The sequence below is a fragment of the Anolis sagrei genome, chromosome 7 (assembly GCF_037176765.1).
Source record: "Anolis sagrei isolate rAnoSag1 chromosome 7, rAnoSag1.mat, whole genome shotgun sequence".
Lineage (NCBI taxonomy): Eukaryota > Metazoa > Chordata > Lepidosauria > Squamata > Dactyloidae > Anolis > Anolis sagrei.
Window position 1 is genome coordinate 44,139,496 of NC_090027.1, and position 71,338 is coordinate 44,210,833.

Below are 71,338 nucleotides of genomic sequence, written 5' to 3' on the forward strand. Positions count from 1 at the left end.
AAGGAATGGAGGAGGGAGAAGGAGAAGAAGGAGAGAAGAGGAAGGGCACGGGAAGAAAGAGGGAGAGGAGGGAGAGAGGGAGGGAGGGAAAGGAAAGGAGGAAGGAGAATAGCTTTGTTTTCATTGTACATCCTACAACCAAATGAAATGCCACCCCCAATCACAGTCTATATGTACAAATGACAAAACAAAGCACCCACCCTTCCACATTCAAGTAGCTACTGTACAGTCCCTAAAAGGAAAGGGAGAAGTAAAGAGAGGGAGAGGAAAAGAGGGAAGGAGGGAGGGGAGGAGGAGGGAAGGAAGGAACGAAGGAATGAAGGAAGAAGAAAGGAAGGGAGGAGTACGTAAAGTGTGGTGTCGTGTGTGGATGGATGGCAAGCAAGCAGACAGGAAGGATGGATGGATGGAAGAAAAAATTGAAAATTGGATGGGTGAATATATGGATGGTTGGAGAGACAGATAGATAGATAGATGGAAAAAAGTTGTCAACACTTGCAAAAAGTATCCAAAAATGAGTAGATATGCAAATCTTTCTGAAACTTGGGGTGAATGATGCCATGGTTATTTTGTGTCGTCGTATACAAAATCAAGCAGATCGCTCCTGTAGTTTCTTTTTTAAAAATTCCAAAAAATTGATGGATGAGTGCAATGTTCTGAAACTGGATGGGCTAACAGAGGTAAATGTGTTCTCTAATCGTAGCAAGTTTCATGCCGATAGCTCTGGGATATACATTGCCTCAGACCATTTACAAAGTCTCGCCCTTCGAAATGGCTCTGGCTTCAAATGGACAAATAGCAGTGCTTCCTTTTTCCCACCACAAAGGAGGCCCCGCCCACCTCTGACATCACAGGGAGTCCCCAGCCAACGAAAGCTCAGATCCTAGTTTCATCATTTCTGAGCCAATCAGGGGAGGGAGTAGGACTTTTGAACGGCTGTCAATGGGGTTAAATGTCTTGCACTGGATTGCGTGGTTTTGTCCGATTCCTTTAGAGCGCAGACTCTGTATCAGACATCCTTTCAGGCCGGAGAGTAAATTAACCCCTGTTATTTGCCTTCAAACCCAGTCTACGTTTCTTCTAGCCATCAAAGTAGCACCGTGTGTCAGGTGATGGCTCCATTCGCTCCTGCTGATTTCAGCAACACCAATGCTGTGCCATCCTCACCTGGAACCAAAGACCTGGATGCTCCTTAACTATGGTTTTTAAGCATGTGCAATCGAGAAAATAAATGTTTCAAAAGCCACTACAAAACTGGGGGATGTCGGTGTTTTGTTTCTAAAGTGTATTTAACGTATAGTTAGTAAAAATTTCATTACTATAAATGAGAGTAATGAATTTCATCACTTTTTTCGCCAAGTAATTGAGCAAGTGGGGAGACTTTGGGGGTTCATTTCGCCCTCATTTTTAGAGCTATTGTGATGAAGCTTGCTATAATTGAACCACACATCTTCCACGGTCAGGCCACCAAATTTCAGAACGTTACACTCATCCATTAATTTTTGGAGAATTTTTGATTTTTTTAAACAAACAATTTAAAAAACCCACTAGAGATATTGACTTGAATTTTATGTACAATGCACACGATAACCAGGACATCAATCCCAGGAAGTTTTAGAAAGATTCACATACCTACTGATTTTGCGGGATTTAAAAAAGTTTATACAAAAACATTTATTCTCCAAAAACCCACAACAGCAGTCCCCTTGAATGTCTGTCTTTATGACACATAATTAACCACATCAACTCAGCACAGATTTATACTATTATTTCCTTATTTGAGTTCTCTTTGCAGGGCATCAATCCCTGGATGATGATGATGATGATTATTAGAAGCACAACAAGACGAGTACACAGCAGACACTCTGCTGGCTGTTGAATTGGATCACACGTTGGGCACTTCCCAGGAGTATTATTATTATTATTATTATTATTATTATTATTATTATTTGAAACACAACAAGATGACTCCACGGCAGACACTCTGCTGGCTGTTGTATTGCATTACACGTTGGACATTTCCCAAGTGTCTAGGACTGTGTGATGTATCGGCGAATAATGCGTGCAGATCCCAGTAAGGTGGCCCTTTGCAGCTGCAGATGGTAATCTTGTCAGCGCCGATTGTGTTTAAGTGCAGGCCAAGGTCTTGAGGCACTGCACCCAGTGTGCCAATCACCACTGAGACCCTCTTGATTGGCTTGTGCCAGAGTCTTTGCAGTTCGATTTTTAAATCCTCATATCGTGTCAGCTTTTCCAGTTATTTCTCTGGCCCAACTTACCTATCCGAACGTATCTCAGCCTATCAGCCCACCAGGAACCTAAGATCTTCTGGGGAGGGGGCCCTGCTCTCTATCCCGCCTGCTTCACAGGTGCGGCTGGCGGGGACGAGAGACAGGGCCTTTTCTGTGGTGGCCCCTCGGCTATGGAGCGCCCTCCCCATGGAGGTAAGATCAGCCCCCTCATTGATGGTTTTCCGGAAAAGACTAAAAACCTGGATGTTCGAGCAGGCGTTCGGTTAACTCAGTGCAATAAGTGTAATGATTGAAGGACTGGCAATTTGGACGACGAAACTGGATCGCGATTTTAGTCAAGAGATGAATTGGATTGTTTATTGATATATGTATTGTGGATCGTGTTTTTATGCTTTTAAACTGTATACTGTTGTTTGTTATAAGTTGTTGTAAACCGTGTTGAGTCGCCGGCTAGGCTGAGAAACAGCGGTATACAAGTATAGCAAATAAATAAATAAATAAATAAATAAATAAATAAATCCTGCTGTCATCTGAGATTGCAACATCGAAGATCCATACTTTGTTTTTTAACACGATTATGAGGTCAGGAGTGTTGTGCTCCAGAACTCTGTCTGTCTGAATCCAGAAGTCTCAGAGGCGTTTGGCGTGTTCATTTTCTGTAACTTTTTCCGGCTTGTGATCCCACCAGTTCTTTGTCGCAGGCAGATGGTGTTTGTGGCACAAGTTCCAATTAATCACCTGAGCAAGGGTGTTGTGCCTCTGCTTGGAGTCTGTCCGCGATCTTCTTGCAGCAGCTGAGGGTGGGATCTATTGTCTTGTCTGCTTCCTTGCAGAGTCTACATTTGGGATCTGTGGTGGATTTTCAATTCTGGCTTGGATGGCCTTGGTTCGAATGGTTTGTTCTTGGGCTGCCAGAATCAGGCCCTCCTTCGTCTCCTTTTTCAGAGTTCCATTTGTGAGCCACAGTCATGTTTTTTCTTTGTCAATTTGGCTCTCAATTTCTGCCAGAAACTATCCATGGAGAGCCTTCTTTTGCCAGTTTTCTCTTCTGCTCTGGATTGTGTTTTTACGGTAATTGCTCTTTATCTTTTGCACTTGAAGCAGTTTAATTATTATTATTATTATTATTATTATTAGACTGACTCTAAATGGCTGGCGGCTGAAGCCCTCATTGGGCTTTCTCATGCTGAGCACTGCATTCTGGGAAATATAGTTTAGGGCAGGGATTTAAATGTAGTTTAGGGCAGGGATTTTTGCATTCTCTGCCATAGGGGGCCTTCACCTTCCCAAACTACATTTCCCAGAATGCCGTGTTCTCAGTCTCCCGCCCAGCTGCCCTTCCTTATGGCAACCAGCAAGCATCTTGAGTCTCTTTGGCTTTGCCAATGTTGCTTCATGCTTATACTGAAAATTAAACTGACTTTGGGAGTCATTCGAAGGTTACAGAATCTTAACAAAAATTATTGTTGTTTCGATTCTTCAATTTTTCTCTCCCTTTTCCTGCATGTTTCTAATATCGATTCGTATGCACGAATTTAACGAATTTCATACGACTTACGAGGAGTAACGCTATTTTTGCACAGGCCTAATAGTTTTCAATAACATTCTTACTTCTTCCTATTACTTCTCCGAACGTATTGTCCCCTATGAACCATCAAGATTATTAAGATTGTCTGGAGAGGCCCTGCTCTCGGTCCCACCGGCCTCGCAAGCGCGTCTGGTGGGGACGAGGGACAGGGCCTTCTCGGTGGTGGCCCCTCGACTCTGGAACTCTTTCCCACTGGAAATCAGAGCCGCCCCGTCTATCCTGACATTTAGGAAACAGGTGAAGACGTGGTTATGGAGACAGGCATTCGACGAGTGAGCCAACATCCTGAGATATGGATGGAGGAGGATGAACAACGATTTTAGTGTGACGACTGACCATTGTAGTTATTGAATGTAATTGCTGTTTTAATGTTTTACTGTAATATGAATTATGATGTTTTATTGACTGTATGTGATATTATGGTTGGAAACCGGTCTGAGTCCCTCAAGAGAGGTGAGAAGGTCGGTATACAAAACTTTTAAATAAATAATAAATAATATTGTAAACGTAAACGCGTTCTAAATGTCCGAAAGCCACCCTAGAAGCCATCTTGGTATGATGAATCCAATGCCAAGGGCGATAAAAAGGAGGAGAAAAAAAGAAATGCCCGGATATAATTTATAACCGTTGTTTTTTATTATTTCTTTGCATTTGGCAACAGAATCTGTAGAAACGAGAAGAGTTAATTTCCGGTTCTGCAGCAGCAACGTTGGGATGATTAAAAAGGAAAACCGAAAGAAAAAAACCCACAACGACCCCCCGAAAACCGTTTTTAAAACACGACCGGAAGAACCAGGGACGGACGCACAAAAGGAGAACGACTAGCAGCTGCCGCCCGAAAAAAGACTTGCCCCTGGGCTACTGATACAGCAACCCGCCGCAAAAGCCGGCCACACTGGACCTCAGCCGTGATTTGTGCTGTTCGTACGAGGGGGGAGGAAAAGGGGAAGGGGACGCGGGTGGGATCCGTGCCCAAAACACGTTTGTTGTCTTTCGTCATCGGGGCAGTTTCAGGCAGTACAATGCAAACCGTCAGCGGTCACTCGTGGCTGGCTGCCAGAGATGACCGTAGCAGGAAGAGGAAGGCAGTCTCCCCGAAAGAAAGGAAGGAAGGAAGGAAGGAAGGAAGGAAGGAAGGAAGGAAGGAAGGAGAGAAGAGCTGCCTGGGACCCCTCCCCGGATTCCGGGCAGAAAGGCAAGAGGAAGAGGAAGCGGAGGGGCCCCGAATTAGGCACCGAAGAGGCATGTGCTTGGAGGGCCCGGAAGTGGCCCTTTGTCTCTCTCTCTCCCCAGAAGAAGGTCCTTCTCGTTGGCAAGCGAGCCCCTCCCGCTCTGGAAGGCCACATTTGGCAGTTGGCAGGCCTTGGTCAACAACAAGGGGCTCGAGGGATGTGCTTTCGGCCGGCAAGAGGTGTGCGCAAGAAGGCCGAGCCGGGCTCGAGGTGGCCCTTCTCTGTAACGGCTGGTTGAGAACGGATCTGTCGTCTTAGGGTTGTTTGGCCAGCTTCGTCCATACAAGGTGCCCGTTCCTCGGACACATCGTTCGGCACGGACGGAGAAAGGAAGGGCCGCCCACCGCCCCCTCCGCTCCCACGGCTCGTTCTCCCTCCAAATGCACTGCTGGTGGGAGAAGCAGGCCTGGCTTTTGTGGGAGGGGCGGCAGGGACCCCCCCCTCTCCCTCGGACCACAGGAACGGCAGGCATCCCTCCGCCCGCCCGCCCATCCGCCTAGAAGACGTAGATCTTGTCCCGCTGGACGGAATCCAGGTCGTCATCCAGAGTCAGCAAAACCTAGGAACAGAGATAAAGGTCCTTTGATTCCATTTACAGTGAGACAGAGAAATAATAATAATAATAATAATAATAATAATAATAATACTTTATTTGTACCCTGCTACCATCTCCCCAAGGGACTCGGTGCAGCTTACATGAGGCCGAGCCCAAAATTATTTATATTTATTTGCAGCTTTTATATTCCGCCCTTCTCACCCCGCAGGGGACTCAGGGCGGATCACAGTGTACACGTATATGGCAAACATTCAATACCAATTTTTGACATACAAACATATACAGACATATGCAGAGGCTATTTCACTTTTTCTGGCCGCCAAGGGAGCTGTCGCTTTCATCGTCCATCTGCAACGCTGATGAAGCACTTCCGCATTCCCCGCATGCTTCCCTGCTGGCGTCTTCTTTATGGCCTCATAAATTACTTAATTTAGCCTCCCCACACTTTAAGGTGGTACCTAATTTTCCTACTTGACAGATGCAACTGTCTTTCGGGTTACAAAGGTCGACAACAGGCTACACACAATTGGTTGGAAACCCACTCCAACCCGGGCTGGCTTCGAACTCATGACCTTTTGGTCAGAGTGATCTTAATGCAGCTGACACTCAGCCAGCTGCGCCACAAACCCGGTGCAACAATACAAGCAGTTTAAAAACAACGAAACAATGAAACAATAACAACAAACATTATCAAATAGGACAACACACTTTAAAAACTATGGGTAGGCCAAATGTAATTAAAATTAAAACAATGCTGGACATGGGCGAGGGAAGGGATAGAAAGCAAGCACACACACACAGACCATATATAGTTACCAGGGCTGTGCATTTTTTTCGTTAGTTGTCGTAAGTTGGATCAAATTTGTTAAATTCGTACTGACAACACAATATCCAACACGTGCCAAAAACCTAAGAATCAAAAGTCACCCAATATTTTTTCGTTTGCATTTTGCAAACCTGGGAAGCCTCCCAAAGTCAGGGCAAGGAAGCAAAACAAAGCCAAAAAGGCTGCCTGGTATATAAACCCAATTTTCCTAAATTCCAACAGACCTCACAACTTCTGAGGATGCCTGCCATAGATACAAGCAAAACATCAGGAGAGAATGCTTCCAGAACATGGCCAGGGAGCCCGAAAAACCTATAACAGTGGTTCTCAACCTGTGGGTCCCCAGGTGTTTTGGCCTAAAACTCCCAGAAATCCCAGCCAGTTTACCAGCTGTTAGGATTTCTGGGAGTTGAAGGCCAAAAACATCTGGGGTCCCCAGGTTGAGAACCACTGGCCTATAACAACCCGCTGCCTTTCCTCTTTAAATGAATGGCCTCAGGCTCTCGCCATGAGGACAGGGAAGCAGTAGGGAGAAAGCAGAGTTCGCTGGGAAAGAGGCAGAGAAAGCACAGGATTCTGGGAAATGTAGTTTGAGAAGGCATGGAGCCCTATGCCAGGGAATCCAAAAGGCCCCACAGGGGGCCTCGCCTTCCCAAACTACATTTCCCAGAATCCTGTGCTCTCAGTAGTCTCCTGCCCAGCTGCAAGCAGCCAACACTAGCAATGACCTTTTTGGCTTTGCAGTGTCATATGGTCAGTGTCGATCCATACAATGTTTGAGTTGTCTTACATGGGAGGCTTCCAAATGTTACAGAATCTTAACAAAAATGATTGGTGAGGGTTTCCGTTCTCAAATTCCCTCTTCTTTCCTGCATGTTTGTTATATCGATTCGTATGCACAAATTTAACGAATTTGATATGACTTATGAGGAGCAACGATATCTTTGCACAGCCCTAGTAACTCTGCTTTGTGGGTCCCACGTTGGGAGGCAAATCCAGCGACTAAAATGGACCAAGGGCATGTTTGTGCCGCAGCCACACAACTCACCAGGAAGGAGCCAAACATGGCGATGGACGAGAGGAAGTGCCAGACGTCGTGGTCGTCAAAGAAGTTGAGGAGGACGCACTCCCGGTTGTGCTCCCGGGACTCAGCCGGCGTTTTCTGTGAAGGTCAAGAGGGCAGAGGGCAGCAAGGTAAGGCCACTGCGGTGGGACAATGCAGGACCGAGGCTCTGGAGTGACCACTATGCCTTAGGGTCTCCCTCCCAGGCCTGCTTCTCAAGCACAGCTTTGTCCCCCTTGAGACTGGCTTTTGCACAAACGCTGTGAGTTGTCTTCATTGTTGTCGTTACTAACAAGGGTTGTTATTATTATTATTATTATTGAAGAGTTGGAAGGGACTCCTAAAAACCATCAAGTCCCACCCCCTTTTTCCAGGCAGGAAAAGCACCACCAAAGCACCCCCGACAAATGGCCATCCAGCCTTTGTTTAAAAAGCTTCCAGAGAAGGAGACTTCATCATCATCATCATCATCATCAAGGATTATACTATTATGATGATTATAGAATCCTAGAGTTGGAAGGGACCCCAAAGGCCATCTAGTCCCAACAGAATTACTATTATATTATTATCCATTATTGTCTATTATTATTATTAATATTATTATTGAGTCCTAGAATTGGAAGGCACCCCAAAGGCCATCTAATCCAATGGAATTGCTATTATATTATTGTCTATTATTATTATTGTTATTATTGTTATTATTGTTATTATTATTATTAAATCCTAGAGCTGGAAGGGACCCCAAAGGCCATCTAGTCTAACAGAATTACTATTATATTATTATCCATTATTATCATTATTATTATTATTATTATAAAATTCTAGAGCTGGAAGGGACACCAAAGGCCATCTAGTCTAACAGAATTACTATTATATTTTTATCCATTATTATTATCATTATTATTATTATTATTATTAAATCCTAGAGCTGGAAGGGACCCCAAAGGCCATCTAGTCTAACAGAATTACTATTATATTATTATCCATTATTATCATCATTATTATTATTATTATAAAATTCTAGAGCTGGAAGGGACCCCAAAGGCCATCTAGTCTAACAGAATTACTATTATATTATTATCCATTATTATCATTATTATTATTATTATTATTATAAAATTCTAGAGCTGGAAGGGACCCCAAAGGCCATCTAATCCAACAGTTACTATTATATTATTTATCCATTATTGTCTATTATTATAATTATTAAATCCTAGAGCTGGAAGGGACCCCAAAGGTCATCTAATCCAACATAATTGCTATTATATTATTGTCTATTATTATTATTGTTATTATTGTTATTATTGTTATTATTATTATTAAATCCTAGAGCTGGAAGGGACCCCAAAGGCCATCTAGTCTAACAGAATTACTATTATATTATTATCCATTATTATCATTATTATTATTATTATTATAAAATTCTAGAGCTGGAAGGGACACCAAAGGCCATCTAGTCTAACAGAATTACTATTATATTTTTATCCATTATTATTATCATTATTATTATTATTATTATTAAATCCTAGAGCTGGAAGGGACCCCAAAGGCCATCTAGTCTAACAGAATTACTATTATATTATTATCCATTATTATCATCATTATTATTATTATTATAAAATTCTAGAGCTGGAAGGGACCCCAAAGGCCATCTAGTCTAACAGAATTACTATTATATTATTATCCATTATTATCATTATTATTATTATTATTATTATAAAATTCTAGAGCTGGAAGGGACCCCAAAGGCCATCTAATCCAACAGTTACTATTATATTATTTATCCATTATTGTCTATTATTATAATTATTAAATCCTAGAGCTGGAAGGGACCCCAAAGGTCATCTAATCCAACATAATTGCTATTATATTATTGTCTATTATTATTGTTGTTGTTGTTGATGTTATTGTTGTTGTTATTATTATTATTATAAAATCCTAGAGTTGGAAGGGACCCCAAAGGCCATCTAGTCCAACAGAATTACTGTTATATTATTATCCATTACTATCTATTATTATTATTATTATTATTATTATTATTATTATTATTATTTGAAACACAACAAGATGAGTCCGCAGCAGACAAGATCACTCTGCTGGCTGTTGTATTGGATCACACACCGAACACTTCCCAAGTGTCTAGGACTGTGTGATGTATCTGCTGTATTATTATTATTATTATTATTATTATTATTATTATTATAGAATCCTAGAGTTGGAAGGGACCCCAAAGGCCATCTAGTCCAATGGAATTACTATTATATTATTATCCATTATTGTCTATTATTATAATTATAATTATTATTATAGAATCCTAGAGTTAGACAAGACCCCAAGGGCCTTCCTGCCAGACAGGAAGATGGAATTACTGTTATACTATTATCCAATTATTATTATTATTATTATTATTATTATTATTATTATTATTATTATTCTAGAATCTTAAAGTTAGACGAGACCCCAAGCACCTTCCTGCCAGACAGGAAGATGGAATTACTATTATACTATTATCCATTTATTACTACTACTACTACTACTACTACTACTACTACTACTACTACTATTGTATTGTTATTATAGAATCCTAGAGTTAGAAGAGACCCCAAGGGTCATCCGGTCCCACCCCCCTCTGCCAGACAGGAAGATGGAATTATTATTATATTATTATCCATCACTGTCTATTATTGTTATTGAATCCTAGAGTTGGAAAAGACCCCAAGGGCCACCTTTCTGCCATTATGCAGGCAAAGAACCATCAAAGCACCATTGAAGCCTTCCCAACAGATGTCCATCCAGTCTCTGCTTCAATGTTTCCAATGGACTCTGAGGAAGAGAGTCCCACTGTTGGGCAGCTCTTCTTCTCCCCCATTCAGGTGGACTCTCCTTCTGTGGGATGGGAAGCCATGTCCCGGGATGGAGTGGGGCCAGGGCTCACCTGCCAGGTGCTGAGTCCCTGGAAGAAGAAGTAGAGGGCAAAGCCCCAGACGACCGACGTGCAGACGATGCAGAGCAGGGAGATCAGCTTGAGCCGCTCGCCGCTCCGGAGCTGCAGGCAAAGAGAGAGTCAACCACCTCGGATGCATGCTTCTCCCTGCCTGCTTGTGGTGACCCCCAAATCCCATTTGCATGCCTCTTCCCCCATGGCGAATGGACACGACTAAAGGCCACTCTCCATCTCTCTCTTGGGTCAAGCGGCCAGATACTATTGCCCGAGGGAAGGGAGGGAGGAAACCCCCTGAATTGCCCTGGGGTGTCCTTTGCTCCTGTCAGGCTGCGGCACCCACCTTCATGATGATGTAGAAGGCGAAGTAGAGGAGCAGGTTGCAGATGCCGATGGCCAGCAGGTAGGAAGCAAAGTCGTTGGGGTGCATGATGAGGCCGTACGCAGCGCTGCAAGGAGGAGGCATCTCCATAGGATTAGTATTACTCCCTCTAAAGCAGTGGCTCTCAACCTTTCCAACACCATGACCCCTAAATATGCTTCCTCGTGTTGTGGTGACCCCCAACCATAAAATTATTTTCGTTGCTCCTTTATAACTGTAATTTTTCTACTGTTACAAATCATAATGTAAATATCTGATATGCAGGGTGTGTTTTCATTGTTACAAATTCAACATAATTAGCGCATCATGATTAATCAGAAAAATATGTTTGGGGGAGTATGGAAAACAGATGATGGGATTTGCAGTCCCTTCAACCGATTCAGTTGACTTCCACAGACCACTGAGACCTCCACTCAGAACTCCCATGTCAAACAAAAAATACTGGAGGCGTTTGGGAGGAACTGAGAGTGATTTAGGGGAGACGTAGGGGACCTCTCTTCACACACTCGCCCGCGCTTTGTCTCTCCAAAGTCTTTCTCACACACATAAACATTCTTTCTCTATACCAGGCCTGGGCCAACTTAGGCCCTCCAGGTGTTTTGGACTTCAACTCCCACAATTCCTAACAGCCTCAGACCCCCAGAAAATGGCCCAGTGACCCCCCTGGGGGGTCGCAACCCCCAGGTTGAGAACCACTCCTCTAAAGGCTATCCAGTCCCAGTCCCTCCTGCCATTACGCAAGGAAATCACAATCAAAGCATTCCCAACAGATGACCATCCAAAGAAGGAGACACCATCAACATCATCATCACTGCTCATGGGATTGTTATTATTATATTACTATTATTGAATGCTAGAGTTGGAAGAGACCCTAAGGGCCATCCAGTCCAACCCCCTTCTGCTAGGCTTAAAAAGCACAATCAAAGCCCTCCCGACAGGTGGCCATCCAGCTTCAATAATATTAAGAAAAACAGAGTTGGAAGGAACCTCCAAAGGCCACCCAGTACACCCCCTTCTGACATGTAGGAAATGCACCATCAAAGCCTTCCTGACAGATGGCCATCCAGCCTCTGTTTAAAAAGCTTCCAGAGAAGGAGACTTCATCACCATTATCTACAACAACATATTATTATTATTATTATTGAATCCTAGAGTTGGAAGAGACCCCAAAGGCCATCCAGTCCCACCCCATTCTGCCAGGCAGGAAGATAGAATTACTATTATATTATTATTCATTATTGTCAATAATAATAATAATAATTATTATTATTCATAGAGTTGGAAGGGATCCCAAAGGCCATCCAGTCCAGTCCCCTTCTGCCAGGCAGAAAGATGGAATTACTATTATAATATTATCTATTACTATCCATTATATTATTATTATTATTGAATCCTAGAGATGGAAGGGACCCCCCCAAGGGCCATCCAGTCCACCCCCCCTCTCTTCCAAGACACAATCCGATCTCTCCTGACAGATGGCCATCCTCCCACTTGGTTTTACTCACAGGGACCAGTTGATAATGTTGCCCATCACCAGGAGCACCATCCGATCCTGCGGAGGAAAGGAGAAAGAGATCCTTTGTCCAACTGACCGCAGGAGAGGGATATTCCTATGGATATCTCGAGAAGGAGAGAGGGCTTTGCATTTCTAACGCACAGTGTTAAGCAACAGGGGATCCGGTCTCGAGGGGGGAAACCTTGGGAGGAATCTCACTAAATTGGATTATCTCTGAGGACAGACCCGGGAGAAGGAGAAGAAGAAGAAGCAATGGGCCTACTCACCACATACATGGGCCCGCTGCACTGGCGGATGCAGTCGGTGTAAAGGACGTGCAGAATCCTGCGCAGGATGCCAGAGTCTGCGTAGGAAAGAGAGATGATGTCGGGATTGAGGAATGGCCGGGAAGAAGGGTCCATTATTATTATTATTATTATTATAATTATAAAGTTTATTAAACTGCAAAAACTTTTGTTTGTGTGGGAGGGACATCCTGCAGTACATTATATGATATTATTGTATTATAATTATATTACTACATTATAATTGTATTATACTATTATAATTATATATTATAAATATATATTATTATACTATATTAGGTTATGTTATATTATATTATATTAATTGTATTATATTATAATTATATTACTACATTATAATTGTATTATACTATTATAATTAAATATTAGAAATATATATTATTATATTATGTTGTTATATTATATGATAATTGTATTATACTTATATTACTACATTATAATTGTATTATACTATTCTAATTATATATTAGATATATATATTATTATATTATGTTATACTATTTATAATTGTATTATATTATTATAATAGATTTGTGTGGGAGGGACACCCTGCAGCACATTATATGATATTACTGTATTATAATTATATTACTACCTTATAATTGTATTACACTATTATAATTATATATTAGAAATATATATTATTATATTATATTATAATTGTATTGTATTATTATAATAGATTTGTGTGAGAGGGACATCCTGCAGCACATTATATGATATTACTGTATTATAATTATATATTAGAAATATATATTATTATATTATATTATAATTGTATTGTATTATTATAATAGATTTGTGTGGGAGAGACATCCTGCAGCACATTATATGATATTGTTGTATTATAATTATATTACTACATTAGAATTGTATTATACTCTTATAATTATATATATATATATATATATATATATAATGTTATATTATATTATGTTATATTATATTATATTATTATAATAGATTTGTGTGGGAGGGACATCCTGCAGGACATTATATGATATTATTGTATTATAATTATATTACTGCATTATAATTGTATTATACTATTATAATTATATATTATATATTTATTATTATACTATATTAGGTTATGTTATATTATAACTGCATTATATTATTAAATATATAATTAAATATTATATTATTTATAATATATTAATTATATTATTAATATATTTACTATAATTATATATTATTATATTATTGTAGTATATATCACTATGACATATCCTGCTAGAGTTTTTCAATGAATCTCGCATTGAGCCTCAACACATTCAACGTGGTGGCAGCTACAAAAACAAAGTTTCTGGAGTAGAGCAACTACTTTCAAAGGAAGGGGCACACAATGAAAGAGGAAATAACCTTTCCAAACCAGGAACAGGAAGATAAGAACCTGAGTGCTCCCATTTAGTGTCCACTGGGAGCCCCCCAAACTCACCCAGCTTCCAGCGGCCCATGTAATAGAGCTGGGTGCTGAGCAGCAACGTGGAGACGATGTGGATGACCGAGAAGACGATCCAGAAGGCCATGTTGCCCTTCCCAAAGACCTGGAAGGAGGTGAAATCAGAAGCATGACGAGACCCCAGACCCATTCCCAACCTCTCCCACCCTCCTTATGGGAATGGCTGTGTGTGCCAAGGGGTCTCTTTGCCCAAACCGTACCTCCTGGGCACATGAAAATCCCAGCAGAGCAAGAAAAGGGGGAAGGATGATGATAGGGAAGAGGGCACAAGTGGAAAGGGGAGCCACACAAAGCAAGGGGCTTCTATCTATCTATCTATCTATCTATCTATCTATCTATCTATCTATCTATCTATCCTATCTATCTATCTATCTATCCTATCTATCTATCTATCTATCTATCTATCTATCGTATCTCTATCTATCTATCTATCTATCTATCTATCTATCTATCTATCTATCTATCTATCTATCTATCTATCTATCGTATCTCTATCTATCTATCTATCTATCGTATCTCTATCTATCTATCCTATCTATCTATCTATCTATCTATCTATCTATCTATCGTATCTCTATCTATCTATCTATCTATTGTATCTCTATCTATCTATCTATCTATCGTATCTATCTATCTATCGTATCTATCGTATCTATCTATCATTACTCTGTTGCTTTATTTGTACACCCCTTTCCCTAAACATTGTGGACTCAGAGTAAGTTACAAGATGACAATACTATTATTACTATTACTAGTCATCCCCTGCCATGCGTTGCTGTGGCCCACATGGTGGTTCTGTGTGGGAGGTTTGGCCCAATTCTATCATTGGTGGGATTCAGAATACTCTGTGATTGTAGGTGAACTATAAATCCCACAACTACAACTCCGAAATGTCAGGATTCTATTTTCCCCAAACTTCACTAGTGTTCACATTTGGGCATATTGAATATTCGTGCCAAGTTTGGTCCAGATCCATCATTGTTTGAGGCCACAGTGATCTCTGGATGGAGGTAAACTACAACTCCAAATACAAAGAACACTGCCCACCAAACCCTTCCAGTTGGTCATGGGAGAACTGTGTGCCAAGTTTGGTTCAATTCCATCGTTGGTGGGATTCAGAATACTCTGTGATTGCAGGTGAACTATAAATCCCACAACTACAACTCCCAAATGTCAGGATTCTATTTTCTCCAAACTCCACCAGTGTTCACATTTGGGCATATTGAGTCTTCGTGTAGAGTTTGGTCCAGATCCATCATTGTTTGAGTCCACAGTGATCTCTGGATTTAGGTGAACTACAACTCCCAAACTCAAGGTCAATGCCCACCAAACCCTTCCAGTATTTTCTGTTGGTCATGGGAGAACTGCGTGCTAAGTTTGGTTCAATTCCATCACTGGTGGAGTTCAGAATGCTCTTTGATTGTAGGTGAACTATAAATCCCAGCAACTACAACTCCCAAATGACAAAATCAATTTTTTGAGTGAAGGGCATACATTGGGTTGTTAGATGCCTTATGTCCAAATTTGATGTCAATTTGACCAGTGGTTTTTGAGTTCTGTTTATCCCACAAACGAATATTACCTTTATATTTATATAGATTACTACTACTATCATCATCATCATCATCATCATCATCATCATCACCATCTGTTCCTTTATGCTTATCTGTCCCTAAACATTGCATTCAGTGTTAGTTCAGGCCATGGTGGTGTCTGAGATTATCTCAGACTGATACCAGAAGATACCTGTCCCAACTTATCTCCCCTTATGAACTACCGAGGACCTTAAGATCATCTGGGGAGGCCCTGCTCTCGATCCCACCTTCGTCACAAGTACGTTTGGCGGGGACGAGAGACAGGGCCTTCTCAGTGGTGGCCCTTCGGCTATGGAACACCCTCCCTAAGGACATCAGATCTGCTCCCTCCCTCTTGACATTTCGGAGGCAAGTTAGAACATGGCTGTTCGAGCAAGCGTTTACAAATGCAGAGTAGCTAATATAGGAAATCGAATGACCCGACAATGGCATTGGACAATGCTTGAGAAAAATGAGATGCTGATGATGTTGTTTTATTGCTCTTGTGATGTTTTATACTGTTTCAATGTTTTAATCTATATCAGCGTTTCTCAACCTGGGGGTTGGGAGGGGTTAGAGGGGTCACCAAAAACCATCAGAAAACACAGTATTTTTTGTTGGTCATGGGGGTTCTGTGTGGGAAGTCTGGCCCAATTCTATCATTGGTGGGGTTCAGAATATTATTTGATTGGAGGTGAACTATACATCCCAGCAACTACAACTCCCAAATGTCAAGGTCTATTTCCCCCAAACTCTACTAGTGTTCACATGTGGGCATATTGAGTATTTGTGCCAAGTTTGGTCCAGATACATCATTGTTTGAGTCCACAGGGCTCTCTGGGTGTAGGTGAACAACAACTCCCAAACTCAAGGTCAATGCCCACCAAACCCTTCCAGTATTTTATCTTGTTCATGGGGGAACTGTGTGCCAAGTTTGGTTCAATTCCATCATTGGTGGAGTCCAAAATGCGCTTTGATTGTAGGTGAACTATAAATCCCAGCAACTACAACTCCCAAATAACAAAATCAATCCCCCCCAAGAATGCAAATTTGGGCATATCAGGTATGTGTGCCAAATTTGGTCCAGTGAATGAAAATACATCTTGCATATCAGATATTCATATGATGATACATAACAGTTGCAAAATAACAGTTATGAAGTAGCAATGGAAATAATTTTATCGTTGGGGGTCACCACAACATGAGGAACTGTATTCAGGGGTCGTAGAATTAGGAAGGCTGAGAAACACTGATCTATACTATGTTTTTATGTGTACTGATTTGTTGGAAACCGCCTTGAGTCGCCGATGGGCTGAGAAAGGCGGTGTACAAATACAGCAAATAAATAAATAAATAAATTACTGTTAATGGGGATTTGGGGTGGGGCCTGAGATTTTAAGTCCTGAAACGGAGCAGTCTGTGTCTCCAGCTAGTCAAGGCCACATTCCAGAGGATGCAGCGGAGCCGATATGTAGGGCAAGGAAGGAGTTCAGAGGCAGAAACTCCAGGAGTCGAGAATAAGAAGCTTCAAGATAATGGTAATGAGTTTGTTGATACGAGGCCTAGTTTTAATAGACTTAGAGAAGATATTATTATTATTATTATTATTATTTTACTGACACAAAAACACAGTATGTCACAGCAAAAGAGATCTATATGCTGGATTTCGTATTACAAAATCACAAGTTGAACACTTCCCATTATTATTATTATTACTATTATTACTATTATTATTATTAGATGTACCCACCACACATTGCTGTGGCCAACCCCTCCCTCTTTCTCTCCTCTCTCCCTTCCTTCCCTTTTCCTCCTTCCTTCCTTCCTTTCTCTCCTTCCTTCCTTCTCTTCTTACCTATCTCTATGTAATCTATCTATCTGGGAGTTGCAGTCCAGGAATAGGAAATGGGAAATATGCAGGGATTGGGATGCTCTCAAAGAAATCAAAGGAGAAGAAAGTTTGCAGCTTGGAAGCAGTGCATTTGGATCCTCCTCTTCTCCTAAAGGGCCTGGCCTAGGGGATGCTGGGAGCTGTAGTCCAGAAGAGAGCGTGGATATGCTATTGTGTGTTTTTTTTATAATAGGGAGTCGTTTTTGTGCATGCGCTGTAATGTCTTTTTGCTTTTTTCGATTTTAAGTCTCTTCTGCTGTGTTTTTCTGAGTGATGGTCACTCGTTGGCCTGAGAGGTGTCTTGTGTCCAAATTCAGTGTCAATTTGTCCTGTGGTTTTTGAGTTATGTTAATCCCACAAACTAACATTACATTTTTATTTATATAGATGATGATGATTATTATTATTATCTGCACCCCTTTCCCCCAATGACAAGACTCTGTGTGGCTGACAAGACAAAAACACTAGGTAAAAAAGGCATGACTTTAAAACCATATGGAACGGTCCTGATAAGACCAACACCCCAGCAGAGTGATTGGACTTTGGTGTAATGAATGTGAATTTGGGAAGGGCTCGCTCACCACGCCGACGACAGAGAAGAAGATGACGATGGCGAGGCAGGCGTAGGCGCTGTAGGCGCTGGCGTTGATGTCCGGGTGCCGCTTCTGGTAGAGCTTCAGCATGCAGAGCCCGGCAATCATGTACATGAAGGAGGTGTCTGACAGAAGAAGAAGAAAGGCAGCAGGCCATGAGGACAGACTCAAGATCATCATCATCATCATCATCATCATCATCATCATGAAAAGGGACTATTATTATTATTATTATTATTATTATTATTATTATTGAATCCTAGAGTTAGAATGGACCTTGCAGTGTGAGAAGGGCAGAATATAAATACTGTAAATAAATAAATAAATAAAAAGATCATCACCAGCATCATCATGAAAAGGGACTACTACTACTACTACTACTACTACATCCTAGTTAGAAGGACCCTACGGTGTGAGAAGGGCAGAATATAAATACTGTAAATAAATAAATAAATAAATAAATAAAAGCCATGTGGTCCAACCCCCTTCAGCCATTATGAAGATGACCATCCAAAGGAGGAGACACCATCACTGTCATTATTCACAGGGATTATTATTATTGATTCATAAAGTTGGAAGAGACCGCATGAGCCATCTAGTCCAACCCCATTCTGTCTTCATGCAGGAAAAGCACATTCAAAACATCCCCAGCCACCCACCTCAATAATAATAATAATAATAATAATAATAATAATAATAATAATCTATATAAATAAAAATATAATGTTTGTTTGTGGAATTAACTCAAAAGCTACTAGACGAATTGACACCAAATTTGGACACAAGACACCTCTCAGTCCAACAAGTGACCGTCACTCATAAAAACATTGAAAAACACAGCAAAAGAGACTTTAAAAGCACCCCCCCCCAAATACATTAAAACACATTCTCAAAACCACACATATACACAAACTCACATACACAAATATATACACACATATATGCATTTATACACACACAAAACACATATACACAGAAAGGGGAAGGAAGGAAGGAAGGAGAGAAGGAGGGAGAGAAAGAGGGAAAGAAGGAGGGAGGGAGGGAAGGAAAGAAGGAAAGGAAGGAAGGAAAAGAAGGAAGGAAGGAAGGAGAGAAGGAAATAAAAAAGTGAAAGAAGGAAAGAAAGGGAGGGGGAAGGAAGGAAGGAGAGAAGGGATGAAAGAGAGAAAGAGGGAGGGAGGGAGGGAGGGAGGGAAGGAAGGATGGAACCAAAGAGCAAAGGAAGGGAGGAAAGAAACAGGTAGAGAAGGAAGAAACAAGATGGGAAAAAGGAAGGAAAAAAAAGAGGGAAGGAAAGAGGGAGGGAGGGAAGGAAGGAAGGAAGGAAAGAAAGAAAGGGAGAAAGAGAGAGGGAAGGTTGGCCACAGCAACGTGTGGTGGGTACTAATAATAATAATAATATAGTTTGAAGGGATCCCAAAGGCCATCCAGTCCAATCCCCTCCTTTCTGCCAGGCAGGAAAAACACAATCAAAGTCCTCCTGACAGGCCTCCTGGCCTCTGTTTCAAAGCCTCCAGTGAAGGAAACTACATCTCATCATTAAGAAGGATTACTATTATTATTTCCGCTCGAAACCGCACTCACCGAACTGGAAGTTGGTGTAGTTGGGGCAGACGTGGTAGCAGGCGCTGAGAAGCCCCTCCATCATGAGGGCCGTGCCCATGGCATAGAAGAGGCCAAAGTGTTTGGGGATGCCACATTCCTAGGAAGAGTTAGAGGAAGATCCATCAACAGGGTCTTATTTACCCATATAGATATAAATAAACACACACACACACACACACACAATCTATATCAGGCATGAGGAAACTTTGGCCCTCCAGGTGTTTTGGACTCCAACTGCCACCATTACTAACAGCCGGTAGGTAGAATATAAATAAAGCTATTATTACTATTATTATTATTATTATTATTATTATTATTATTAATAGAAAGGTGAATATATGTTTGTACATAGGCATGTATGGATCTATGTTTGAATGTATTTTCCAAGAGGGCTCCCACACCTGGAGAGCACTGACAGAGGGTGATGGGAGTTGTAGTTCCCCCATTCAATCCAGACAGCCATGTGTATTTCTAATGTTGAGACTCACCACAGCTTGAAGGTCGTTGCGCATCAGCGCCCGGTTGTAGTTGATCTCACGCTGGAGGATGATGAGTAGGAAGAGGAGGCCCAGCAGGATGTAGCCCAGGTTGCTGAGGATGTTGTTGAAGGCGCTGCGAAGAGGAGGAGGAGGAGGAGAGCATGGCTCAAGGTGCCCTTTGAGCAGAGCAGAACCCTCCTCGGACCCCCAGACCCCGTCCCGAGTCCCCTACCTGAGGTTGCCCAGAGGGTGGGCGCACAGGAAGTTGTAGTAGCAAATGTCTTGGTTCCCGGTAACATTCACCACCTGCCAGACAGAAAGGGAAGAGAGGAAGGAAGGAAGGAAGGAAGGAAGGAAGGAAGAGAGGGTGGATGGATAGAGAGAAGGAAGGAAGGAAGGGTGGAAGGAAGGTTGGATGGGTGGATGTATGGATGGTTGGATGGATAGATAGATAGATAGATAGATGGATGGATAGATGTAGAGAAGGAAGGAGGAATGGATGGATGGATGGATGGACAGATGGAAGCATGGATAGGTGGGTTGATGGATGGAAAGAAGAATGCATGGATGGATAGATGGCTCGACAGATGGATGGAAGGAAGGATTGATAGAAGGAAGGATAGATGGAAACATGGATGTGTAGAAGGAAGGAAGAGAGGATGAATAGATGGAGAGAAGGATGGCAGGAAGGAAGGTAAGTTAGGTGAGTGGATGGATGGTTGGATGGATGAAGAGAAGGAAGGACGAAAGGAAGGAGGGACAGTTGGATGGGTGAATAGATGGAGAGAAGGAACAATGGACAGATGGAAGGAAGGATGGATAGATGGAAGTATGATAGGTGAGGATGGATTAATGGAAGCATGGGTGTATGGGTGGAAGGAAGGAATTATGGATAGATGGAGAGAAGGAAGGAAAGGAGAAAGGAAGAAAAGGAAGGAAGGAAGGAAGGAAGGAAGGAAGGAAGGAAGGAAGGAAGGAGAGAAGGAAGGCCAGATGGGGTGAATAGAGGGAAGAAAGGATAGATAGATGGGTAAGTGGATGGAATGGATGGAGGCATGGATAGGTTGATGGATGAACAGAAGAATGGACAGATAAAAGGAAGAATGAATTGGTGAATGGATGGAAGAATGGATGGAAACATGGGTAGATGGGTTGATAGATGAACGGAAGCATGGATGGACAGATGGACAAACAAATGGAAAGAAGGAAGGATAGATAGATAGGTGGATGAATGGATAGATTGAGAGAAGGATGGCAGGAAGGAAGGTAAGGTAGGTGAGTGAGTGGGCAGATGGATGGATGGTTGGATGGATGGAGAGAAGGAAGGATGGAAGGAAGGAAGGACAGTTGGATGGGTGAATAGATGGAGAGAAGGAAGAATGGACAGTTGAATGGAAGGAAGGGTTGATGGATGGAAGCATGATAGGTGAGGATGGATTAATGGAAGCATGGGTGTATGGGTGGAAGGAAGGAATTATGGAGAGGTGGAGAGAAGGAAGGAAAGGAGAAAGGAAGGAAGGAGAGAAGGAAGGACAGATAGGGTGAATAGATGGAAGGAAAGATAGATAGATGGGCAAGTGGATGGAATGGATGGAGGCATGGATAGGTGAGTTGATGGATGAACAGAAGAATGGACGGATAGAAGGAAGAATGGGTGTATAGGTGGAAGGAAGGACTTATGGATAGATGGAGAGAAGGAAGGAAAGGTGAATGGATGGAAGAATGGATAGAAGCATGGGTAGGTGGGTTGATGGATGAATGGAAGCATGGATGGACAGATGGATGGATGAATGGATGGACAAATGGAAGGAAGGAAGGACAGATAGGTGGATGGATGGATAGATGGGAACATGGATAGATGAATAGATGGGTGGACAGATGGAAGGTAGGTAGGTAGGTAGGTAGGAAGGAAGGAAGGAAGGATGAAACATGGATAGGTGGGTTGATGGATGAACAGAACAATGTATGGACAGATGAATGGATAGATGGAAGGAAGGAAAGATGGATAGATGAGTGGATAAAGGGAAAGATGGATAGATGGATGGACAGATGGAATGATAGAAGGAAGGGCAAACATAATCAATGCACAGAACTGGACCAGTAGGGCAACCCCAACTCCCCACTTTCCTCTCCGTTCTGGCAGCAGCAGAGTCTAGTAAATGGGGTGAGACTGACATGTTCTTATTTATCTGCCTCAGGACAGCCTCCCGGCCTCCCTGCCCACCCCTCGAAATGCCCAGGGGCCAGAGGGGCATCTTCCGTTACCGTCTGGTATGTGATGACCAGCTGGATGACCGGCAGAGCGTAGAAGACCGCAATGGTGGCGATGTTCCTGCGAGGGGCAGAATAGGGAAAGGAGGGTGAGAGGAAGGAGGGAGGAAAGGGGTGCCCCTCACCTTCCCCACCCACCCTGCACGCCTCCCCATCCCTTCTCACCAGAAGTAGATCTGGTACTTCTTCCGCAACACTCGCTTGTCTTTGCGAGCCAGGTCTGCCACGTACAAGTATTGCTGGGAGGAGAGACAGGACGGAGAGAGAGATGTGTCAGCTTTGGCTCTCTTTCCTATAGGCTACTTGTCCGGAGCTGCCTCCAAGCCCTGATCTGTAGCTCCTATTATCTTTCTGGTATGAATTTTGAGCTATTCGCCACCCCAAAGTCATACAAACTTGGATGCGAGTGGACCACAGTGAGGCCCACAAAGTCCCGCAGATTGTTCTTTGATGTGGCTCAGTCAAGTCAGCCAAGCCACATTCTGCTGCCCGCATCCTCCTCCCCATCTCCAAATTATCGTATTTACTCATATCTAATGCCTGTCCATCTGCGTGAAAGCCCACCTTGGTGCGGATGACGTTTTTATCCGAGTCAATGTCGGCCAAAGTGTCGTAGTCGTCCTCCTCCACGGAGCTGAGTGAGTCCAGCCTCGGCCGCCCAGCCATGTTCTCCAAGGAGCGGTCTGCGGGCAGAGAAGAGGACTGGCATCACCCCCGAGGCCTTCATTTGGGGGTCTTCCTTAACCTTTAGGCCCTCCATTCATGGCCTGAACCCCTCCAGGAGGGGAAGCATCTAGGGCTGACATGGGCAAACTTGGCTCTTCCATCACAGTGATGGAACTAGTAAGAGAAACATGGGAAAGGCACCAGGTCCGGATGGTGACAGGTATGGCCAAACACAGAGAGCTCCTTGGAATCGAGGATGGGACTCAAATATATGCCATATTTTTGTACTGTGAGTCCAAATAGGGGCATCCAATAGTGAGGGATGATCAGAGCTGCTGCAACTTGGCAAGATGGAGTGACAGCACCCCCCACCCCCCCATGGCCAGAACCGAGCATACGCCTCCAAGATACTGAAGATGGGGAAAAATATCTATATACCTCTATGTACAGTTGTCTATCTTGTCAGTGTATAATCGGCATTGAATGTTTGCCGTATAGGTTTTCTGTGATCCGCCCTGAGTCCCCTTTGGGGTCAGAAGGGCGGAATATGCATACTGCAAATAAATAAATAAATAAATAACCTCTGCAGGGTTGTGGGATTTAGGGTGAACCAGCCTCATGGATCCAGTCGTTCAACTGGGACCAGAGCAATAGGGTGACTGAGTAGAGGAGGCAGCGCGACGGGGCAGATGCAGGCGAGAGAAAGACCCCTTCCGTCACCCTCTCCTCCCTTCCCTTTCCAGGCGAGCAGCAATCACTCTGCTTTGAGGGCCCGGCCCTTGCAATTAACGCTTTCTTGTAGGAAACCTTGTAGAGATGACCTACTGCTGCTTCCTTGGGTAGCTTTCTGAGGAGGGGACCCCCATGGGAAGTGGCGTCAATCCATATCATTCCGTAACACAATTAGTTCCTGGGTTATCAATGTCATTTCCTAATTGGTTCTACCATCAAAACATGGGAAAAGTTTACTAAACTGAACAAACTTTGTCTTTGCAGGAGGGAGGGACACCCAGCTATAGGACATTATATTATTATACTATAAATATATTGATTATTATATTATAATTGTAATATATTATTATTATTATTATTATTATTATTATATCACACTATGTAATATAATTTTTTTGCCTGGGTTATAAATGTCATTTCCTAATTGGTTCTATCATAAAGTTTACTAAACTGCAAAAACTTTGTTTCTGCGGTAGGGACATCATCCTAATTATATTTATTAGTATATTATATCATAATACTGTAATTGTCTTATAACTACACTATATAAAATATAATTAATATATAATAAATACTACAACAATAAATATAATAAATAATAATACTATGTAATATGATTTCATCAAATTGTGTTACACAGTATTATTATTAATACTATTTATTGTTATAATATTTATAATGATATATCATATAATTATATTTATTAGCATATTGTATCATAATATTTTAATTGTCTTATAATTACACCATATAGAATATAATTACTATATAATAATAAATACTACAATAAATATAATAAATAATGAATAAGAATATTATGTAATATGATTTTATCAAATTGTGTTATAGTATTATTAATACTATTTATTGTGATATTTATTGATATATCATATAATTATAGTTATTAGTATATTATATCATAATATTGTAATTGTCTTATAATTACACCATATAAAATATAATTAATATATAATAAAATATACAACAATATAATGATAATACTATGTAATATGATTTTATCAAATTGTGTTACATAGTATTATTATTAATACTATTTATTGTTATAATATTTATTAATGATATATCATATAATTATAGTTAGTATATTATATCATAATATTGTAATTGTCTTATAACTACACCATATAAAATATAATTAATATATAATAAATACTACAACAATAAATATAATAAATAATAATACTATGTAATATGATTTTATCAAATTGTGTTACATAATATTATTATTAATACTATTTATTGTTATAATATTTATGAATGATATATCATATAATTATAATGTAAAACAATTATAATATAACATAACAAACATGATTATAATATCATGTGCTACATATAATTATTTTATTGTTATAATATTTATTATTATATATTAATTTATTAGCTGTCCCCTGCCACATGTTGCTGTGGCCCAGTCAGGGTATATGTGTATTTTGTATATATATGTGTATGTACGTGTGTTTGCGTATATATATGTGGTTTTGTGCATGCATTGTAATGTATTTTTAATTTTTGGCTTCTGCAGTGTTTTTCAGTGCTTTTATGAGTGATGGTCACTCATTGCCCTGAGCGGTATCTTGTGTCCTAATTTGGTGTCAATTCATCCCGTGGTTTTTGAGTTATGTTAATCCCACAAACAAACATTACATTAGGTTCTTGTGGGTTTTTTCGGGCTATAGAGCCATGTTCTAGAGGCATTTCTCCTGACGTTTCGCCTGCATCTATGGCAAACATCCTCAGAGGTAGAGGTCTGTTGGAATTAGGACAATGGGTTTATATCTACAAACCCACCAAGAAAATCCAACAGATGCTCCATTCAGCAAAGGACAAGAGGGATCCTCTCACCTCTGCAGGAGTCTACCATTGTATACCATGCAGCTGTGGACAAGTCTACAGAGGGACTACCAAACGCAGCAGCATTGCCCAAACACGCATCAAGGAACATGAAAGGCATTGCAGACTCCTTCAACCAGAGAAGTCAGCCATAGCAGAGCACCTGATGAACCAGCCTGGACACAGCATATTATTTGAGAACACAGAAGTGCTGGACCACACCAACAACCACCATGTCAGGCTACACAGAGAAGCCATTGAAATCCACAAGAAGCATGTGGACAATCTCAACAGAAAGGAAGAGACCATGAAAATGAACAAAATCTGACTACCAGTATTTAAAAACTCTAAAATTATAACAGCTAAACAACAGAGAGGAAAAAACCAGGCACAGATTAACACCTCCCAGCAACAGATTTTCCCAGGCTCAGGCAGGCCTTCAAATGCTAATGAAGGTGATCAGCTAAACATTCACACCTAACTGCAGCAGGGAAGAGCTCCTTGCCCCACCCCAGCCATTCCACAGATATATAAACCCATTGTCCTAATTCCAACAGACCTCATACCTCTGAGGATGCTTGCCATAGATGCAGGCGAAACGTCAGGAGAAATGCCTCTAGAACATGGCTCTATAGCCCGAAAAAACCCACAAGAACCTAGTGATTCCAGCCATGAAAGCCTTCGACAATACATTAAACATTACATTATTATTTATATAGATATATTATGTGACATGATTATAATATAATACAATTATAATTTTATGATATAATATCATAATATACATAATTATAATATAATGTGCTATAGCAGGATGTCCCTCCCTCCTTCCCTCAAATACAACATTTGTGCAGTTTAGTAAACTTTCCCCATGTTTTGATGATAGAACCCATTAGAAGATGGACATTGATAAGCCAGGAACAAAAGTTGTGTTACATAGTGTATTCATCCCTTGGGCTAATTAATATTAATAATTTGAAATAATAATAATAATAATAATGAATTACGTAAATATTAATAAGAATGAGCAGAAAGGGGTGCATCCCAATGGGAGAGGCAACACCCCTCCTTCTCTGCGGTCCCACCCATTCGTGGCTTGGCCGGACCCTCCTCAGAAAGCCACCGCTTGCCCAGGGGAAAGGGCACTTGCACCCGGTTCCTGGCGCTTTCTTGGGCCAAGGCGGCCCCCTTCCTTCCTTCCTTCTTTCCTTCCTTCCTTCCTTCCCCGCTCCCCATACAAGCGCCGGGAAGCGGGCACTGGCCCCGATGATTGCAGCCATTGGAGGAGCCCCGTGCCCCTAACGGTCTACCCATAGGGATGGCCCAGTGTCTCTGGCGGCGCTGGCACGGGTCCTGCCCTTGAAAGGAAAGCAGAGGGTTAAACGAGAACAGGGCGGCCCCTTCCTGCCTGCAAGGAGGAGGTCAGCCTGGGTGGCCTCTGGGAGGAGGGCTTTGATGGGGTCTAGAGCAGAAAGGGGTCAGGCTGGGTGGCCTCTGGGGGTCCCTTCCAACTCAAGGATACTATGATTCCACAACCCTAGATGTTGTCTTTTATGGCAAAAGGCGTTTGGGACTGGGAAATATTTAAACAGAGGCTGAGTGGCCATCAGTCAGGAGGGATTGGATGGTGCCTTCCTGCTTGGATGAAAGGAATTGGACTGGATGGCCCTTGGGGTTCCTTCTCACTTTTATGATGCTATGATTCTATGACAGGCTGGGTGGCCGTCTGTGAGAAGGGCTTTGATGGTGTCTATATAAGAAAGGGGTCAGACTGGATGGCCTTTCGGGTCCCTTCCAACTCGAGGCTCCTATGACTTCATGACTGGCTGAATAGCCATCTGTGGGGAGGGCTTTGACAGTGTCTATAGCAGGAAAAGGGTCAGACTGGATGGTCTTTGAGGATCCCTTCAAACTCTAGTGTTTAATTCCATGACAGGCTGTATGGCTGTCTGTGGGGGTGGCTTTGATGTTGTCTATAGCTGAAAGGAATCAGACTGGATGGCCTTTGGGGGTCTCTTCTAACTCGAGGATACTATGATTCCATGACAGGCTGAAGGGCCATCTGTCAGTAATGGTATCCTTCATAGCAGAAGGTGGTTAGACCGGATGGCCTTTGGGGGTCCCTTCCAACTCTATGCTTTTATGCCATACTGGATGGCGTCTGTGGGGAGGGCTTTGATTGTGTCTAAGGAGAAAGGGGTCAGGCTGGATGGCCTTTGAGGATCACTTCTAACTCTAGTGTTTAATTCCATGACTGGCTGGGTGGTTTTCTGTGGGGATGGTTTTGATGGTGTCTATAGCAGGAAGGGGTCAGGCTGGATGGCCTTTTGGGTTCCCTTCCAACTTGAGAATATTATGATTCCACGACCGGCTGGATGGCCATCTGTGGGGATGGCTTTGTTGGCGTCTATAGCAGAAAGGGGTCAGAATGGATGGCCTTTGGGGGTCCCTGGCCATATATGGGGAGGGCTTTGATGGTGTCTATAGCAGAAAGGGGTCAGAATGGATAGCCTTTGGGGGTCCCTTCCAATTTGAGAATATTATGATTCCATGACTGGCTGGATGGCCATCAGTGGGGAGGGCTTTGATGGTGTCTATAGTAGAAAGGGGTCAGACTGGATGGCCTTTTGGGTCCCTTCCAACGTGAGAGTTCTATGACTTCATGACTGGCTGAATGGCTGTCTGTGGGGAGGGCTTTGATAGTGTCTCTAGCAGAAAGGGGTCAGACTGGATGACCTTTGGGGTTCCCTTCCAACTTGAGAATATTATGATTTCATGACCTTAATATAGTAAACTTGAGGGTCCTATGACTTCATGATTGGCTGGATGGCTGTCTGTGAGGAGGGCTTTGACGGTGTCTATAGCAGAAAGGGGTCAGGCTGGATGGCCTTTGGGGTTCCCTTCCAACTTGAGGATATTATGATTCCATGAACTTAATATAGTAAACTTGAGGGTCCCATGACTTCATGATTGGCTGGATGGTCATCTGTGGGGAGGGCTTTGATGGTGTCTACAGTAGAAAGGGGTCAGACCGGATGGCCTTTGGGGTTCTCTTCCAACTTGAGGATACTATGATTTTGTGAATGGCTGGATGGCCATCTGTGGGGAGGGCTTTGATGGTGTCTATAGCAAAAGGTGGTCAGACCAGATTACCTTTGGGGGTCCCTTCCAACTCCAGTCCTATGGTTCTACGACAGGCTGTATGGCTGTCTGTGAGGAGGGCTTTGATTGTGTCTAAGGAGAAAGGGGTCAGACTGGATGGCCTTTGAGGATCCCTTCAAACTCTAGGGTTTAATTCCATGACAGGCTGTATGGCTGTATGTGGGGGTGGCTTTGACTGTGTCTATAGCAGAAAGGGGTCAGGCTGGATGGCCTTTGGGGGTCCCTTCCAACTTGAGAATATTATGATTCCATGACCTTAATATAGTAAACTTGAGGGTCCTATGACTTCATGATTGGCTGTATGGCTGTCTGTAAGGAGGGCTTTGTTGGCGTCTATAGCAGAAAGGGGTCAGGCTGGATGGCCTTTGGGGTTTCCTTCCAACTTGAGACTATTATGATTCCATGACCTTAATATAGTAAACTTGAGGGTCCTATGACTTCATGATTGGCTGGATGGTCATCTGTGGGGAGGGCTTTGATGGTGTCTACAGTAGAAAGGGGTCAGACCGGATGGCCTTTGGGGTTCTCTTCCAACTTGAGGATACTATGATTTTGTGAATGGCTGGATGGCCATCTGTGGGGAGGGTTTTGATGGTGTCTATAGCAGAAGGTGGTCAGACCAGATTACCTTTGGGGGTCCCTTCCAACTCCAGTCCTATGGTTCTACGACAGGCTGTATGGCTGTCTGTGAGGAGGGCTTTGATTGTGTCTAAGGAGAAAGGGGTCAGACTGGATGGCCTTTGAGGATCCCTTCAAACTCTAGTGTTTAATTCCATGACAGGCTGTATGGCTGTCTGTGGGGATGGTTTTGATGGTGTCTATAGCAGAAAAGAGTCAGACCAGATGGCCTTTGGGGGTCCCTTCCAACTTGAGGATACTATGATTCTATGACAGGCTGAAGGGCCATCTGCCAGTGATGGTATCCTTCATAGCAGAAGGTGGTCAGGCTGGATGGTCTTTGGGGGTCTCTTCCAACTCTATGGATGACCATCTGTGAGGAGGGCTTTGACAGTGTCTATAGCAGAAAGGGGTCAGGCTGGATGGCCTTCGGGGGTCCCAACTGCAGGGTCCACCTTGGCGCCTCACCTGTGTAACTGTAGGAGGCTTCGGTGGAGAGGAGGCTGTCGGTGACGTTTTCGGTGCTGGTGGTGGAACCGTTGTCTGCAAAAGCGCCGTCGGAAAGGACCAATCAATATATTTATACGTATATCTATACGCATATAGATCTCGAAAGACCCCCCGCCCCTCCACGTCTCTCGATTGCAAGAGCCAGGGCGAAGAGGACTCACCGAAGGAGCCATAGCTGTAGCTATTGAAAGCCGGGCGTCCTAGGAAGGAGTCGGGGGTGATGTGGGGAGGAGGAGGAGGAGCACGGCCTGCAAGAAAGCAGCAGAGGTTGGGCAAGAAGGGCCAGCCAGCGCCCCAGAGAGAGAGAGAGAGAAAGAGAGAAAGAAAGAAAGGCTACGGCCGCCGGAGAGACTTACCCAGGAGAGAGGCTGAAGGCAAGACAGGAGACAAGAGGAAGAAAAAGGGAGAAGTCAATACAAGCCGAGCGCCTCCAACCCATCCTCAGCCATTGGCTTGCAAGCAGAGGTTCAAGCAAGACAAGAGATGTAAACACACGAACGAACGCTTTCCTATTCTTGCAGAATGGGATCGGAACACCCTGAAAGCTCCTAAAGGTGGCATGGGCCAACTTTGGCCCTCCCTCCAGGTGTTTTGGACTACAACTCCCACAATTCCTAACAGCCGGTAGGCTGTTAGGAATTGTGGGAGTTGTAGTCCAAAACACCTGGAGGGAGGGCCAAAGTTGGCCCATGCCTGCCCTCAATTATTATCTCGTTTTGCATAGTGTTTACGTTTTAATATGGCAGCTCGGGCTCTCCGGAAGGGATTAAATGCAAAGAATTGCAAGTCAAGAACCCTAAATAATATAATAAACAAAGCTAAATAATATAATAATATGATAAACAAAGCTGGGAATGTACCTTCCCCGGCTGAGGCGGAAGAGAAGAGCGAGCGCGGAGATCGGGAAAGGGAGCTCGTGCCTCGCGCCAGGCCTGGGTTTCGGGGACCCCGCGATCGTTTCGCTACTATTATTCAATAATAATAATAATAATTCTTATTAATGATGAGGATGGGGTCTGTGGAGGGTTTTAAACAGAGGATGGGGTGGGACTGGATGGCCTTTAGGGGTCTCTTCCCACTCTAGGATTTAATAATAATAATAATAATAATAATAATATAACCCTTGTATGCTTTCCCTGCATAATGGTAGAAGGGGGTTGGACTAGATGGCCTTTGGGGGTCTCTTCCCACTCTAGGATTTAATAATAATAATAATAATAATAATAATAATAATATAACCCTTGCAAATTATGATAATGGAGTCCTCTTCTCTGAAGTTTTTTAAGCAGATGATGGATGGCCATCTTTTGGGAGGGCTTTTGATATTGCTTTCCCGCATAATGGCAGAAAGGGGTTGGACTAGATGATCTTTGGGGTCCCTTCCAACTCTAGGATTTAATAATAATAATAGTAACAACAACAACAACATAACCCTTGTATATTATGATAATGGAGTCCTTTTCTCTGAAGGTTTTTAAGCAGATGATGGATGGCCATCTTTTGGGAGGGCTTTGATAGTTTTCCCTGCATAATGGTAGAAGGGGGTTGGACTAGATGGCCTTTGGGGGTATCTTCCCACTCTAGGATTTAATAATAATAATAATAATAATAATAATAATAATAATAATAATAATCCTTATTAATAATAACAACAACAATGATGATGGTGATGGAGTCCTCTTTTTGGAGACTTTTAAACAGAGGCTGGATGGTCCTCTGTTGGGACTGCTTTGAGAGAGAGCCCTAGTGCTGGAGCTGAGCCCCACAAAACTGCATATCCCAGGACTCTATGGAACGGCATCAGGTGGCTATAATTTTGCAACTGTGGACGTAATCCCAGGATTGACATTGTACCACAACTCCCATTCCTTCTGCAGACTGGGGATTGTGGCTCTGAGGTTGGGGCATCGTCCCATCCACAAGCCTTGTATTTACATCCCAATATACATACATACATACATACATACATACATACATACCTGTTTCGGTGGTGGGCGTGTCCATAGCAGCCAAGAGGCCCAGGCGCTTCTTCTTCTGCTGCCTGTTTTCGGGAAAAGAAAGCAAAGGATGTTTGCAACTCCAGACCAAAAAACAAAATAATCATGCAAAACAATAACAACAATAATAATAGTAACTCTGTTATGCCCCTCCTGGAGTTCGAAGGAGAGTTGTGTAATAAATACATAATGACAACAATAACAACAACATAACATGATTTTTTTCCAATTTGATTAATACTTTAATAACAATAATCATCGTTTTCAAAAGTATTCCCTCCAGGAACGTCTCAACCTTGCATTGGAAGCCAACACAGTGTTGTGCTAGGAACAGAGCTCTGCAAACAGTGTGTTGCAACACGTTCGTGTGTCAGGCGTGTCACGCAAACACAACGAGAAAACTGAGTTGTGGGCCCGGACTCACCTCCAGTTCTCCCAGCATGCGATGAGGACGGTCAGGACGTAGAAGGAGAGGAAGACGCCCAGGACGAAGAGCATCCCGCCGACATAGGCCTGCGCTGCAGGGAAGGGGAAGGGAGGGGAGAGACAGCAGGAGGAGGGGGCCTTGTGCAGGCCCAGCACATGGGGGGGGGGGGCAGGAAGGGGGTGGGGGGGAGAGATGGGGAAAGCATGGAAACAGCCTCCCCCTCATCCATCTCTTCCTTCCTCCTTTCTTTCCTTCCTCCTCTCTCTCTTCTTTCCTTCCCTTTCTTTCTGCCTCCCCCTCCTTTCCTTCTCTCTTCTTTCCTTTCTTCCTCCCTCTCTTCTTTCATTCCCCCTTCTTTTTTTCCGTTTTCCTTCCTTCAGCCCTCCTTTCCTTCCTCCCCTTTTTTCCTTTCTTCTTTCTTTCTTTACTTCCTTCCAGTTTCCAACCATATCACATAACATTGTATGTGATATTATGGTTGGAAACCGGTCTGAGTCCCTCAAGAGAGGTGAGAAGGTCGGTATACAAAACTTTTAAATAATAATAAATAAATAAATAAATAATTCCTTCCTTCCTTCCTTCCCTTTCTTCTTTCTCTTTCTTTCTTTCTTTCCTTCCTTCCTCTACCTTCTTCCTTTCTTTCTTCTTTCCTTTCCTCCCTCCATCCCTTCTTTCCTTCCTTCTTTCTTTCCTGTCTTCTTTCCTTTCCTTTCCTCCCTCCATCCCTTCTTTCCTTCCTATCTCCCTTCTTTCCTTTCTTTCTTTCCTTCCTCTTCTTCCTTCCTTTCCTTCCTCTCTACCTTCTTCCTTTCCTTTCTTCTTTCCTTTCCTTTCCTCCCTCCATCCCTTCTTTCCTTTCTTCTTTCTTTCTTTCCTTCCTCCCTTCTTTTCTTTCTTTCTTCCTATCTCCCTTCTTTCCTTTCCTCCCTCCATCTCTTCTTTCTTTCTTTCCTTTCCTTCCTTTTTCCCTTCCTTCCTATCTCCCTTCTTTCCTTTCTTTCGTCCCTTCCTTTTCTTCCTTCCTCTCTTCTTTGCTTTCTTCTTTCTTTCCTTCCTTCCTCTCTCCCTTCTTTTTTTTCTTTCTTTCTTTGTTTCCTTCCTTCTCTCCCTCCCACCATTCCTAACAGCCTCAGGGCCCTTGCCCTTTCCCCCTCCGTTGCTTAAGTGGCTGAGGGGGTAAAAGGAAGGGGCCTGAGGCTGTGAGGAATGATGGGAGCTGGAGTCCAAACCCCTGGAAGGAAGGCCCAAGTTGGCCGAGGCCTGGCGTAAACAGACCCAGCCGCCCTTTGGGGCTACTTACAGGTAACGGCTGGTGACACGACCACGTCCAGGGTTTTCTGGCGGTTGCCTTGGTCCACGGGTTCATCTGGCGGGACAGACAAGGCAAGGCTTAGCTATTGTTATGGTGATGTCATGGGAGGGTCCCCTTGGGGCCCCTTCCCACTCTAGGGGTCTATGAAACTGGAATGTGTCGGTAGAGGGGAAAACACATTGGGAAAAGGCATGGAGGTTCCATTAAACTGCAGGAAGAACGTCCTGCTTGATAGCGGAGTACACCGTTGCCTGGTTAGAGTCTTCTTCTCTGGAAGTTTTAAGCAGAGGGCGGATGGCCTTCTGTCGGGAGGGCTTTGATGGTGTCTTCCCTTGCGGAAGAATAGGCCTGGGTGGCCCTTGTGGTCTCTTCCAACTCTACGATTCGTATTTCATAAAGATGATGGAGTCTCCATCTCTGGAGGTTTTTAAGCAGGGGTCAAGTGGCTGTCTGTTGGGAGGGCTGTGATGGTGTCTTCCTGCCTAGCAAAAAGGGGTTAGACTGGATGGCCTTTGGGGTCTCATCCAACTCTAGGTTATTATTATTATTATTATTATTATTATTATTAAGCAGAGACTGGATGGTCCTCTGTTGGGAGGGTTTTGGTGGTGCTTTTCCTGCATGAAGGCAGAAAGGGGCTGGACTGGATGGCCTTTGGAGTCTTATCCAACTAGTATATTATTATTATTATTATTAAGCAGAGGCTGGATGGTCCTCTGTTGAGAGGGCTTTGGTGGTGCTTTTCCTGCATGAAGGCAGAACGGGGCTGGACTGGATAGCCTTTGGGGGTCTCATCCAACTCTAGAATATTATTATTATTATTATTATTATTATTATTATTATTATTAAGCAGAGGCTGGATGTTCCTCTGTTGAGAGGGCTTTAATTGTGCTTTTCCTGCATGAAGGCAGAAGGGGGCTGGACTGGATGGCCTTTGGAGTCTTATCCAACTAGGATATTATTATTATTATTATTATTATTATTATTATTATTATTATTAAGCAGAGGCTGGATGGTCCTCTGTAGGGAGAGCTTTGATTGTGCTTTTCCTGCATGAAGGCAGAAGGGGGTGAGACAGGATGGTCTTTGGAGTCTTATCCAACTCTAGGATATTATTATTATTATTATTATTATTATGAAGCAGAGCCTAGATGGTCCTCTGTTGGGAGGGCTTTGGTGGTGCTTTTCCTGCATGAAGACAGAAGGGGGCGGGACTGGATGCCCTTTGGGGGGTCTCATCCAACTCTAGGATATTATTATTATTATTATTATTATTATTATTATGAAGAAGAAGAGACTAGATGTTTCTCTGTTGGGAGGGCTTTGATGGTGCTTTTCTTGCATGAAAGCAGAAGGAGGTGGGACTAGCTGGCCTTTGGGGGTCTCATCCAACTCTAGGATATTATTATTATTATTATTATTATTATTATTATTAAGAAGAGGCTGGATGGTCCTCTGTTGGGAGGGCTTTGATTGTGCTTTTCCTGCATGGAGGCAGAAGGGGGTGGGACTGGATGGCCTTTGGGGTCTCATCCAACTCTAGGATATTATTATTATTATTATTATTATTATTATTATTATTATTATTAAGCAGAGGCTAGATGGTCCTCTGTCGGGAGGGCTTTAATGATGCTTTCCCTGCATGAAGGCAGTAGGTGTAGGATATTATTATTATTATTATGAAGCAGAGGCTGGATGGTCCTCTGTCAGGAGGCCTTTGGTGGTGCTTTTCCTGCATGAAGGCAGAAGGGGGTGGGACTGGATGGCCTTTGGGGTTTCATCCAACTCTAGGATATTATTATTATTATGAAGCAGAGGCTAGATGGTCCTCTGTCGGGAGGGCTTTGGTGGTGCTTTTCCTGCATGAAGGCAGAAGGGGTTGGACTAGATGGCCTTTGGGGTCTCTTCCACCTCTAGGATGAGATGGCATGGAGATCCTGATCCATCCCAGGATGCAGGCAGATGGCCAATGAGCCGCTCTCTTTCCTCCGTACCTTTGGAGTAAGGATAGAAGCGCAGGGCCCCCCCGCAGGCCTCGTCCTCCGTCTTGACCACCACCACGACGTAGAAGCTGTGGCTGGGGTAGTCCTTCTTCTGCAGAAAGGGAAGGCAAGAGGCGCAACATGGGCCTGGTGCGCATGCAATCACCCCCCGCGAGCCTGGTTGGTGGACTGCAGTCGACTGTGCTTGATGGGCTGAACCGAGGGCGTGAAGTCCCAGCGACTCTTCCGAGGAGGAGCCAGGCATCGAGACGCACATAAAAGAGGCATCCGAATCAATCATTTACTGGCCCCAGCATGGGAAAGGCTGGCTAAACAGGCTGCTCTCCCCATTTATGGAGCACAGCCAAAGCATTTCCTGCAGAGTCTGTTGCACACGCTGCACAGAGTCTCACCCCATTGCAAACAAGACGCCATGAAAACAAAGTTTCTGGAGTAGGACAACGATGTGCAAAGCAAGGACGGTGCCGTTAACCAGGAAATCACCCTTTTCCAACCAGGAAGAGACACAGGGACTTGCCCAGGGCTCCTCCGTACCTGGACCGTGATGGCGGCCTTCTTGGTCATGGTCTGGTACATGCCGATAAAAGCCACGTTGTTGTCCAAGTCGTAGACCGGGCACTGCAGCAAGCAAAGAAAGAAGGAGGGATTATTATGGAGCTATATTCTCATTACTCATCTATGTAGCCAGTATTTGCTTCAGCAACATAAGTACAGACAGTTCCCAAGTTACAAACAAGAGAGGCCCTGCAGGTTTGTTCTTAAGTTGGATTTGTATGTAAGTTGGAACAGGGACGTTTTTGAGGTGTAACTCCAGCCATATATTTATCTATCTATATCTATCTATATAGACACACACACATATATATACACATACACAGGTGGCGTTACACTTCATTCATACACACACACGGCTGGAGTTACACTTCAAAATGTGTGTGCATGTGTGTGCGTATGAAGTGTTACTCCAGACAGACACACACACACAAACACACATGCCTGGAGTTACACTTCATTCATATACATATATATATGTATATGTATATGTATATATATACATACACACACACACACACACATATATATATATGTCTGGAGTTACACTTCAAAGTGTGTGTGCATGTGTGTGCGTATGAAGTGTTACTCCAGACAGACACACACACACAAACACACATGCCTGGAGTTACACTTCATTCATATATATATATATATGTATATGTATATGTATATATATACATACACACACACACATATATATATATATATGTCTGGAGTTACACTTCAAAGTGTGTGTGCATGTGTGTGCGTATGAAGTGTTACTCCAGACACACACACACACACTGCAGCAAGCAAGCAAGGAAAGAAGGAAGGATTATTATGGAGCTATATTCTCATTACTCATTTATTTTCTTCAGCAACATAAGTATTATTTATTTATTATTATTTATTTCGAGGTTTTATATACCAACCCTCTCACCTTCAAAGAGGGATTCGGACCGGTTCACAACATGTGTTAACATACAAAAAATATACAATAACAACACAATGCCACTTCATTGCACGATTAAAATATCAGCACCATACACATTAAAACATGATCATCCCAGTTAAAAGAGCCAAATCGTCCGACACCATCACAATCCCATTCATCATCCTCTTTCATGTGGGTGAAGAATTAAATCAGTTGTCAAATGTCGTGTTCCACAACCAGGTCTTTGTTAGTTTCCTGAACGTCATGAGGGAGGCGGCAGTTCTGATCTCTAATGGGAGGGAGTTCCAAAGTCGAGGGGCCACCATCGAGAAGGCCCTGTCCCTCGTCCCCACCAGCCGTGCTTGTGCAGGCGGTGGGACCGAGAGCAGGGCCCCTCCAGACGATCTTAATGGTCTTGATGGTTCGTAGGGGAGAATACGTTCGGAGAGTCTGACAGTCCCCAAGTACAGACAGTCCCCAAGTTACAAACAAGAGAGGTCCTGCAGGTTTATTCTTAAGTTGGATTTGTACGTAAGTTGGAACAGGGACATTTTTGAGGTGTAACTCCAGCCATATATTTATCTATTTATATATAGACTAGCTGTCCCCTGCCACGCGTTGCTGTGGCCCAGTCTGTCGATCTGGAAAATAATGAGAAAGTGTTGGTTTCTAATCTATGTGATGTGTTGATGCTTGTGGGTAAAAAGTATTTCTTGCTGTTTCTTTGTCAGTGTGGATGTGGAGAGTGTCTGGTTTGCCCACCCTGGAACATGTAACATATAATTGCCCTTCGTTAAGGGTTTCTTTCAAATCTAGGATACTATATCTTGCTGTGTGTGGATCATATATATATATCTATATCTATGGCTGGATGGCTCTCTGTGAGGAGGGCTTTGATTACGTTTCTTGCCCTGGTGAAGGGAGTTGGACTGGATGGCCTTCAGTATGGAGGTTCTGTTGGTCATGGGGGTTCAGTGTGGGAAGTTTGCCCCGATTATGTCGTTGGTGGGGTTCAGAATGCTCTTTGATTGTAGGCGAACTGTGAATCCCCAGTAACTACAACTCACCAAACCCTTCCAGTATTTTCTGTTGGTCATGGGAGTTCCGTGCACCAAGTCTGGTTCAATTCCATCACTGGTGGAGTTCAGAATGCTCTTTGGTTGTAGGCAAACTATAAATCCCAGCAACTACAACTTCTTAATGTCAAGGTATATTTTCCACAAACTCCATCAGTGTTCACATTTGGGCATATTGAGTATTCGTGCCAAGATCTATCATTGTTTGAGCCCAAAGTGCTCTCTGGATGCAGGTGAACTACAACTCCAAAACTCAATGTCAATGCTCACCTAATCCTTCCAGTATTTTCTGTTGGTCATGGGAGTTCTGTGTGCCAAGTTGGGTTCAATTCCATCTTTGATGGAGTTCAGAATGCTCTTTGGTTGTAGGCAAACTATAAATCCCAGCAACTACAACTTCTTAATGTCAAGGTATATTTTCCACAAACTCCACCAGTGTTCACATTTGGGCATATTGAGTATTCGTGCCAAGATCTATCATTGTTTGAGCCCAAAGTGCTCTCTGGATGCAGGTGAACTACAACTCCAAAACTCAATGTCAATGCTCACCTAATCCTTCCAGTATTTACTGTTGGTCATGGGAGTTCTGTGTGCCAAGTTGGGTTCAATTCCATCTTTGATGGAGTTCAGAATGCTCTTTGGTTGTAGGTGAACTATACATCCAAGCAACTACAACTCCCAAATAACAAAATCAATCTTCCCCCCAACCCTACCAGTATTCAAATTTGGGCCTATTAGGTATTTGGTCCAGTGAATGAATACACATCCTGCTTCTCAGATATTTACATGACAATTCATAACAGTAGTAAAATGACAGTTATGAAGTAGGATTGAAAATAATGTTCTGGTTGGGGGTCACCACCCCATGAGGAACTGTATCAAGGGGTCGTGGCATTAGGAGGTTGAGAACCACTGTTCTAGAGCAGGTTGCCACGAAGGCCGTATTGTAAACAGCCACTCACAACTCTCTCGTCCTCAACCAGTCCAGAGTCCAAGCCAATGCAGATGAGTACAGCAAACTATGCAAGGGTGTTTCAGAAGTCGTAGTCAATAGTTCATTCCAAAGGGCAACACCAAATCATCCGAGTCTAGGTGTAATCCAGAGTTCCAAAGCCAAGGTCCACAACACAAAGATACACACAAGGTCAGCAGACAGAGCTCCAAGCTGTAGCAGGCTCCAAACACAACGAGGTTCGTGAACACAATCATCTTCTTGGTTCTAGGTTCCACAAGGCTTAGAAGAGTTCTGGATACCATAATCCACCAACTCGGGGGGAACACCAGCAGTATCCACAGACAAGTAGAACAGATACTATTCTCCCCAAGAGCAGTCTCTGCTCGGTTCTTTTTATGTCGCTGGTCATAGCGGCCTCCTCTCTCTTGCAGGCCTCCGCCCTTAATGACTACTGCCTGTAATCTCTTACACACAGATTACTCTGCCCTTTAGAACCAGGAGGAAGAGTAACCCCTTCCCTACCTTCTGACACATCACCACCCTCTGGGTCATGATCCTGCCAAGCCTTCTGTATACTAACCCCCATCAATATGACCCTAACCCTAACCCAAACTTCCCACACAAAACCCCCATGACCAACACAAAATGCTGTGTGTTCTGATGGCCTTTGGTGACCCCTCTGACACGCCCTTGTGACCCCCAGGTTGAGAAGCGCTGCTCTAGAACAGTGGTTCTCAACCAGTTGTTTTTGGCCTACAACTCCCAAAAATCCTAACAGCTGGTAAACTAGCTGGGATTTCTGGGAGTTGTAGGCCAAAAACATCTGGAGACCCCAGATTGAGAATCATAGAATCAAAGAATCAAAGAGTTGGAAGAGACCTCATGGGCCATCCAGTCCAACCCCATTCTGCCAAGAAGCAGGAATATTGCATTCAAATCACCCCTGACAGATGGCCATCCAGCCTCTGCTTAAAAGCTTCCAAAGAAGGAGCCTCCACCACACTCCCTCCGGGGCAGAGAGTTCCACTGCTGAACGGCTCTCCCAGTCAGGAAGTTCTTCCTCATGTTCAGATGGAATCTCGTCTCTTGTAGTTTGAAGCCATTGTTCCGCGTCCTAGTCTCCAAGAAAGCAGTAAACAAGCTTGCTCCCTCCTCCTCCCTGTGGCTTCCTCTCATATTTATACATGGCCCTCATCATATCTCCTCTCAGCCTTCTCTTCCACTAGAAGAGCCACTGCTTCTAGCCACTTCTAGAACCACTGCTCTAGAACCTTTCCCGCTCCTGACGGTTCCCCGGTTGTACCTACCAGGACGTCTTGGACGGAGATGACTGAGCAGGGGAACTTGGTGGCGGAGGTCACCTTCACGATGACTGAGTCCACGCCCTCTGGGAACTCGTACTTGAAATACTGCAAGAGACGGTCGGAGAGGGACACATTATACATATAGATTCCCAAACAGACAACAATCGGACCCAACATTTGTTCTCCCACCCAAATAATTCTCATTAAACCCTGACTAGGAGAGTGTGGGACAAGGGACGGAAAAGGGACTCACTCACCTGTGGTTGAGCGGCCGTGGCATTGAAGCTGAAATGCTCCCCGGTCCTAGGAAGAAGGAAACGCAATGAAGGGTCGGTCAACAAGGCTTATGTTGGAATACGGGCTTCCATGGAATGCATTCCCACTCTACCCCACAGAGTGTCTTAAAACTGTCAAAACTTTGTTTTTGTGGGAGGAACACCCGGCTATATTTATTTATTTGCAACATTTCTATGCCGCCCTTCTCACTCCGAAGGGGACTCAGAGCGGAATGAATATCTCACGGAGTCTCAGTCGATTCAGCATAGTTTCTAGCACAAGAACAAAGTTTCTGGAGCACGACGTCTTTGAAAGGAAGGACCGCCCAATGAAATGGGTAATAACACTTTCAAACCAGGAAGAGAATCTTTTTCTGCGTTGGCTCCTCTTTCCTTGGCCCTCCCCCATTTCCTCCCATTGGGGTGGCTTGGGACCCAAAAGTCCCCGTGGGGCTCACCTGAGCACAAAGTTCTCGACGCGCGTGACGCGCAGCTGGTAGGAGGCATTCTCCCGAGAAAGGGTGGAGACATCCACGTAGAAGAACTGGGTGTCCACCTCTTTCTTGGTCTGAGGCTGGCAGAGCGTCCGGCTCACGTCCTGGTAGAGGTACTTCCGCTGGTACCTGAGGGGGGAAGGAAGGAGGGAGAGAAGGAAGGAAGGGAAAGAGATAGGAAAGGAGGGAGGGAGAGAGGGAAGAAGAGAAAAAGGAAGGGAAGGAGAAAGGAAAAGGGAGGGAAAGAGATAGGAAAGGAAGAAGAGGGAGGAAGGGAGGGAGGAAAGGAGAAAGGAAGAAAAGAAGGAAGGAAGAAAAGAAAGTAGGGAGGGAGAAGGGAAGGAGAAAGGAAGGGAAAGAGGAAAGGAGGGAGAGGAAGGGAGGGAGGGAGAAAGAGAGAAATGAAGGAGGCAGGGAAGGAAGGAAGGGAAAGAGATAGTAAAGGAGGGAGAGAGAGAGAGAACAAGAGAAAGAGGAAGGGAAGGAGAAAGGGAGATGGAGGAAAGGAGAAAGGAAGGAAAGAATGAAGGAAGAAAAGAAAGTAGGGAGGGAGAAAGGAAGGAGGGTGGAAGGGAAAGAGATAGGAAAGGAGGGAGAGGAAGGGAGGGAGGGAGAAAGGAAGGAAGAAAAGAAAGTAGGGAGGGAGAAAGAGAAATGAAGGAGGCAGGGAAGGAAGGAAGGAAGGGAAAGAGATAATAAAGGAGGGAGGGAAGAAGGAAGGAAGGAAAGAAGGAAGAGAAAAAAGGGGGAGGACGGAGGAAGCAAGGGAAAGAAATAGGAGAGGAGGGAGGGAGGAAGAAAGAAGGGACGAAGAAAGGAAGGAAGGAAGGAAGGAAGGAAGGAGGAAGGGAGGGAAGGAGGCAGGCAGGGGAGGAAGGAAAAATGCAGAGGAAGGAGAAAGCGAGGGGGAAAGGAAGAGGAAGTAATAGGAGGGAGAGAGGGAGGAAAGGAAGAAATAGGTAGAAAGGAGGAACAGAAGCATAAGGAAGGAAGGGGAAAAGAAAGGAAATAATAGGGAAGTAAGGAAGGAATAGGTATGAAGGGGGAACAGAAAGATGGAAGGAAAGGGACAGGAAAGGAGGGAGAGAGGAAAGGAGAGAGGAAGGAAGGAAGAGGGGGAAGGGAGGGAAAGAGATAGGAAAGGAGGGAGAGAGAGAAAGGAAGAAAAAAGGGAGGGGGAGAGGAAGGAGGAAGGAAAGAAGGGAGGCAGGGAGAGAAGGAAAGAAAGGAAAGAGAGGAAAGGAGGGAAAGAGAGGGAGATGGAAGAAGGAACAATAATAATAAGAACAAGTAATAATAATTTATTTCTATCCCACCACCACCTCCCAGAGGGACTCGGGGCAGCTCACAGAACACTCAAGGTGTAACATGCAAAATACAACAAGTGCAAAACATAAATAATAAACAGTCAATATAACACCACAAATTCACCGAAACCCCCAGTAAAAAAAAATAAACACACCAACTGCTGTTGGTAAAAACAGGAATATTCAATCATAGAATTGGAAAGTGCTTAATAAAGAATCTGAAGGTCTTCATATGTATTATGAAAGAATCTAAACAAGGACAAAGGCTTGTCAGAAAAGCCAGGTCTTTAATTGTGTGTGGAAGGTTTGCAGGGTGGGGGCTGGGCTGATCTCCCTGGGGATGGCAGTCCAAAGCTGGGGGGCCACCATCGAGAAGGCCCTCTCTCTTGTCCCCACCAATCACACTTGAGGAAGGAAGGAAGGGAAGGAGGATGGAAGGGATGATCAGTGGCACCCATGGGGCCAAGAGGACAGTTCCAGACCAAGTCCTAGACACACGTGTGCTTCCCTTCACTCTGAGAGCCCCCTTCAAACACTTGGCAGGGATGGAGTGGGCTTGGCCACTGACGGATGCCCTGGAAGGTGTTAGGTAGGCTGTTAGGAATGATGGGAGTTGGAGTCCAAAGCAGCTGGAGGACCTGATGGCATACTCACAGGCCGCGTAGGATGAGTGGGACCTGGAAGGACACCACGGCCTCCTTCTGCCGCACCACGAAGAGGACGGGGGTCTCCTTCTGCTCCGAGAGAACATTGACCGAGACGCGGACCCCCTCCGTCTGCAAAGGGGAGAAGGAACAAGGGGGTCGGTTGGGGTTATCTTTGGGATTTCGGCCTCACACCCTTTCACGTCTCTTTGTGCCCCTTGAAAGAAGAGCAGGGCATCGTCCCTTTCCCCAAAAGCCACCCAAAAAGTTAATGTTGTACTTCATCACACATTCGAGAATGAATCCACTTTCAATCCGGTTTCTGCCTCCTGCAGGATTCTGGGGTTTGTAGTTTAGGGAGGAGCCTTTACCAGCCTCACTCAAAATAGATACCAATAAAATTACATTAATTGAGGCATCGAGATTAAATGTTTTTGAATATTTACATAAAACTGTAATTTAAGATAAGACTGCCCAACTCTGATTAAACCATTCTGACCTTCTTCAATGTAAATGTGCTTGCATATCCTTCCAATAAAAATAGAGTAAAATAATAAAGGTAATAATAATAATAATAATAGAGTAAAATAATGGAAATGTAATACTAACAATAATAGAGTAAAATAATAAATGTAATAACAATAATAATAAATAGCGTAAAATAATAAATGCAAGAATAACAAGAATAATAAAGTAAATGAAAAATGTAATAATAATACATTTATTATGTATTTATAACAGAGTAAAATAATAAATAACGAGTATAAGCTGAGGGGGACTTTTACAGCCTACAAAAAGGTCTGAAAAACTAGGCTTATACTCAAGTATATACAGTATACATATACATATACATATATTTATTTATTTATACATATATACATATATATATATAGAGATAGAGTATTGTTTTATGCTTATTGCTTTTTGTTTTATTGATGTGTTGTTTGGGCTTGGCCTCATGTAAGCTACTCTGAGTCCCTTGGGGAGATGGTGGCGGGGTATAAATAAAGTATTATTATTATTATTATTATTATTATTATTATATATCTTGCAAGCTACTCTGAGTCCCTTGGGGAGATGGTGGTGGGGTATAAATAAAGTATTATTATTATTATTATTATTATATATCTTGCAAGCTGCTCTGAGTCCCCTTCGTGGTGAGAAGGGCGACATATAAATATCATAAATAAATAAATAAAAATAAATATGATTAGGGTTATTACAGTCCTAGACTGGAAGCTCCTGCCAGGCCATCAAGGATCCACCTTATAGGCAGTACAGCTGTCCTTGCTGCTTTTGTGACCCTCTATTGAGAGCTCCTGCCAAGCCATAGGGCCATATTATAGGCCAGGTAGAATTAATGTTGTGTACAGGATTGCAAGGATGTTACTGAAACCCTCGAGGAAGAAGCTCCAGCCAAGCCATTGTGTACATTATGAGTAATTGTTGTGATGATGGTTGTGAGGAGGATGACCACAGAAGGCAAAGGGAGGTGAGGACGTGGCTCTTTCTCTCTCTTCCCTTCCTTTCTCTTTTTCCTCCCGCCCTCCTCCTTTCTCTGTTTACTTTCCTTCCTCCGCTTTCTCTGTCTTTCCTCCCTCTGTGTTTCTCTCTCTTCCCTCCCTCCTTCTTCCTTCCCTTTCACTCTCTGTCTCCTTCTTTCCTTTTCCTTTCTCTGGCTTTCCTTTTCTCCATTCCTCCCTCCCTCTTCCTTCCCTTTCTCTCTCCCCTCCCTCCCTCTTTCTTTCCTTCTCTCTTTATTTTCCACCTTCCTTTCCTTCCTTCCCTTTCTGTCTTTCCTCTCTCTGTGTTCCTCTTCCTTCCCCCCTTTTCCTTCCCCTTTCTCTCTTCCCTGCCTCTTTCCCTTTTTACTTTCCCCTTTCCTTTCTCTATTTTCCTTCTCTTCCTCCCCCCTCCTTCTTTCTCTTTACTTTCCTTCCTTCCCTTTCTCTCTCTTTTTCCTCCCCCTTCTTTCTCTCCCTTCCTTCTTCCCTCCCTCTCACTCTCTGTCTCCCTCCTTCCTTTCTTCCTTTTCCTTCCTCTGACTTTCCCTCCCTCCTTTCCTCCCTCCCTCTCTTTACTTTCCTTCCTTCCCTTTGCCTCTGTCTTTCTCTCTTTCCTCCCCCTTCCTTTCTCTTTCTCTTCCCTCCCTCTTCCTTCGCTTTCACTCTGACTCCTTCCTTCTTTCCTTTTCCTTTCTCTGACTTTCCTTTCCTCCCTTCTTCTCCTTCCTCCCTTGCTCTCCTTGTGTCAACACAGCCTTTGCTCCTCCTGCCACTGTGGCAGCAGGGGAGGCCTCCCTCCTCTCCCCCCATTTCCCCTTCTCCCCTTCTCCCCTCCTGACCCTGTTCCGGGTGACGGTGTGGTTGAAGGCGTAGATGTCGAGGAGGGCCTCGTTGACGGACTCCGAGTACAGCCGGTCGAACTCGGCCTCCTTCTGCACCACCGACTTGCCCGCAGGAGCCGGAGCCTCCCCCAGCGCCGCCGCCACACGGGTCAGCAACACCAGCACCAGCAGAAGGGCCAGGCCGCCCGGAGAGGAGGGGTGAGGGTGGTGGGCCTCCGCCATGGCCGAGGAAGAGGAGAAGGAGGAAGGGGCCGCATCCCCTCCTGGCCTCCTTCCCTTCTTCTTCTCCTTCTCTTCCTTCCTCCTCCTCCTTCCTCAGCGTCAGCTCTTAGGCCGCGCCCTTTGCAAGGAAAGAGGAGGAAGAGGAGGAGGAGGCGCCCCGGAAGCAGCTCCAGGACGCTCTGGAACACCCCCTTCCCTCCCTCTCGCTGCTTTCTTCTTCTCCTTCTCCTTCCGGGTGTCTCACAGGAAGGCCTCTCTCTCTCTCTCTCTCTCTCTGTGTCTCTCCAGGAGAGACAGGAAGCCCCTTCCTTCCCTTCCCTTCTCTCTTTCCTTCCTTCTCTTCTCCTTCCCTTCTCTACCATTCTTTTTTCCTTCCTTCTCTCCTTCTCTCCCTCTTTCTCTTCCTCTCCCTCCTTCCTTCTCTACCTTTATTTCTTTACTTCTTTCTCTCTTTCCTTCCTTCTCTCCTTCCCTCCTTCTCTTCTGTGGCGGCAAAAAAAGCCAATGGGATTTTGGCCTGCATCAAGAGGAGCCTAGTGTCTAGATCTAGGGAAGTCATGCTCCCCATGCTCTATTCCGCTTTGGTTAGACCACTTTACCTGGAATATTGTGTCCAATTCTGGGCACCACAATTCAAGAGAGATATTGACTCTAAGCTGGAATGTGTCCAGAGGAGGGCGACTCAAATGATCAAGGGCCTGGAGAACAAGCCCTATGAGGAGCGGCTTAAGGAGCTGGGCATGTTTAGCCTGAAGAAGAGAAGGCTGAGAGGAGATATGATGAGGGCCATGTATAAATATGTGAGAGGAAGCCACAGGGAGGAGGAGGGAGCAAGCTTGTTTTCTGCTTCCTTGGAGATGAGGACGCAATGGAACAATGGCTTCAAACTACAAGAGAGGAGATTCCACCTGAACATGAGGAAGAACTTCCTGACTGTGAGAGCCGTTCAGCAGTGGAACTCTCTGCCTTCCCCGGAGTGTGGTGGAGGCTCCTTCTTTGGAAGCTTTGAAACAGAGGCTGGGTGGCCATCTGTCAGGGGTGATTTGAATGCAATATTCCTGCTTCTTGGCAGAATGGAGGTGGACTGGATGATGGCCCAGGGGGTCTCTTCCAACTCTAGGATTCTATGATTCTTTCCCGGGGAAGGGGGACAGCAACCGCCCTCTCTGGGGATTCAGCCTTCCTTCCCTCTCCCTTTCCTTCCTTTTTGCCTTCTTCCTCCCTCTCTCCTTCCCACCCCCTCTTCCTTTTTCCTCTCCTCCCTCCCTCCCTCCCTCACCACCCATACTTCCATTCCTCTCCTCCCTCTTCCTTTCTGCCCTCACTTCTCCCTCCATTCTGTCCCTTCCTCTCTCTCCCTCTTCCTTCCCTCTCTTCCCCCATCTCTCTCCTTACTTCCTTTCCTTCCTCCATACCTTTCCTCCTTCCCATCCCTTCCTTCCTCCCTCTCACTCTTCCCTCTCTTCCTCCTTCCCCCCATCTCCCTCCTTACTTCCATCCACTCCCTTCCTCTCCTTCCTTACTTCCTTTCCTTCCTCCATACCTTTCCTCCTTCCCATCCCTTCCTTCCTCCCTCTCACTCTTCCCTCTCTTCCTCCTTCCCCCCATCTCCCTCCTTACTTCCATCCACTCCCTTCCTCTCCTTCCTTACTTCCTTTCCTTCCTCTGTACCTTTCCTCCTTCCCATCCCTTCCTCCTTCCCCCATTTCCCTCCTTGCTTCCATCCACTCCCTTCCTCTCCCTCCTCCCTTCCTCCCTCCTTCCCCTTCTTCCTCCTCCCTCCCATCTTCTTCCCTCCCCCTCACTTCCTACTTCCTCCTCCCTTCCTTTCCCTCTCACTCCCATCTTCCTTCTCCCTCCCATCCCTTTTCCTCCCCACTCCCATTTTCTTCCCTTCCCATCATTTCCTTCTTCCTCCTCCCTTTCCGTTCCCTCCCACCTTCCTTCCATTCCTTCTTTTTACTTCCTTTTTCCTTCCTTCCTCCCTTCCAGGCTGGACCCACAAGGGACAGCACACCTGGGATTCTCCTTTCCTATTTCTTTACTTCCTTCCCTCCTTACTGCCTTCCTCCTCTCCTCCCTTTCTCCCTCCCACCCCTCTCTTCCTTTTTCCTTCCTCTCATTCCTACTTCCATTCCAGCCTGCGCTCCCCTCCCTCTTCCTTCCTGCCCTCACTTCTTCCTTTCTTTCCTCCCTCCATTCTGTCCCTTCCTCTCCCCTTCCCATCCATTCACTTCCTCTACCTCACTTCCTCCCTACTTTTCCTTTCCATCCCTTCCTTCCCCATCTTCCTCCCTCCAATCTTCTTCTTCTTTGCCCTCACTTCCTACTTCCTCCCTTTCCTTTCCCTCCCAGTCTTCCTCCATCCCTTCTCCCTCCCATCCCTCTTCCTCTTCCCTCCCATTATCCTCCCTCATTTCCTTCGTCCTCCTCCCTTTCCCTCACATCTTCCTTTTTACTTCCTTCTTCCTCTCCTTTTCCTCCCTTCCCCCTCCCTTGCACTCTTCCTCCTTCACTTCCACACTTCCTCCACCCTTATTTCCTTCTCCCTCCTTCCTATCATGCCCATCCTCCTTCACTTCCTCCCTCTTCCTTCCTTTCTTCCTCCCCTCTCATTTCCTTCTGCCTTCCATCACACCCTTCCTTCTTTGCTTCCTCCCCCCCCCCCCAAATGTGCCAGGGCTTTAAACCAGGCTGCCCAGAACCAAGACCCCCCCCCCCCCCAGCTGCCTTTCCGCAAGATGAGAGAGACATCCACACAAACCACTTGGTGAAACATATACATTTATATTGAAATATGCACTAAACAGTGAGCTCTACCACTCGCCAATGCCGTTGTTTTTGCCAAAGCAGAACCACCGTCTCGTTGGTGTTGTGTTTTGAGAGAGAGAGAGGGAGGGGAGGGACGCAGGAGAGGGTCCGGGCCGCCCCCTCCCCTCCCAAATCCCCCCCCCCAGACCAGACCAGACATACACTGACAAAGAGGAAAGACAACATTCCCAAACCTTTGCTTTCACACTATTTTTTTTCTTCCTCTTTTTTTTCCTTTTGCTGCAATAAATATAAAATTGGCAATGCTCATACACCACAGGACAGACAAAAAAAAAAAAAGGAAAAGGATTCTCTTCTGGGTCGCAGCACACAAACTGTAAACAGCAATGAGATTTGATAAGAGAGAGAGAAAGAGAGAGAGAGAAGGGGAGGCAAAGGAGAGAGAAGAAGTGGCGCTCAGGATCAGGACCGCTGGTAGGCAAGTGGGTGTAAGGAGGCGTGGGGAGGGAGCTGGGTCTTGCGTGTGTGCTGAGGGACTTTGCGCGACTCTGGCCTTCCCCAGGCATGCTCGTCCCTGTGGCACGAGGCAGGGAAACGCAGCTCTGGCTTGGTGCGCAAAAGCTGCCACTCCAGGGCAAGACAAGACTCAATGCTCTCCCTTGAAAACATCCCTCCGCTTTGCACTGTCTTGGCCTTTTGCTGGAGGAAACAATGCCAGGGGAACAAATGCTCACGAGAGCAACATGGGAACCCCCCCCCCCCCCCCGCTCCTATGATAAGAAGCCCTGCAGCAAGAAAAATTAAATCATCACGTCAAGCAGTGGCTGCAATTTTAGGCTGGTGACTTGTCTGCGTCCCTGTCAGAAAGAAGCCCAGGAATCTCCCATTTGAGCAAGGAGATTCCTCCTGCTCAGATTGGATGAGGGCTTTTCCCTTTCTTTGGAGGGATGTGCTCCTTCTCTGGGCACAAATTAAGGCTTTATAGGCCCAGTCCCTCATCCTCAAAAGCCCTCCGCACCCCAGGCTGCTCTCCTCAATGCTTTTTGCAGCGAGAGAACTGAGGAAACGAGCTTGCAACTGGGATTTGCCTCCCAGGAAATCTCTGTACTCATAACACTTGCAGGTTGCAGGCCTTGAAATAAGAGCAATGGGAGTAGATGATTTCATAGGAAGGGGGAGGGAGCCCAGACTGCTTTTATCAATGGGGAAATGGGCCTGCAGCTGGGCTTTGCTTCCCAGAAAATCTACACCTCTGAACTCCTAATGCTTGCAGGTTGCAGGCCTTGAAAGAAGAGCCATGGGTACAGATTATTTTATAGGAAGGAGGAAGGAGCCCAGGTTGCTCTTCTCAATGGCACTCTCTCTTTGCAGTGAGAGCAGAACTGGGGGAAATGAGCCTGCAAATGGGCTTTGTCTCCTAGGAAATTTACACCTTCAAAATCATAAAGCTTGCAGGCCTTGAAAGAACAGCAATGGGTGCAGATGATTTCATAGGAAAGGGAATCCAGGCTGCTCTTCTCAATGCTGCTCTCTTTACAGCGAGAGCAGAACTGGGGAAAGAAGCCTGCAACTGGGCTTTGCCTCCCAAAGAAGAGCAATGGGTGCAGATTATTTTATAGGAAGGGGAAGGGAGACTGGGCTGCTCTTCTCAATGGCGCTCCCTCTCTTTGCAGAACTGGGGAAACAAGCCTGCAAGTGGGCTTTGCCTCCCAGGAAATCTACACCTCTGAACTCCTAACACTTGCAGTTTGCAGGCCTTGAAAGAAGAGCAATGGGTGCAGAAGATTTTATAGGAAGGGGGAAGGAGCCCAGGTTGCTTTTCTCAATGGTGTTCTCTCTTTGCAGAACAGGGAAAACGAGTCTGCAAGTGGGCTTTGCCTCCCAGGAAATATACACCTCTGAACTCCTAAGACTTGCAGGTCTTGAAAGAAGAGTAGTGGGTGCGGATGATTTCATAAAGGGGGAAGGAGCCCAGGCTGCTCTTCTCAATGGCACTCTCTCTTTGCAGTGAGAGCAGAACTGGGGGAAACGAGCCTGCAAATGGGCTTTGTCTCCCAGGAAATATACACCTCTGAAATCATAAAGCTTGCAGGCCTTGAAAGAAGAGTAGAGGGTGCAAATGATTTTATAGGAAGGGGGAAGAAGCCCAGGTCGCTCTTCTCAATGGCATTCTCTCTTTGCAGAATTGGGGAAATGAGCCTGCAAGTGGGCTTTGCCTCCCAGGAAATATACACCTCTGAACTCCTAACACTTGCAGGCCTTGAAAGAAGAGCAATGGGTGCAGATGATTTCATAGGAAGGGGAAAGGGTGCTCTCCTCAATGTCGCTCTCTCTTTGCAGCGAGAGCAGAACTGGGGAAACGAGCCTGCAAGTGGGCTTTGCCTCCCTGGAAATATACACTTCCGAAATCATAAAGCTTGCAGGCCTTGAAAGAAGTGCAATGGGTGCAGATGATTTTATAGGAAGGGGGAAGGAACCCAGGTTGCTCTCCTCAATGGCATTCTCTCTTTGCAAAACTGGGGAAATGAGCCTGCAAGTGGGCTTTGCCTTCTAGGAAATCTACACCTCTGAACTCCTAATGCTTCCAGGCCTTGAAAGAAGCGCAATGGGTGCAGATTATTTTATAGGAAGGGGGAAGGAACCCAGGTTGCTCTCCTCAATGTCTCTCTCTCTTTGCAGTGAGAGCAGAACTGGGGAAACAAGCCTGCAAGTGGGCTTTGCCTCTCAGGAAATATACACCTCTGAACTCCTAATGCTTCCAGGCCTTGAAAGAAGAGCAATGGGTGCGGATGATTTCATAGGAAGAGGGGAGGGAGTAAGAGAAAGTAACAGTCACTTGCTTTTCTTAAAATAATAGAAGGAACGTAAGCGCAAGCGGCCCCGAGGAGGGCAGAGGTGTCAGTTTCACACCAAGGAAGGCGACCGGGATGCCAAAGCAAAGCCCACCCCCCCTTTATTTTATCTCCATCCCTGCATGCATCAAACTAGAGAGCGGCAAAGCAAGCAGCCTGAAATGACAACTTCTTTTTCTTCTTCACTTGATTCGGATGCGATTATTTTCACAGGTTGGGCACAGGTGTGTGTGGGTGCCTCCTGGGGCCGGAAAGCAGCGAGTTATCATCACTTAAAACAAAACAAAACAACCCCCCCCCCCAACCCCAATTAAGTATATAAAAAGAAAACGGAATAACCGGAAGGAAGCCGCTCCTCTTCCAAGTTCAGGGAGTGGAATGTGAGCTCAGCCTGGACAACCAATGAGAGAACCAGCAGAAGGGAGCAGGAGCGAGGGGGGGGGGGAGGGCAGGGAAGGGGTGTTTGGGGGGTGTAAACAAGACAAATAAAGAGGGGGAGGGGGGAAATGATCCGCTTGCTTCCTACTGCTCTGCCCGCCCGCCCGCCCACCCCGTTTGGTGGCTCTCTCCACCTCTCCCTTGGCCAGTGCTTGGAAAAAAGAACTTTGGAGGATGGACCGCGCTCGGAGCAGGGAGGGTTCTGTAGTGCCTGGGGAAGGAAGGAAGGAAGGGGGGAAGGGAGGAAGGAGGGAAGGGAAGGAAGGGGGATCAAGGGGCAGTGGGAGGCAGGCCGCGGGGGTCAGGCCAGGGTGGCCTGCTTCTCTTCGGGGGTCTCCTCCAGCAGCTGCATGATCAGTTCGTGGAGGGGCTTGCAGACCTTGGCGTAGCCGGGCCCCGTCAGGTGCAGGAAGTCGAACATGTCGTGGCAGGAGATGGTGCCGTCCGAGTGCACAAAGCCCACGTCCACGTCCAGCAGCTGCACGTTGGACAGCTTGGGCAGCGAAGCCTTCAGCAGCTGGTTCACCAGCGCGTTCTTCAGCCGCAGCGGGTTGGGCTTCTCGCCGCGCGGCAAAAGGCCCTGCAAGGAGGAAGGCAAAAGGATACCATTGCTCTCCGTTTTCTAAGATCTACAGAGACACTCGCTGGAACACCTCAGCAAGCGAGAGTCCAAAAGTGGCAGGCTCAAACCCAGCACTTCAACCAATGGCTGATACCAAATGAGAGACTCCCTCCTGGGCACACAGAAGACTGGGCGACTTGGAAGGCATTGAACAGACTGCGCTCTGGCACCACGAGATGCAGAGCCAACCTTCAGAAATGGGGCTACAAAGTAGAATCCTCGACATGCGAGTGTGGAGAAGAGCAAACCACTGACCACCTGCTGCGATGCAACCTGAGCCCTGCCAGATGCACAAGGGAGGACCTTCTTGCAGCAATACCAGAAGCACTCCAGGTGGCCAGATACTGGTCAAAGGACATTTAACCAACTACCAAACTCACAAGTTGTGTATTTTTCTGTTTGTTTGCTTTGTTCTGTTAGAAATGTAATATAATGGACTGGCTGCTCTGACACGACAAAATAAATAAATTGCTCTCCATCACTTAGAACAGTAGGATCTCGTTTATCCCTGGCGCTCCTTACAGGGAGCGGTCAACCCTCCTGTTTAAGGAGCTCCATTGGCTGCCGTTCATTTTCTGGTCCCAATTCAAGGTGCAGGTTCTTACCTACAAAGCCCTAAACGGTTTGGGACCTGCCTACCTGTGTGACCACATTTCTGTGTATGAACCCACACGATCTCTTCAATCATCTGGAGAGGCCCTGCTCACACTCCCACCTCCATCGCAGGCGCGATTGGTGGGGATGAGGGAGAGGGCCTTCTCGGTGGTGGCCCCTGACTCTGGAACTCACTCCCCAAGGACATCAGGCATGTCCCAACTCTGGCAATCTTTAGGAGGAGCCTGAAAACGTGGCTGTTCCAGTGTGCCTTCCCAGAATAAGGAAACTCCCAGCAATATGTCCCTAATTGCACTTATTGGACTGTCTGTACTCCCCATTCTTTTCTGAAATTCTATCCTAGTTAGATTTCACCTGGTCTTGCTCAGCATTATTTTTTAAATTTTTAATTATTACATTAGAATCATGGAAGAGACCTCATGGGCCATCCAGTCCACCCCTTTGCTGAGAAGCAGGAATATTGCATTCAAATCACCCCTGACAGATGGCCATCCAGCCTCTATTTAAAAGCTTCCAAAGAAGGAGCCTCCACCACACTCCGTGGCAGAGAGTTCCACTGCTGAACGGCTCTCACAGTCAGCTGTGAGAGCTGAACGGCTCTCACATTTGGCCCAGCCATAGGCTTTTAAATGTTATTGTTGATGTTTACTGCCTATTTTTTGTTTATGCGTTTTATTTTATTGTCTTGTATTACTGTTGTTGTTTTTGCTGATGTATTGTGGGCTCGGCCTCATGTAAGCCGCAACGAGTCCCTTGGGGAGATGGTAGCGGAGTATAAATAGTTTCATTATATTATTATCCGACATTCCGTCTTATCCAACACCCCCCTTTTCCTCCAGCATTTCCCCTTCAATTCAAGGAGTGCTTTACAACACTCTCTCCATTCCCAATAAGAGAAAAAGGCAAGACGAGGAGGAGGGAGGAAAGGGTTGGAAAAGAGGCAGGACCGGAAGTGGAAGCGTCCTCCCTCCTTCCCTCCCTCTGTGATTTCCACGCTCCTCTTCCGCATCCAGGCACTTTCTGCTGGGCCACTCTAGCCCAGAGGCATTATCTTGCCTTCACCCTTTTGAGTCCCTGTTGTTAGCATTCTAGGTGTCTGGTGAAGTAGCACAACTAGAATACTAACAACAGTTGGACAGGTAACAGTAAGAGACTCCGTATTACCCAACATTTTTGTTTATCCGACATTCTGCCGGCCCATTTATGTCGGATAAGCGAGACTCTACTGCAGGGGTCCTCAAACTAAGGCCCGGGGGCTGGATATGGCCCTCCAAGGTCATTTACTCAGCCCTTGCTCAGGGTCAATCTAAGTTTGAAACGACTTGAAAGCACACAACAACAACAACAACAACCTTATTTCATCAGCTAAAAGCAAGCCCACACTTCCCATTGAAATACTAGTAAGTTTATATTTTTTAAATTGTTCTTCATTTTAATTATTGTATTATTTTAAGTGTTTTTTGCACTACAAATAAGATATGTGCAGTGTGCACAAGAATTCATTCATGTTTTTTTTCCAAATTATAATCCGGCCCTCCAACAGTTTGAGGGACTGTGACCTGGCCCTCTGTTTTAAAAAAAAACCCTGCTCTACTGTATATAATAATAATAATAATAATAATAATAATAATAATTTAATTTGTTTACCTAGCCAACCATCTTCCCTAGGGGACTCGGGGCGGCTCACAAGGGACAGGCCCAAGATTACAATTAAAACACACATATAAAACACTTTAACCAATTAAAACATCAGATAAAACAAATAACAACACAATAGAAAGCAGTATAAAAACAATACGGCTGAAAGAAACATAGCTGAGATCCAGATTCAATGAGTGCAATAATAATAATAATAATAATAATAATATTGTCGAAGACTTTCATGGCCAGAATCACTGGGGAGTTGTGTGGGTATTATTATTATTATTATTATTATTATTATTATTTCTTATCCGCCTCTCCTTGTGCCTCGAGGCAGGTCGCAGCCCCGTCGAAACACACAAATATTGAGAAATATGGCCAAACAACACATAAGCCTTTGACTTGATAGCCCTTGTGTTCTCCTCTGATTCAGTTATTATAGAATAATAATTATAATAATATTCATCATCATCATCATAATTCTGGCTGTAAAAGCCTTCAACAATACAACAACAACAACAACTATATTGTCAAAGGCTTTCACAGCCAGAATCACTGGGGTGTTGTGAGGGAAAGAAACAAAATTATTATTATTATTATTATTATTATTATTATTATTATTTCTTACCCGCCTCTCCTTGTGCCTTGAGGCGGGTCACAGCCTCGTCGAAACACACAAATATTGTGAAATATGGCCAAACAACACATAAGCCTTGGACTTGATAGCCCTTGTGTTCTCCTCTGATTCAGTTATTATAGAATAATAATTATAATAATATTCATCATCATCATAATTCTGGCTGTAAAAGCCTTCAACAATACAACAACAACAACAACAACTGTATTGTCAAAGGCTTTCACAGCCAGAATCACTGGGGTGTTGTGAGAGAAAGAAACAAAATTATTATTATTATTATTATTATTATTATTATTATTTCTTACCCGCCTCTCCTTGTGCCTTGAGGCGGGTCACAGCCCAGTCAAAACACACAAATATTGAGAAATATGGCCAAACAACACATAAGCCTTGGACTTGATAGCCCTTGTGTTCTCCTCTGATTCAGTTATTATAGAATAATAATTATAATAATATTCATCATCATCATAATTCTGGCTGTAAAAGCCTTCAACAATACAACAACAACAACAACAACTGTATTGTCAAAAGCTTTCACAGCCAGAATCACTGGGGTGTTGTGAGGGAAAGAAACAAAATTATTATTATTATTATTATTATTATTATTATTATTATTATTATTATTATTATTATTATTTCTTACCCGCCTCTCCTTGTGCCTTGAGGCGGGTCACAGCCCAGTCAAAACACACAAATATTGAGAAATATGGACAAACAATACATAATAGATAGGTAGGTACTGCTCTGGCAGGTAGGTAACGGCGCTCCATGCAGTCATGCCAGTGGCCACATGCCCTTGGAGGTGTCTACGGACAACACCGGCTCTTTGGCTTAGAAATGGAGATGAGCACCAGAGTCGGGCACGACTAGACTTAATATCAGAGACCTTTACATTTACCTATTATCAAACTCTTTCACAGCCAGAATTATTAGGGTGCTGTGTGGTTATTATTATTGTTATATTTATTATTAAAGAATAACTGAATTAGAGGAGAACACTAGAAATACCAAGTCCAAGCTATGTTCTTTCTCTCAGCCATATTTTGATGTTGTTTACAATTGTTTTTATATCTTATCTGCTGTTTTTAATCGGTTGTGTTTTACTTGTAATTTTGGGCTTGTCTCTTGTAAGCCGCCCCGAGTCCCCTTGGCGAGGTATAAAAATAAAGTTATTATTATTATTATTATTTTCTACCTCGTGGGAAAAATGAATACAGGTTGACCTAGTTCCTTCTCAGCTTCTTATCAGAGTTGGGAAAAAGAAAGGCGAAGAGTGGGCAGAATCTTTCTAGAGAAGGTTTCCCTCCGCCCCCCCCCCCCCGCCCCCCAGCAAAGGATCCTTGGGCCCCAATGGGATCCTAGTACCCAACCCGTGATGGTGGGATGGATGGCCTACCAGGACGATGATCTTGGCCTGGGGCTGCTGTGAACTGATGAACTTGGCAATGGCCTCGATCCCGCCGGCGACCTCTTCTGCCGTGTTGAAGTGGTTATTCGTCCCCACCCAGACGACAATGACCTGCAGGCGAGAGCAAGGGGTCAGGGGGGCTTGGGAGGCGGCACAGAGTCCAAGCCAAAGAGGAGAGCGGGGCGAGAGGGATTGTGGTCTCACAAACCGTAGGCTAGCCATGTAATGGAGGCAACAAACTAGAATGCAGCAATGTTTGTGCTGGAACAACAAACAGCAAACTAGATTTATGAACAGAGGGGCATCGCTTATGTGTTTACTTTTTTTATTGTATGGATCCAGTGTTCGGTGTCCTTCTCATTTCTATAGATAGCTTTACTGATTAGTCCTCTGCAGTGAAGGATACAAGGCAAGTATACAAAGACACAGGAAACACAAATCCCTAGCCCAGCACCCCTGTAATATCGTTAGCTAAAATACATTCAAGCACTTAGCACTTGCTCTCTCAGCCACAACGTTTACCTTGGGCTTAATGTTCTCCAGCTCGCCGTTCTTCAGCCTCCACAAGACGTGCCCCGTTGTGTCCCCGCCGATCCCAAAATTCAACGCGTGTAAAGGGGAAAAGAGTTCGCGCCAGATCTGTGCAGAGAAACCAGTTTGGCGAATCAATAAATAATATACACAAAACATAAGAAAAAAAGGATAATCATAAGAGTTGGAAGGGATCCCAGTGGCCACCCAGTCTAACCCTCATCTGCCAAAAAGGACAACATCTGAGCCCTCCCGCGAGATGACCATCCAACCTCTGCTACAAACCTTCAAAGAAGGAGACTTTGCTGGACTCCCAAGCAGTCTGTATTGCTCTATAGAGTTGGAAAGGGCCCACTAAGGGGCCATCCAGTCCAACCCCCTTCTGCCATCAAAGCACTCCAGACAGATGGCTACTTCAGCAAAAAACCCAGCATCCTTTGCAATCATTCTTGGAGTGAAGCAAATGAGGATACGGGAGTTCCACAATTACCTCATATTGCTGTAGCAACTGCACCATGGAGTCCCCCACAAACAGCACGTCCGGCTCCTTGTCTTTGCAGTCCAAGACAAATCGGTTGTGCTGGAAAATCAGAGAGGCGAGGGGGTTAAAGCAAACAAGGCTTCACTCCTTTCCTTTGTCACTCTTTGTGGCCTTGAAATCCTTACGCAAAGCAAAAAACTAGAGATTTAAAACTTAGAAATAAGGTTCCTTTTGCTAAGAAGCTGAACAAACCCACGACACGAAAACACAACTGAAAACGTCTCTCTTCCAGCAGGTTGACCCATTTCGACTGTGCATTTCAAAACCACATTCAATGTTTATGGTGCGTGTAATACTATGTTTTCATAAGTGCTTTTAGGGTAGGAAGAGAAGAGAGGGAAGGAAGAGAAGGAAGAGAGAAAGAAAGGCAGGGAGGAAAGAGAGAGAAGGAGGAAAAGAAAGAAAAAATAGGTAGGAAATAGAGAAGGGAGGAAGAGAAGGGAGAAAGAAAGGAAAGGAAGAGAAGAAAGAAAGAAATTAAGAAAGACAGAGGAAAAAGAGAGGGAAGGAAGAGAAGAAAGAGAAGAAAGAGAAAGAAAGGCAGGGTGGAAAAAGAGAGGGAAGGGAGAGAAGGGAGAAAGATAGGAAACAGAGAGGGAAGGAAGAGAAGAAAGAGAGAAAGAAAGGAAAGAGAGAGAGAAGGAAGAAAAGAAAAAGAAAGGTAGGAAATAGAGAGGGAAGGAAGAGAAGGGAGAAAGAAAGAAAGGAAATAGGGAAGGAAGAGAAGAAAGAGAGAAAGAAAGACAGGGAGGAAAAAGAGAGAGAAGGGAGAGAAGGAAGGGAGAAAGAAAGGAAATAGAGAGGGAAGGAAGAAAGAGAGAAAGAAAGACAGGGTGGAAAAAGAGGGGGAAGGGAGAGAAGGAAGGGAGAAAAATAAGAAATAGAGAGGGAAGGAAGAGAAGAAAGAGAGAAAGAAAGGAAATAGAGAGGGAAGGAAGAGAAGAAAGAGAGAAAGAAAGGCAGGGTGGAAAAAGCGGGGGAAGGGAGAGAAGGAAGGGAGAAAAATAGGAAACAGAGAGGGAAGGAAGAGAAGAAAGAGAGAAAGACAGAGGAAAAAGAGAGTGAAGGAAGAGAAGAAAGAGAAAGAAAGGCAGGGTGGAAAAAGAGAGGGAAGGGAGAGAAGAGAGAAAGATAGGAAACAGAGAGGGAAGGAAGAGAAGAAAGAGAGAAAGAAAGGAAAGAGAGAGAGAGAGAAGGAAGAAAAGAAAGAAAGAAAGGTAGGTAGAAAACAGAGAGGGAAGGAAGAAAGAGAGAAAGAAAGACAGGGTGGAAAAAGAGGGGGAAGGGAGAGAAGGAAGGGAGAAAAATAAGAAACAGAGAGAGAAGAAAGAGAGAAAGAAAGAAAGGAAATAGAGAGGGAAGGAAGAGAAGAAAGAGAGAAAGAAAGGCAGGGTGGAAAAAGCGGGGGAAGGGAGAGAAGGAAGGGAGAAAAATAGGAAACAGAGAGGGAAGGAAGAGAATAAAGAGAGAAAGAAAAGCAAGGAGGAAAGAGAGAGAAGGAAGAAAAGAAAGAAAGGTAGGTAGGTAGGAAAGAGAGAGGGAAGGAATCCAGAAAGCATGACATAGTGATTTGAACCTCAGACTGTGGCTGTGCACCCACTGGGCACTTTGCGCCAAGTCCCACTCTCTCAGCCTCAGAGGAAGACAATGGCCAACCTCCTTTGAATCAATCTTGACCAGAAAACTCTGTGAGAGGGTTGCCTTAAATCTGAAAGGACTTGAAAACACACAATAACAACAATAAACTACACCCCCCCCCCCCGGTGAACTGTCCCTCTGCTTAAAATGTGTGGAGAGCGCTGCTTTAGGACTTTGTCCAAACTGGACGGGGGATAAGCCTTGGCCTCTCTTGGACCCCTTCTCCCCTCTCACCTGCGACATCCACCGGTCATCGCCCTGGACATCTTCGGCTGCGTGAGCGACAGCCGCTGGGTTGGAATCTCCCTGGCTCATCCTATCCCTGGAGAGAGAAACACGGTCAGGAGGCACCCACGAGAGTGCTGGAAATAACAAGTAATTTGTTTGTATATAATCCCTTTTGCTTACTGCATTGTATATATATGTTTTGTTACGCAGCTTTCCTTTTACTCTATGTTTCTGGAGGTTGTGGGCGGGGCTGCAGACCACAACATCAGATCTGGGACTGCTCAGAGCTCAGACTCCATTTTAGAACACAGAGAAGCTGCCATGTGATATCTATGGGTGAACCTACACTATAGAATTAATGCAGTTTGGTCCCCCTTGAACTGCCAGGGCTGAAGGCTATGGCATCCTGGGAACTAGACAATGAGGATTGTGTTCTCTATATAAAAGCCATGGATACCTGTGGGGCGGCACTGTGATATCTATGGGCACATCTACACAGCAGAATTAACACAGTTTAGTCCCCCCTGAACTGCCATGACTCAAGGCTATGGCATTCTGGGAACTGGATGATGATGAGGATACTCTTCTCTGTCTACAAAAGTCAATGATATCTATGAGGCAGCCCTGTGATATTTATGGGAGCATCTACACTGTAGAATTAACGCAGTTTGATCCCTTGCCAGGGCTCAAGGCTATGGCATCCTGGAAACTGGCTGATGATTATTGTCTTCTGTGTATACCAAAGATGATGATGGGGATTGTTTTCTCTCTCTGTGAAAGCCATGGATATCTTTGGGGCTGCTCTGTGATATCTATGGGCGCATCTACACATAAAATTATAGAATATTAGAGTTGGGAGAGACCTCATGGGCCATCCAGTCAAACCCCATTCTGCCAAGAAGCAGGAAAATTGCATTCAAATCACCCCTGACAGATGGCCATCCAGCCTCTGCTTAAAAGCTTCCAAAGAAGGAGCCTCCACCACACTTCGAGGCAGAGAGTTCCACTGCTGAACAGCTCTCACAGTCAGGAAGTTCTTCCTCATGTTCAGTTGGAATCTCCTCTCTTGTAGTTTGAAGCCATTGCTCCATCACATCCTAGACTCAAGGGCAGCAGAAAATAAGCTCTCCTGATGTTTCTTCCACATCCACGGCAGGCATCCTCAGAGGTTGTGAGGTCTCTTGGAAACTAGGCAAGTGAGGTTTATATATAATGGGGTTTCCAACAGACCTCACAACCTCTGAGGATGCCTGCCAGAGAAGTGGGTGAAACGTCAGGAGAGAATGTTGGAAAGTAGGGTTTAAATATACCCTGTGGAATGATGCCCAGGGTGGGAGAAAGAAAGAACTCTTGTCTGCTGGAGGCAAGTGGGAATGTTGCCATTCACCACCTTGATTAGCATTGAGGCACATTTTGCTATTATTACGACTGTTATTTCTTACTTACATATAGTCACACTGTGCTGTTATTACCACTATTATTTGTTAACTACACACAGTCACATTCATACATTCTCGTTACCACTTTGCTATTGCTATTATTACTATTATTATTTCTTGTTTACATACAGTCACATTCATACATTCTTGGCACCACTTTGCTATTATTATTGTTATTACTACTACTATTATTTCTTGTTTACATACAGACACATTAATGCATTATTAATACTCTTATTTCTTATTTACATACAGTCAGGTTGATACATTCTTGGCACCACTTAATAATAATAATAATAATAATAATAATAATAATACTTTATTTGTACCCCGCTACCATGTCCCCAAGGGACTTGGTGCGGCTTACATGAGGCCGAGCCCAAACACAACAATACAAGCAATTAAAATAAAAACATAGACAATAAAATATACAACATTATCAGTAAGACAACACACAATTAAAAACAGTGGGAAGGCCAAATGTAGAGGTTTTTTTGCTATTGCTGTTACTACTATTATTTCTTCTTTACATACAGTCACATCCATGCATTGTTATTACTCTTATTTCTTATTTACATACGGTCACACTCATACACTCTTGGCACCACTTTGCTATTGCTGTTATTATTATTACTACTATTATTTTTTGTTTACATACAGTCACATTCAAGCATTATTATCACTATTATTTCTTATTTACATACGGTCACATTAATACATTCTTGGCACCACTTTGCTATTGCTGTTATTATTACTACTACTATCATTTCTTGTTTACATACAGTCACATTCAAGCATTATTATCACTCTTTATTTCTTATTTACATACGGTCACATTCATACATTCTTGGCACCACTTTGCTATTACTGTTACTATTACTACTACTATTATTTCTTATTGACATACAGTCACATTCATGCATTGTTATTACTCTTATTTCTTATTGACATACAGTCACACTCATACATTACTATTCTTATTTCTTATTTACATACGGTCACATTCATACACTCTTGGCACGATTTTTATTATTATTATTATTATTATTATTATTAACATGCAAACAACTGCCAGGGCTCAAGACTATGGAATCCTGGGAACTGGATGGTGACAAGGATAGTCTTCTCTCTCGGTGAAAGTCAAGGATCCCTATGGGGCTGGCCTGTGATATCTCTAGGTGCATCTACACTGCAGAATTAACACAGTTTAGGAACTGGATGATGATGAGGATAGTCTTCTCTCTCTATGAAGCCAAGGATACCTAGGGGACTGGCCTGTGGTAAGTCTAGGTGCATCTACACTGCAGAATTAACACAGTTTGGTCCCCCTTGGACAGCCAGGGCTCAAGGCTATGGCATCCTAGGAACTGGATGCTGATGAGGATAGCTTTCTCTCTCGGTGAAAGTCAATGATCTCCCTGGGGCTGGCCTGTGATATCTCTGGGCGCATCTACACTGCAGAATTAACACAGTTTGGTCCCCTTGGTCAGCCAGGGCTCAAGGCTTTGGCATCCTAGGAACTGGGTGATGATGATGAGGGTAGTCTCATGTATATCCATGGATATCTCTGGGGGCATCTACACTGCAGAACATTAAGCCGCTCCGCATGGGGCTTGTTGTCCAGAATTAAGAGTTTGATCTCCCTTGGACAGCCAGGGCTCGAGGCTATGGCATCCTAGGATCTGGATGATGATAAGGATAGACTTCTCTGCCTATGAAAGCCATGGCTATCTCTGGTCGCATCTACACTGCAGAACATTAAGCCGCTCCGCATGGGGCTTGTTGTCCAGAATTAAGAGTTTGATCTCCCTTGGACAGCCAGGGCTCGAGGCTATGGCATCCTAGGAACTGGATGATGGTGAGGATAGCCTTCTCTCTCGGTGGAAGCCAAGGATCTCCCTGGGGCTGGCCTGTGTTATCTCTGGGCGCATCTACACTGCGGAACTGGCGCAGTTTGGCCCCCCTTGAGCTTCCCAGGGCCTGTGGCCCCCTCACACCCCCCGGCTCTTCTGGGGAGGAGGGAGGGGGGCCTGGCCGGTCTGTCCACACCCAGGTGCTAACCCGCATCCATCCCGCCCTGTTGCCACGGGGGCGCCTCGGGCCTTCCCGGCCTTCGGGCCTCAGAGCGTCGCCAGGCCGGGCCTCCCCTGGCCCCCCGCGCAGACCACAAACCTTCGCCTCGGTGGTTGTTGCCGCCGCCTCTTTGGCCCCCTCCTCCCGCAGCGCGCCTGCGCAGAAAGCCATTTCCGGCAGCACACCCTCGGCGCCGGCCAATCCGCTGCGCCCTCGGCGGAAGTCCCGCCCCGCCCGACACTCACACACCCCCTCCTCCGTTTGGCTGGAGCTGGGAAGCTTTCCTCTTCCTGTAGGGGGCGCGCCTGTTCCGCCTACGGCGAGTCGGAAGGTGCAGAAAGCCACCGCTTTCCTCTTCTCGCGCTTTCTCTCTCTCTCTGTTTTCTCTATCCTCCCGCTGCCATCTTGGAAAGGAATGGCCGCTGAGGCGCAGGCGCGGGTGACGTCACCGCCAGGAGAGACATGACGCCACGTGATGACGTAACGATTCCAATAGCCGGCCTACTTCGTTCCTGTGGGTGGGTTTCCTTGGCTGGTCTTTTCTTTAGGCATTAATCGCTATAATAATATTTACATATATTTATAATATATGTTGTTGTTCATATATATATAATATACATATAATAATATATATAATATTATATAATAATATGTATATGTATATGTATTTAATATAATATAATATATAATAATATGTGTATGTATATGTATATGTATAAGGAAGACTCCAACAATACATGGAGCGAGAGTTGCCAGATGTTCAAGCTGGGTTCAGAAAAGGCAGAGGAATGAGAGACCAGATTGCCAATATCCGGATGCTGGAGAATGGAGAAAGGCAGGGAGTTTCAGAAAAACATCTATTTCTGCTTCATTGACTCTTCTAAAGCCTTTGACTGTGTGGATCATCATAAATGGTGGCAAGTTCTGGGTGGGATGGGCATCCCAAGCCCCCTCCCCTCTCTCCTGAGGAATCTGACCAAGGACCAAGGAGCCACAGTCAGAACTGACCACGGAACAGGAGACGGGTTCAAGATTTGGAAAGGCGTACGGCAAGGCTGCATCCTCTCACCCAACCTTTTCAACTTGTATGCAGAACACATCATGCGAGGATGTGCAGGGCTTGATGAATGCAAAGCTGGGGAGGAAATGGCTGGAAGAAACATCAACAACCTCAGATATGCAGATGACACCACTCTGATGCCCGAAAGCGAGGAGGAGCTGAGGAGCCTTCTCATCAAGGTGAAAGAAGAAAGCGCAAAAGCCGGGTTGCAGCTAAACATAAAAAAAACCAAGATTATGGCAACAAGAATGATTGACAACTGGGAAATAGAGGGAGAAAACGTGGAGGCCGTGACAGGGTTTGTATTTCTAGGCGCAAAGATGAGTGCAGATGCAGACTGTGGCCAGGAAATCAGAAGACGCTTCCTTCTTGGGAGGAGAGCAATGTCCAGTCTTGATAAAATAGTGAAGAGTAGAGACATCAGACTGGCAACAAAGATCCATTGCGTAGTCAAAGCCATGGTATTCCCTGTAGTAACCTACGGAGGTGAGAGCTGGACCTTCAGGAAGGCTGAGCGAAGGAAGAGAGATGCTTTTGAGCTGTGGTGTTGGAGGAAAGTGCTGAGAGTGCCTTGGACTGCGAGAAGATCCAACCAGTCCATCCTCCAGGAAAGAAAGCCCGACTGCTCACTGGAGGGAAAGATACTAGAGACAAAGTGGAAGTCCTTTGAATGCCACATCATGAGGAGACAGCAAAGCCTGGAGAAGGGAATGATGCTGGGGAAAGTGGAAGGCAAAAGGAAGAGGGGCCGACCAAGGGCAAGATGGATGGATGGCATCCTTGAAGTGACTGGACTGACCTTGAAGGAGCTGGGGGTGGTGACGGCCGACAGGGAGCTCTGGCATGGGCTGGTCCATGAGGTCACGAAGAGTCGGAGACGACTGAACGAATGAACAACATATGTATTTATTGGGGAGGCCTGAAGGCTGGACTAGGCCTTGGGAGATCAAGGATCCCGAGGCCATACAAAACCCGGATTATCCGCCTTGCACTGGATTATAGGGCAGCTCAAAGCAGATCATTGCATTAAATGTTCCCAGAATTCAGGGGTTCAGTTGTACCCAACGCCTGTTTTGTTTATTGAGAAATGGCATTTGCTAAGGACTCATTTCCCCAACACCAACGGCCACTCTGGGGCCAGAATAAAGAAGAGGAGCCAGGAGGACGTTGCCATCTTGTCCCCTGTGACATCAGCGCCCCTCCCCCAACACCAACGGCCACTCTGGGGCCAGAATTGTTTTTATACTATGTCTTGAATTTTGTTGTTCCTATGTTGTAAGTGAGTCGCCCCTGGGCTGAGAACAGCGGTATATAAGCAAAGTAAATAAATAAATGAATAAATATGTGACAGTGTAGATGGGGGCTGAGGTGGGAAGGCCTCTTTCCTTTGGAAGAATCACACTCTTTCAATTGTGGCAAGTTCTTGGTGTGGTGGAGGCTCCTTCTTTGGAAGCTTTGAAACAGAGGCTGGATGGCCATCTGTCAGGGGTGCTTTGAATGCAAAATTTAACTAATTTATGAGGCCATAAAGAAAAAAGACTCCGGGGAATGTGGAATGCGGAAGAACTTCATTGGTGTCGTTGATGGACGATGAACAGCAGCAGCTCCCCTGGCGGCCAGAAAAAAGTTAAATAGCCTCGGTGTATTTGTCTGTTAAATGTTATTTGTCAAACTGGCATTGAATGTTTGCCATATATGTGTTGACTGTAATCCGCCCTGAGTCCCCTGCGGGGTGAGAAGGGCGGAATATAAGAACTGTAAATAAATAAATAAATATTCCTGCTTCTTGGCAGAATGGGGTTGGACTGGATGATGGCCCAGGAGGTCTCTTCCCACTCTAGGATTCTAGGATTATATGGATGGATGGGGAGACCAATCTGCCTTGCCTGTCTCCTGAGGAATCTGTATAACAACCAAGCAGCAACACGAAGAACAGACCATGGAACAACAGACTGGTTCAAGATTGGGAAAGGTGTACGGCAGGGTTGTATACTCTAACCTATTCAACTTGTATGCAGAACACATCATGTGATGTGCGGAGCTTGACGAATGCAAGACTGGAGTTAACATTGCTGGAAGGAACATTAACAATCTTAGATATATAGATGACACCACTTTGATGGCCAAAAGCGAGGAGGAGCTGAGGAGCCTTATGACCAAGATGGAAGAAGAAAGCACAAAAGCTGGGTTGCAGTTAAACATCAAAAAACCAAGATTATGGCAACTGGACTGATTGATAACTGGGAGATAGAGGGAGAAAATGTGGAGGCCGCGACAGACTTTGTATTTCTAGGCGCAAAGATTACTGCAGGTGCAGACTGTGGCCAGGAAATCAGAAGACGCTTCCTTCTTGGGAGGAGAGCAATGTCCAGTCTCGATAAAATAGTAAAGAGTAGAGACATCAGACTGGCAACAAAGATCCATTGCCTAGTCAAAGCCATGGTCTTCCCTGTCGTCACATCTACGGATGTGAGAGCTGGACCTTCGGGAAGGCTGAGCGAAGGGAGAGAGATGCTTTTGAGCTGTGGTGTTGGAGGAAAGTCCTGAGAGTGCCTTGGACTGCGAGAAGATCCAACCAGTCCATCCTCCAGGAAAGAAAGCCTGACTGCTCACTGGAGGGAAGGAGACTGGTTCAAGATTGTTCCACAAAGTGGAAGTTCCACAAAGTGGAAGTCCTTTGGCCACATCATGAGGAGACAGCAAAGCCTGGAGAAGACAAGGATGCTTGGGAAAATGGAAGGAAAAAGGAAGATGGGCCAACCAAGGGCAAGATGGATGGATGGGATCCTTGAAGTGAATGGATTGACTCTGAAGGAGACCCTGGGGGTGGTTAGGAGCCCCCGGTGGTGCACTGGGTTAAACCCCTGTGCCGGCAGGACTGAAGACTGACAGGTCGCAGGTTCGAATTTGGGGAGAGTGCAGATGAGCTCCTTCTATCAGCTCTAGCTCCTCATACAATGTGCCTTCAGTGATTGATTACATGACAATCTCTGGCCAAACTCTGCATAAAATGCCCTCAGAAGCACTTTATTTTCTTGTTGTGCAATTAAATCCTCATCCCCCGGAGCCCCTCCCTGATATTTTACATTGCCCTATCTCCCAGTGTTTTAAAATGTTTAATCCTTGAATTTGGCCGTGCCCATGGCGATTATTTTAATGTTGTAATCACATCTTATCATTTATGTTTTCGGGATTTAATTTCCAACAACCACTAGAACATAACCTGCCTCTTCTTTTCAGGGGAGACAAAGCACCGGTGTTGCCGTTGGCAACCATGGACCACTCGAGAGGCTAACTCCACCGTCTCCCTGGGCAACCGCAAACAACAAAGTTCTGTGCAAAGAAAGGAAGATGCAGGCAAATGGCACCTAATTGGCATCACAAGCATTAGCAAAGAGCGAGGCCTGGCCCCTTGGTTCCTTTCGCTGGTGAAGAGGGTGTTTGGCTCAGCGGATCATGTTTGTGTGCCTTGTTCCCAGCTGTTGCCCTCCTTTTCCTCCCTCCCTGCCACCTGCACCGAATGCGAAATCTCTTCCTTCCAGAACCCTTGAAACCCTGGAGTGAAATGAGTCATTAGCAAATGCCATTTCTCAATAAGCAAAACAGGCGTTGGGTACAACCGAACCCCTGAATTCTGGGAACATTCAATGCAATTTCTTGGACTTTTTTTTTGGTGACTCAGGTCAATAACGCTATGTAACAAAATTTGAAAAATGTTCTGTTCCTTGTATTGTCGAAGGCTTTCATGGCTGGAATCACTAGGTTCTTGTGGGTTTTTTTTCGGGCTATAGAGCCATGTTCTAGAGGCATTTCTCCTGACGTTTCGCCTGCATCTATGGCAAGCATCCTCAGAGGTTGAGAAGGTCTGTTGGGAGTAGGAAAAATGGGTTTATATATCTGTGGAATGGCTGGGGTGGGGCAAGGAGCTCTTCCCTGCTGCAGTTAGGTGTGAATGTTTAGCTGATCACCTTCATTAGCATTTGAAGGCCTGCCTGAGTCTGGGAAAATCTGTTGCTGGGAGGTGTTAATCTGTGCCTGGTTTTTTCCTCTCTGTTGTTGTTCTGTTCCTGATTGAAAGCGTGCTTCCCTGTTTAATTGTGCGGTCCTTACTGTAAAAGTTGTACTTCCAGGAACTTCATGGTTGTGCCACAAATTTAGGTTGAATTGTTTAAGACTCGATTATGAGATATTAATTGGAAAACTAGAGCAAAATGTGCTGCAAGATGCCCCTCTTCTTCCATGTTTTTATGATGGAACCAATTAGGAAATGACATGATGTAATTTTATTTTACTGTGTTACATGATGTAATTTTTTTTGAGTTCCCTGCAGATAACTTGTTCCTATTTTTATCTCATTAAAGTCTTTGAATCGTTTTTATCCCGTACATGTGGCCCGCCCATTGTTATTGTGATTGTGCTTATTGGAATGTTATTTTATGACTGTGTTTATAATTTTTTCTTAATATAATTTGATGATGTTGTCAATTGTTTATGCTCTGGTTTTATCTTATTGTAATATGTTGTCCGGGCTTGGCTGCATGTAAGCTGCTCCGAGTCCCCACTGGGGAGATGGTGGCAGGATATAATAAAGTTTATTATTATTATTAACTAGCTGTCCCCTGTCCCCACGCGTTGCTGTGGCCCACATGGAGGTTCTGTGTGGGAGGTTTGGCCCAATTCTATCATTTGGTGGGGTTCAGAATACTCTGTGATTGTAGGTGAACTATAAATCCCAGCAAGTACAACTCCCAAATGTCAAGATTCTATTTTCCCTAAACTAAACCAGTGTTCACATTTGGGCATATTGCGTATTCGTGTAGAGTTTGGTCCAGATCCATCATTGTTTGAGTCCACAGTGATCTCTGGATGTAGGTGAACTACAACTCCAAAACCAAAGGACACTGCCCACCAAACCCTTCCAGTATTTTCCATTGGTCATGGGAGAGCTGTGTGCCAAGTTTGGTTCAATTCCATCGTTGGTGGGGTTCGGAATGCTCTTTGATTGTAGGTGAACTATAAATCCCAGCAAGTACAACTCCCAAATGTCAAGATTCTATTTTCCCTAAACTAAACCAGTGTTCACATTTGGGCATATTGCGTATTCGTGTAGAGTTTGGTCCAGATCCATCATTGTTTGAGTCCACAGTGCTCTCTGGATGTAGGTGAACTACAACTCCAAAACCAAAGGACACTGCCCACCAAACCCTTCCAGTATTTTCTGTTGGTCATGGGAGAACTATCTGCCAAGTTTGGTTCAATTCCATCGTTGGTGGGGTTCAGAATGCTCTTTGATTGTAGGTGAACTATACATCCCAGCAACTACAACTCCCAAATGACAAAATCATATTTTTTGAGTGAAGAACATACATTGGGGTGTTAAGTGTCTTGTGTCCAAATTTGGTGTCAATTCATCCAGTGGTTTTTGAGTTCTGTGAATCCCACAAACGAACATTGCATTTTTATTTATATAGATTTATTCGCATCTGTAGAATCTCCTTTTAGCATGGACAGAAACAGAATGAAGAGGCATGGGGCTCAGAAAGAGATTACATTACACAGGATTTCTTTCTGAGCCCCATGCCTCTTGTTTCATGAAACAGTTCCTTTGCATTTAATATCAATGGTTGAAAGAATGGGTCGGGCCCTACACATTTTCACCTCCACAAACCTGGCCCCCATATTTATTCATTTAGGACATTTATATGCCACCCTTCTCACCCCAAAGGCGACCCAAAGCAGCTTCTAAGTTATATGTAAATGCAATATATTATTAGCATAGCACAATATTAGTACCATACACTCCCATAGTGTAGTATTCCACTATACTGTAATATTATTAGTAATTTACATGTAATATGAAATATATAATTCTTATATTGTATTATTATTAGTATTATATTGTATTACATTATAATATTATCAATATTATATGTATATACAACATATTATTAGGACAGCACAACATCAGTAATATAGTAATACTATATGTTATTATATCAGCCTTAAAGTGCCAGTCTTTGCAAAAAGTCTGGGCACTCCTGCCATAGAGTGAAGCAGGGAAGGCCATGCATTGTGCAACTGAAATGGGTGATGCTGTGTGGGTAGCTCCTTGCTTTTCGGGGCCTCAAAGGAGCAAACACAGGTTGCTTGCAACCAGGTGAGGCCGCTGTTGCTTCTGGGTCCGGAAAGCAAAGGGAAGGACCAACTGCAGCGACCTGATCTTGGAAGCCAAGTAGAGTTGGTAAATATAATATTTCCCAGGTAAATAGGGAAAGCTTGTTTTGTGTCATAGATTTCTGTTGCGTTCAATTTGAGGAGTTCCGTCCCTCTCTTCCGAAACAGAGAAGCCTCCCGCCGCAAGATTTTGCATTCCGTGATGTTTAAATTTTATGTATGTCTTATGTTTAATGGTTTTAATTGATTCTAAGGTCATAGTTATATGTAGTAATTAGTTCTTATGATTTCTTTGTGTACTGTATGTGGCATTGAATTGTTGCCATTAATATGTTGTAAACCACCTTGAGTCCTCCCAGGGGTGAGAAAGGTGGTATCTCTATCGTGATTGTGTCTATTGGAATGTTTATTATTATTATTTTATTTTTAATGTCATTTTGATAATGTTGTTGCTGTCTGTTGTATATGCTTTGATTTTATTGCTGTATTATGTTGTCCAGGCTTGGCCCCATGTAAGCCGATCCGAGTCCCCATCGGGGAGATTGTGGTGGGGTAGAAATAAAGTTGATTATTATTATTATTATTATTATTATTATTTAAATACAGTAAATACATAAATAAATGTTCAATGCATCTCCAGATTTCTGTTTTTGTGCTACTGCAGAGCTTTCCAGATGTTTTCGAGATGTCCTAGTCATCCGCAAACCAGATCAACAATTGGACCACACCGTTTACAGAAAACCCACACACACAGATA

General features: G+C 44.5%; 2 protein-coding genes and 1 long non-coding RNA gene across 10 annotated transcripts in view; 1 reads left to right on the plus strand and 2 right to left on the minus strand.

Annotated features, from left to right (window-relative positions):
• Positions 1-4,454: 4,454 nt before the first annotated feature.
• Positions 4,455-46,042, minus strand: SIDT2 (SID1 transmembrane family member 2). Of its 7 annotated transcripts, XM_067470840.1 has the most exons (28): positions 45,688-46,042; positions 43,354-43,475; positions 41,357-41,521; positions 40,881-40,926; positions 40,627-40,728; positions 36,355-36,438; positions 35,812-35,911; positions 33,806-33,871; positions 32,503-32,596; positions 32,061-32,122; positions 30,438-30,449; positions 30,243-30,329; positions 30,040-30,114; positions 27,102-27,149; positions 23,104-23,222; positions 22,705-22,778; positions 22,534-22,600; positions 20,501-20,574; positions 20,278-20,401; positions 19,769-19,886; positions 18,173-18,309; positions 14,103-14,211; positions 12,623-12,699; positions 12,346-12,392; positions 10,802-10,907; positions 10,453-10,563; positions 7,503-7,616; positions 4,455-5,631 (listed from the first exon to the last, which is right to left on the minus strand). In XM_067470840.1, the coding sequence occupies exons 1-28, from the start codon at positions 45,910-45,912 to the stop codon at positions 5,569-5,571; spliced, it is 2,628 nt and encodes an 875-aa protein (XP_067326941.1). In that variant the 5' UTR covers positions 45,913-46,042; the 3' UTR covers positions 4,455-5,568. The 7 variants fall into 7 exon arrangements, with proteins under 7 accessions (XP_067326941.1, XP_067326942.1, XP_067326943.1 ...); XM_067470841.1 differs by lacking the exon at positions 30,438-30,449; XM_067470842.1 differs by lacking the exon at positions 27,102-27,149 and having other exon boundaries at positions 45,688-46,041.
• A 2,637-nt stretch (positions 46,043-48,679) lies between these two features.
• On the minus strand, positions 48,680-63,739 carry PAFAH1B2 (platelet activating factor acetylhydrolase 1b catalytic subunit 2). 2 transcript variants are annotated; one of them, XM_060787070.2, is made up of 6 exons: positions 63,593-63,739; positions 59,842-59,929; positions 57,919-58,008; positions 57,420-57,536; positions 56,886-57,008; positions 48,680-52,554 (listed from the first exon to the last, which is right to left on the minus strand). In XM_060787070.2, exons 2-6 carry the CDS (start codon positions 59,920-59,922, stop codon positions 52,276-52,278), a joined length of 690 nt encoding a protein of 229 aa, XP_060643053.1. In that variant the 5' UTR covers positions 59,923-59,929; positions 63,593-63,739; the 3' UTR covers positions 48,680-52,275. The 2 variants fall into 2 exon arrangements, with proteins under 2 accessions (XP_060643053.1, XP_060643054.1); XM_060787071.2 differs by lacking the exon at positions 63,593-63,739 and adding an exon at positions 63,447-63,549.
• LOC137097524 (uncharacterized) overlaps positions 63,603-71,338 on the plus strand; it is an 8,636-nt gene continuing 900 nt past the window's right edge. The window contains exons 1-2 of the long non-coding RNA XR_010910250.1: positions 63,603-63,865; positions 71,246-71,338. The exon at positions 71,246-71,338 is cut by the window's right edge and continues 900 nt beyond it. This is a non-coding gene — a long non-coding RNA (uncharacterized lncRNA). The remainder of the gene's footprint in view (positions 63,866-71,245) is intronic.

Coding starts and splice junctions, on each gene's coding strand:
- SIDT2 (XM_067470840.1), bottom strand. CDS start 45,912: ATGGCGGAGGCCCACCACCCTCACCCCTCCTCTCCGGGCGGCCTGGCC. Junction 12,393..12,622: donor GCAGCGGGCCCATGTATGTG/GTGAGTAGGCCC, acceptor TTTCCTCCGCAG/GATCGGATGGTGCTCCTGGT. Junction 7,617..10,452: donor AGGGACTCAGCACCTGGCAG/GTGAGCCCTGGC, acceptor TGACCTTCACAG/AAAACGCCGGCTGAGTCCCG.
- PAFAH1B2 (XM_060787070.2), bottom strand. CDS start 59,922: ATGAGCCAGGGAGATTCCAACCCAGCGGCTGTCGCTCACGCAGCCGAA. Junction 58,009..59,841: donor ATGACCGGTGGATGTCGCAG/GTGAGAGGGGAG, acceptor CTGATTTTCCAG/CACAACCGATTTGTCTTGGA. Junction 57,537..57,918: donor AGTTGCTACAGCAATATGAG/GTAATTGTGGAA, acceptor TTCTCTGCACAG/ATCTGGCGCGAACTCTTTTC.